Source organism: Astyanax mexicanus, chromosome 15 (assembly GCF_023375975.1).
Source record: "Astyanax mexicanus isolate ESR-SI-001 chromosome 15, AstMex3_surface, whole genome shotgun sequence".
NCBI classification, from domain to species: domain Eukaryota; kingdom Metazoa; phylum Chordata; class Actinopteri; order Characiformes; family Acestrorhamphidae; genus Astyanax; species Astyanax mexicanus.
Window position 1 is genome coordinate 10215690 of NC_064422.1, and position 62361 is coordinate 10278050.

The 62361-nt window shown below is 36.7% G+C and overlaps 4 protein-coding genes across 5 annotated transcripts; 1 reads left to right on the plus strand and 3 right to left on the minus strand.

Moving 5' to 3' along the window:
- Positions 1-5507: 5507 nt before the first annotated feature.
- On the plus strand, positions 5508-20871 carry mmp25b (matrix metallopeptidase 25b). Of its 2 annotated transcripts, XM_049464747.1 has the most exons (10): positions 5508-5597; positions 5769-5895; positions 7373-7505; positions 10267-10405; positions 11182-11654; positions 12585-12678; positions 14499-14581; positions 14673-14822; positions 16385-16666; positions 17403-20871. In XM_049464747.1, exons 2-10 carry the CDS (start codon positions 5791-5793, stop codon positions 17651-17653), a joined length of 1710 nt encoding a protein of 569 aa, XP_049320704.1. In that variant the 5' UTR covers positions 5508-5597; positions 5769-5790; the 3' UTR covers positions 17654-20871. The 2 variants fall into 2 exon arrangements, with proteins under 2 accessions (XP_049320704.1, XP_049320703.1); XM_049464746.1 differs by lacking the exon at positions 5508-5597 and having other exon boundaries at positions 5611-5895.
- A 2790-nt stretch (positions 20872-23661) lies between these two features.
- Positions 23662-37175, minus strand: LOC111192382 (carbonic anhydrase 4). Its single transcript, XM_049464749.1, has 10 exons — positions 37124-37175; positions 36840-36907; positions 34701-34727; positions 34317-34487; positions 31146-31297; positions 30896-30988; positions 30764-30818; positions 26737-26921; positions 24824-25054; positions 23662-23895 (listed from the first exon to the last, which is right to left on the minus strand). Exons 1-9 carry the CDS (start codon positions 37156-37158, stop codon positions 24833-24835), a joined length of 1008 nt encoding a protein of 335 aa, XP_049320706.1. The 5' UTR covers positions 37159-37175; the 3' UTR covers positions 23662-23895; positions 24824-24832.
- A 1961-nt stretch (positions 37176-39136) lies between these two features.
- LOC111192383 (carbonic anhydrase 4-like) lies at positions 39137-45297 on the minus strand. Its single transcript, XM_022669252.2, has 9 exons — positions 45259-45297; positions 44317-44389; positions 44178-44204; positions 43886-44059; positions 42363-42514; positions 42159-42251; positions 41350-41422; positions 40376-40539; positions 39137-39466 (listed from the first exon to the last, which is right to left on the minus strand). Exons 2-9 carry the CDS (start codon positions 44387-44389, stop codon positions 39350-39352), a joined length of 873 nt encoding a protein of 290 aa, XP_022524973.2. The 5' UTR covers positions 45259-45297; the 3' UTR covers positions 39137-39349.
- A 1630-nt stretch (positions 45298-46927) lies between these two features.
- Positions 46928-58099, minus strand: LOC103031189 (carbonic anhydrase 4). Its single transcript, XM_022669253.2, has 9 exons — positions 58025-58099; positions 56807-56879; positions 56669-56695; positions 56393-56566; positions 54180-54331; positions 53984-54076; positions 51555-51627; positions 50247-50410; positions 46928-47725 (listed from the first exon to the last, which is right to left on the minus strand). Exons 2-9 carry the CDS (start codon positions 56877-56879, stop codon positions 47525-47527), a joined length of 957 nt encoding a protein of 318 aa, XP_022524974.2. The 5' UTR covers positions 58025-58099; the 3' UTR covers positions 46928-47524.
- Between the last annotated feature and the right edge of the window lie 4262 nt (positions 58100-62361).

Consider the following 62361-nt stretch of genomic DNA (forward strand, 5'->3'; position numbering starts at 1 on the left):
CAGTGTTGTCAGTGTTTCCTGTCTTTATTTAAAGCATGCTTTTATGTGAAGCAGTGGGGGATCAGTCTGTCTGTGGGTGTGTGGGCAGGACTTACAGGCGGATAGTTCCGGCACATCATCCTGTTCATGTCTTCTTTGGTCATTACATAGAGTTATCTATAAGACACTAAATAAGAAAATAACTCAACAACAAAAAACTAAACTCAAAATTGTTCTCCTTAATGTGATTTTTAGGTCAGCTGAACAAAAAAAATGAATTGCACCATAAACTACAGTAAATTAATCACCTCAACTAACATTATTACATTTCGTGTTAAAATTTGGTCTATTAAATAATATTTGTTGGCAAAATTTACATATTGTAGTTGAACCCTCATTGAGACTCTTTAGTTGAATAGGGTCTACTGAGCAATTCCTCAAGTTTTTGAAATTGGCCAATCATCTTGCTTGTTATCCTGCCATGCTAGGCAGCATATTGTTTGCATTAGTGAACCAATCTTTATAACCCATTGGTAATTTTTTTATCAGATTTTATAAGTGATTATAAGTCATTTAAATAATGCTTCTGAAACAGTAATTTGACCATGAGCTACAGGTATTAAACACCAACAGCACTAAACGCGTGCATGAAGGAAAAAGATGCATTAAACTGTTCTGATCATTCATATTCATGTTCAATATTAATTCATGTTGAATATGTATGTGATTCAGGACCACATTTAAAAAGGATTCAAATGAGATCTGGCACTGTAAACAAAGCCTCGCATTAATGTGTGTAAATGAGTTTTGTTTTGATTGGCTTCTCTGCATTGTTCCTCATGCAGAATTGCAAGCTAAGCTGTAGCATTCTTTATTCAGTGTAAGGTCCTGGCCCTGTTTCCTGTCTGTCCTCGTGCCTGTGTTGTCCCACATGACCCGTGCCCCTGTGTTCTGCCTGTGTTTTTCCACTCACCTGTGTTCTTTTGTAACTCCGCCCCTTCGTCCCAGGTGTTTCATGTTTCCTGTGTGTGTGCACCTCTATTTAAGGTCCGTGTTCCATTTCCCCGGGGTCGATCCTTGTACGTTTTTACGTCTGTTAGTGGTCCGTGTGTTTCCCCAGTTTCCTCAGTCCAGTTTTCAGTTATTCCCAGTAAGTGTATTCCCGGTGTATTTTGTATTTGTTTTCTTGAATAAATCCCCTTTATGTTTGCATTTGCGTCCGCCTCCTCGTCCTCCCTGCACCCCGCACCCTGACAGAAGGATCGACCTGAACAATGGACGCAGCAAACCCGTGGACCGGCTCCAGGTTGGCGATTCGCCACGCTCCATGCGGGACCCCGCGGCTCATCCGCGCTCCAAGAAGCACGCGGCTGAGGCTCCACGCCCCGTGACTCCCGTGGCTCAGCCGCTCCCCGAGACTTCAGCGGCGGCCGCGCCACTCCCCGAGACTACAGCGGCGGCGGCAGCGGCGCTCTCTGAAGCTCCAGCTAAGCTAGCTAGCCTGCTAGCTCCACCACGCTGTCCAGCTCAGCCGGCTTCCAGCTCTCCAGCCCGGCCGGCTTCCAGCTCTCCAGCCCGGCCGGCTTCCAGCTCTCCAGCCCGGCCGGATACCAGGTCTGAAACGCTGCAACCCATGATACAAGCAGCGGCCGCGCCGCTCTCCGAGACTTCAGCGGCGGCCGCGCCGCTCTCCCAGACTACAGTGGCGGCCGCGCCGTGCTCACAGACTGCAGCGGCGGCAGCGCCGCTCTCCGAGACTTCAGCGGCGGCCGCGCCGCGCTCACAGACTGCAGCGGCGGCAGCGCCGCTCTCCGCGATTTCAGCGGCGGCCGCGCCGCTCTCCCAGACTACAGTGGCGGCCGCGCCGTGCTCCGACACTTCAGCGGCGGCCACGCCGCGCTCACGGACTGCAGCGGCGGCAGCGCCGCTCTCCGAGATTTCAGCGGTGGCCGCGCCGCTCTCCCAGACTACAGTGGCGGCCGCGCCATGCTCCGACACTTCAGCGGCGGCCGCGCCGCGCTCACGGACTGCAGCGGCGGCAGCGCCGCTCTCCGAGATTTCAGCGGCGGCCGCGCCGCTCTCCCAAGCATCAGCAATCCCAGCTGCTCCAGCTCCAGCTCAAGCATCAGCAGTCCCAGCTGCTCCAGCTCCAGCTCCAGCTCAAGCACCAGCAGTTCCAGCTCAAGCACCAGCAGTTCCAGCTCAAGCACCAGCAGTTCCAGCTCAAGCACCAGCATTTCCAGCTGCTCCGGCTCCAGCCCAAGCACCTGCACCTCCCCGAACATTGTTTGGGCCCAGGCCCCGGGTTTCCAGGCCTGCCCCGAGGCCCCCGGACTTTAATCCCAGTACCATGCCCAGGCTGGCTCCCTGGACTTCCACACAGACTTTAGCCAGTCCTGGGCACTTACCAATGTTTGTACCCCTGTCTCTCCCTGTCTTGGTCCCCGTATCTGTGTCAGTTCCAGTTCCTGTCCCCGGTGTTTTTTCTGTTCCCGTCCCAGTCACTGTATTTGTTTCTGTCCCCGTCACTGTTATGGTCCCTGTTCCCCTGTCCAGTCCTGTCCTGTCTACTCTCCCATACTTGTCCCCTGCCCGCTCCTCTGTCCAGTCTCAGCCCCCTGTCCAGACCCCTGTCCAGTCTACGTCTCTGTCCACTGTCCAGCCCCCTGTCCAGTCTTTTGTCCAGTCCTTGTCCCCTCTCCAGTCTTTTGTCCTGTCCAATGTCCAGACCCCTGTCTAGTCTACGTCTCTGTCCACTGTCCAGCCCTCTGTCCAGTCTTTCGCCCAGTCTCCGTTCCCTGTCTTGTCTCCGTTTACGTCCCCAGCCCAGTCCAATGTCCAATCTCCTTTCAAGTCCCCAGTTCAGCCATGTGTCCTGTCCCCAGTTCAGTCCCAGCCTCAGTCTGTGTCCAGTGTCATGCCCCAGTCTCCTGTCCTGTCCAGTGTCCAGTCCCCAGTACAGCCTTATGTCCAGTCTCTGTCACCTGTCCAGTCTCCGTCTCCCTTTGTGTCCCCTGTCCAGTCCCTGTTCCAGTGTCCGTCCCTGTCTCCTGTCCAGTCTACTGTCCAGTTTCCGTTCCCTGCCCAGCCCCACGTCCCGTGTCCGTTCCCGGTCCTGCCCCCGTTTCATGTCCGGTCTCCTGTCCAGTTCCCTGTCCGGTCTCCGTCCTAGTTCTGTCTTGTCTTGTTCTTTGTTTTCCGCCCTCTCCTGACCTGCTCCTGGGGTTCGTTTTTCGCACCCCGGGAGTTGCGCGTTAAGGGGGGGGTTATGTAAGGTCCTGGCCCTGTTTCCTGTCTGTCCTCGTGCCTGTGTTGTCCCACGTGACCCGTGCCCCTGTGTTCTGCCTGTGTTTTTCCACTCACCTGTGTTCTTTTGTAACTCCGCCCCTTCGTCCCAGGTGTTTCATGTTTCCTGTGTGTGTGCACCTCTATTTAAGGTCCGTGTTCCATTTCCCCGGGGTCGATCCTTGTACGTTTTTACGTCTGTTAGTGGTCCGTGTGTTTCCCCAGTTTCCTCAGTCCAGTTTTCAGTTATTCCCAGTAAGTGTATTCCCGGTGTGTTTTGTATTTGTTTTCTTGAATAAATCCCCTTTATGTTTGCATTTGCGTCCGCCTCCTCGTCCTCCCTGCACCCCGCACCCTGACATTCAGAAGTTCAGAAAGAATGGGTGGGTGACATCACAAAAAACCCAAATTAATTTAAATTGTGTTTTTTTTTCTCATAAATACTCTGAAATTGACTGTATAGTATGTTTAGAATATTTGGATGCTACAACAATGTGAGGGAAATAAAAAAAATGCATAGTAAATATACAGTCATACATGTGGTGTTTATTACGTTATTGTGTCTTTTTTTATGAGGTGAAAATGAGCTGTTGCATGTTTTGTGTCATGCAGGGGAGGTGACATTATGACATTATGTGCCAACGGTTAAAGTGTGTGGTTTACTCAGGAAGTTTACACACCTTTCATCATTCTGCTGCAGTTTTTCTCTCTAGCTTTCTCGAAACTTGGGAGTTCTGGAGGATGTGAGGTTTGAAAGCTTAAAATGAGAAACCTGGCACCAGTAGTGTATTAGTATAGTTATATTTACCTGTATATTACAATACATTTAATATATTATTATACACTATAAAAAAATACAAAAAAATAAGTTTTTGATTCAACCATAACATCTATGTTGATCAACGTTGATTTACACTAATACCAGTGGTTTGTTTGTGTGAAAGGGGGGGATTAGGGCACTTTTTAAGCAGTTCACTGTGTTACATATTGTTTCAGTTAAGTCCCTGTGTTAATCAAATGTTTAACCTGAGTGTTTAACCTAAATTCTGAGCATAGTCGGTTTTTAATGTCCTGTTTGACCTGGACGACTGAAGCTTGTGTTATCTGCCTGCCTGTATCACTGACCTCTCCCTGTCCAGATTATGAGTTTGCTAAAAACCCTATAAAATCTCCTAACACATGCAACCTACCTTCCTTACAGCAAGCAACCAAGAACCAAAAGAAGAACTTCTCTTTAACATTAATAACCATTTCCCAAGTACCAAGCTTCTTAGAAGCCTGAATGGAATCAGATCAAAAATCAGAGATTTTTGGTCAAAAAAGTGCTATAAGAAGATTCTCTAACTGCATATCAACAAGGTGGAGCTATGAAGAGGTGGTTTCTAAAGTAGTTGGAATGTATAGGCGGTGTGTAAACCACTGATACACTCATATCAGAACCACACATCTACACGACTCTAACCCACGCCCTACCATATACCGTATATATCCTCCAGTCACAGGTTTCAGGGGTTAAACTGATTTTAGGTGTGTGTTAAACTGTGAGTTTAATTCAGAAGACTTTAGTTGTAATTTGTACAGCAGTAGTTATCATTTGGTCATTGCTTTGCTTTTCTATTTTACGTATAGCACTAAGACATGTCCACCAACAATGAACCATTTTCAGTACTACATATAAAAACTAGAGGTAGCAAGAGATAAAAAGAGAGGGGGTAGAGTGAGAGGTTAAGAGAGAGAGAAATAGAGAGGTTGACAAAGAGGAGTTGAAAGAGAGAGGGAGGTAGAGAGATAAAGAAAAAGAGAGATATAAAAGAGAGAGGGAGAGAGAGAGAGAAAAAGAGAGAGAGAGAGAGAGAGAGAGAGAGTTGAAGGAGCCGTTTACTCATGCAGCAGGATATGTAACAGACTGTCACAACCTGAGGAAAAAAACACAGAATATAAAGGATTATAACTAATTTACTGATATAACTGATTTATTCCATATTACACATTTATAAAGTCTCCACACACATTTTTCTTGTCAATTATCATTAATAAAAATAACTGTTAATCCTGTAAATAAGTCAGATTCTGTTGTTGTAATTGTATCCATATTTTTAGTATTTCTTTTCTTTTCTTTTCTTTTTTTTTAGTTTTCTGTTTATATGCTTTGGCAATAATGTTTCTTATTACATTCATGCCAGTAAAGCACTGCTTAACAGAGTGAACAGAGCGGTTGAAAGAGAGAGAAAGGTAGAGAGGGGGGGAGGTAGAGAGAGAGAGAGAGAGAGAGAGAGAGGAAGAGAGGGAGGGATTATTGATTTGTGTGTTGGTCTCTGGAGTTAGAGTTGGAGGTAAGGAGAGGCGCGCGCTGGGTGAGGGGTTTTCTTTAGTTATACTGTAATAAGAACTAGGCTGTAATCTGGACCCGCGCTGCGCGAGGTGGTGATAAAATGATGGAGCGATAGAATTATAGAGTGATAGAGTGATGGAGCTGCGCTGTTCTAACCGCTCTCTCCCCGCAGGCGGCTCCCTCTGACCGGCTGGATGATGGACCCCCGACCCGCTGTCCTCGCGCTGACCGCCGCGGTGATCGCGCTCGCGCCCCCGGTCTGTCCTGCACCCATGCCTGACCAGTACTCGCGGGGTGTGGTGAGTGTCCTGTTTCTGATTGATCTTTCTGTGGGATGAGCTACAGAGTTACAGACTGCAGCCTAGAGCAGCTCATCTTATGTATATATATATATAAGTAATGATAACATGCATTCTGTGTTCGCAGCATATTTGTTATTTTTTTACACTGTGTAGTAATCCATGTTTCAAGATTTACTCTGAATGATCACAACATAAAAAATGTAGAGAAATAGCTCCAGTACTTCATATCCACTACATCTATACACATAAATGTGTTCATATAACAGCCATTTACTGTTATATTAATGTTTGAATGTTGTATAAGGGCCATTCCACTGAATGGGTGCCATTTGCTTGTTGTAAATCTTCCAAATTAAACTTATATATTTCACTATTCGAAACATGCACTGATCAAACTCAGGCAGCTTTACTTATTTATTTATTTTTTTTGCTAAGCTTAAGATGTTTACAAAACTCATGTTACATTTAAAAAACAGGTTTTTAAAGCAAGTCCACTAATTCCTTTAATTTTCTCTCAGAAAACTCTTTATTGTAAAGAAATTGTTGACTGCGTGTTCAAATAATTGATACTTATGACAAAAAAATCACTCCTGTTAATGGCACTCACTCCTGTTACTGGAACTTGTAGAATGTTCCAGATGTTTCAGATGGGGTAATGTCTTACCTTAACAGGACTGAGTGAAACCCAGGGACACAAATAAAATGAGTATTTTAAATATTTAAAATATATATATTTAAAGCATAGATTGTATTTGGAATCACACAACAATGCAAAAAAGTGACATCTCATTTCATTTTAATGATTATATTTCACAGTAAAGTTTATAGGTAGAAAGTGGGGACAGGTAATAAATGCTATTTTTGCCATTTAGTTTTTATTAATGTTTTTAAATGACATATTTTACTTTTGCAATTATTAATTATTATTATTATTATTATTATTATTATTATTAATTATTATTATTATTATTATTATTATTATTATTATTATTATTTTGTGTGCGCATTTATACAGATAATTCCCTGGGCACAGAAATGGCACTGATTCGGTGGAATGACCCATATATCACTGATCGTTGATAGAAATGTGTTTTTGAAATTGGATATTTTAAGAAAGAAATCTTGTTAAAAAAAAACAGTTACATTCCTTTGAAAGCAGAAACACTAAAAGCTAACTAAAACCACATCACCTAAAATGAGATAAGCGGATGAGATGGAAATAACAATGACAATGTAAAACTGTCTTACTCTAGATCATATTTGCAACATTTCCTCAGTTTGCGGAACCATGTTATTGAGAAACTCTGTTTAGAAAGTCATTATATTACTACATTCTCATGCCCAGCACGCGACCTCACCTGATCACAGAGCTGTGACCAAACACACAGCGCTCTCACGCTCTTTACTCTTCTATATAATATATTTGAAATAGTTTTTAAATAGTTTAAGAACTTCTCTCCTGTTGTTGTTTCAGGACTGGTTGAGCAGATATGGCTACCTTCCCCCTCCTGACCCACGTACAGGAAAACTGCAGACTAAGGAGGGAATAGAAAAAGCCATCAGACAGATGCAGAGGTTTGGGGGGCTGAAGGAAACAGGCAAACTTGGTAAAGTATGAAAATGTTTGGGCACCCCTGATAATTTTCATGATTATCCTTTATAAATCATTGGTTGTTCAGATCAGCAATTTCAGTTAACCCTTGTGTGGTGTTCATATTTTTGTTACTGGTTTACTTTGTTACTTGTATTTAATTCAGCAAAATTAAGCAATTTTACATTAAAATGCTTTACACATGTTTGCTTCACCTAAATTGCAAGCAATATAAACAGCTTACATGGTTAATATTTGTCCTTTACCTTTCTTATGTTACATTTCTTTTAAAAAGTGCTACTCTTTTTTTTATTAGTTTTTTAATAAAATGTAAAAGAAAATGAATTAAACTCAAGATATGAGTAGAAAATTAGTTTAGTTTCAAATTTACAAATGAAGCAATGTTTATTAGCCCTTGGCCAAACATACTGTATGTAATATAAATGTGTAGGGGGGGGGGGGGATACACAGTGGGGGGGATGTACAGTGTGTGTTTATTGATATATGATATATGTTTTTAGCAAAAAATGAGCCAATGCCAATGAGTTTGAGTTAGATAAAATATTTTTTTAGTATCATTTGATGAAAATGAAAAATGAAAACGGGTCCCACAGACCCAAACACCACACAAGGGTTAAATATATCCCATAGCAGATAAACAGTGATATCCGAGAAGTAAAATGAAGTTAATAGGATTTTTAGAAAGTGTGTGATGTTTAAAACTAAATTAAGCAGGTGCATAAATTGGGTCACCCTTGTCATTTTATTGGTTTGAATAACTTTAGCACTCATTATTGGAACACAACATTTCCATTATGAAGACCAATAAACTCACCAGACAGGTCAGAGAAAAAGTTGTGGAGAAGAAGTTTAAAGCAGGGTTAGGTTATAAAAACATATCCCAAACTTCGAGCATCCCAAGGAGCACTCTTTCCCAATCCATCATCCAACTGTTTATACAAACCACCAAGACCAAGACATGGCCATGGTCCACCCAAACTGACAGATCCAACAAGGAGAGCACTGCTTAGAGAAGCTGCCAAAGGCCCATGGTCACTCTGGAGGAGCTGCAGAGATATAAAGATTAGGTGGATTAGGAGAAATATAACTATAAGTCATGCACATCACAAATCTGGCTTTTAAGGAAGAGCTGCCACAAGTCATTTACGAACATAGCAAACATGTGGAAGAAGGTTCTCTGGTGATATAAGACCAAAGTTGAACATTTTGGCCTAAAAGCAAAGCACAATGTGTGGTGAAAAAGTAACACTGCTTACCATCCTGAACACCTAACCATTGATATAGGGTGGCTGAATACTTTTGCACATCACACTTTTTTGATTACAATTTTAAAACCTCAATAAAATGTACATTTAAGATTGTGGTTGCAAGGTGACAAAATGTTCAAAGGGTATGAATCGTAAAAAAAAAGCATAACGTGAAAGAAATTGACAAATTGTCTCCTCATAATACAATCCATGTTGTTGATAAGTTGACTAATAATATTAATACCTTATATAACATACCAGAATAACAAAAACGCTGAATTTTTCTGTTACAGTTATAATTAGAATTTATTAGAATCTGTAACATTTCTTATTTAATGTGAAAGCTGTTTTTGTAATGCTTGAGTAGAAATCCTCAGTATTTGGGTGTGTAATATCAGCCAGAACATGGACAGCAATTTGGCCTGTTAAAGCTCTAAAGCTCTGTTTATTTATATTTAATGCAATTTAATTCCAGTGGAGATGTAGGGCGGGGTTTCTGGACATTAACAGTGTATAAATATATATAATATGCAAAACTGCAGCGCTGCTGACGATTCTATATTGATAATGCTTTCTGGTCTGACTGCATACTTTCATCACACCCTGGTGGATAGTGCATTAGCAGTGTCCATTTCTGGAATCCATATATTGATCACCTGAGCTCTTCCGTTTATGTTTTCTCTCTCTCTCTCTCTCTCTCTCTCTCTCTCTCTCTCTCTCTCTCTCTCTCTCTCTCTCACACACACACTCACACTCTCACATTCTTTCTTTCGTTCTTTCTCCCTTTTGTCTCTCTGCTTCTCTATCGCTCTCTTTCTTTGTCTCTCTCTCTCTCTCTCTCACACACTCACACTCTCACATTCTTTCTTTCTTTCTCTCTCCCTTTTGTCTCTCTGCCTCTCTATCGCTCTCTCTCTCTTTGTCTTTCTCTCTCTCTCTCTCTCTCTCTCACACACACACTCTCACATTCTTTCTTTCTTTTTTCTTTCTTTTTCCTTTTTGACTCTCTGCCTCTCTATCGCTCTCTGTCTTCCTTTGTCTACTTCTGTCTCTCTCTCTCCTTCTCTCTCTCTCCCATTGTCTTTCTGTTTCTCTATACCTTTGTCTATCTGTCTCTCTCTCTTTTCCCCTCTGTCTCTTTCTCCCCTTTTCTGTCTGTCTGTCTCTCTCTCTCTCTCTCTCTCTTTCTCTTTCTCTCTCTCTATCGCTCTCTCTCTTTGTCTTTCTCTCTCTCTCTCTCTCTCTCACACACACACTCACATTCTTTCTTTCTTTCTCCCTTTTGTCTCTCTGCCTCTCTATCGCTCTCTCTCTTTGTCTTTCTCTCTCTCTCTCTCTCACACACACACACTCTCACATTCTTTCTTTCTTTCTTTCTCCCTTTTGTCTCTCTGCCTCTATCTCTCTCTCACTTTGTCTCTGTCTGTCTCTATCTCTCTCTCTCTCTCTCTCTTTCCCTCTGTCTCTTTCTCCCCTTGTCTCTCTCTCTTTCTCTCTGTCTCTCTGTAGACTCAGCCACTCTGAAACTGATGTCCACTCCGAGATGTTCACTGCCGGATATTGTAGGGACGGAGGACAGACTGAGGAGGAGGAGGAAGAGATACACTCTCTCCGGGCTCCGCTGGGACAAAACTAATCTGACGTGGAGGTTCGTTGTGATGATTTGCATTATTTAAGTTTTCATTCCATTGTTTTTTTTTTATTATTTTAAAATGTCTAGTATGAATGAATGCCATGTGAGCCATGTGCTCTGGTGTTTCTATTTAGCCCTGCTGTAGATCACTGAATTACTGGTCTCTAAAGAAAGACAGGATTTCGGCTCGTGCTCATGAATATTAACACATGCAGATATATTGCCTCTGATTGGCTAACAGCACTGCAGCAGAGAACGCCTACCTGCCTTCTCAACACAGTTAATTTTACAGCTCTAAAACTCAAAGAACAAAAGGGGGGGTTGAGCCGCCACATGGATCACCCCCCCCACCAATTCCCGCCCAACACCAACCCATCCCCCCCTTCCTGCGGCATTAATAACATTTCTAAACTAACGCTACTAAACTCTTACCTCAGATTTTACCATGTTGAAGCCCCAGAGTCCACTCTATATCATAAAATCCATCATGGACGGTGCCGCTTTGACCAGTGTTCTGTCAACCAGAGATCCGATTTAAACTTACAGTTACTTACACAAGATAGCTTTTAGAAACAGAAGCTGTAAACTCCTTCTTAGTTACCGAGACAGTGTCGGCTGGTTAACTTAGACTTCAGAACCTTTTGACATTTGTGACCTCCAGGATGTGTTGTCCATGCCCTTTTGGAGTAATTTTGGTAGGCCAGCTACTTTTGGACATGGACACAGATAGAATAGGTTTTAAAAGACATAATTAACATATTTGTGCTTTATCTCTTACCACCTCCTCACAGTGTCCTGAATAGCCCCTCCCTTCCGCCCAACCTCAAGCCCGACCTGGTGTCCACTCTGATGTTTCACGCCCTCCAGGTCTGGAGTGATAACACCAACATCCAGTTCAGCGGCCTCCAACCAAAAGACGCCAAAGTGGCCGACATCAGAATCTCATTCGCCCGATTCCTCCACGATGACGGTTACCCATTCGACGGTAAGGGTGGCACCCTCGCCCACGCCTTCTTCCCTGGAACCGTGGAAATTGCCGGGGACACTCATTTCGACGACGAGGAGACCTGGACGTACGGAGGTCAGGACGGCGCCGGCACAGACCTGTTCACCGTAGCGGTGCACGAGTTCGGACACGCCCTGGGCCTGTCCCACTCCTCAGTAAACCCCTCCATAATGATGCCCTACTACCAGGGTGCCGTGGGGGACATTAGGTCCTACAAGCTGCCCCAGGACGACGTCCAGGCCATTCAGATTTTGTACGGTGAGATAAAACCAAAGTATTTTATGCAAATATAATCAACCAATCGGGTGTATCCTACATTTTCCTTGTTTATTATTTAGTCCATATATCTATAATTAAATAATGCAAAAATCTATTTAGCACATATCCATTTAGCTAAATGCATTTCAAATTGAGATATATTAACTAAAAGAAAAAAATATATTTAGACTTTCTTACCTTCGAAAGGTTTTGCTGATTAGTACTGATTGAGCTCACATGATCAATTATCACAACTTATTACATTTATTACACATTCAAGTTCCCAGTTACATTACATTCAGTTACTCAACACACACATATAGATTATGAAGAAAATAAGAATGATTTTAATGAAAAGGAATTTTAAATGCTTTTTAGTTTTTTTTATTTAGGTTTGACAGTAAAAGAGATCAGGCTAAATATATATATACTTTTTTTTTCTTTTTACTGGATTCTCTTGCTCTCCACTGCATATAAAAAGTGAATATTTCAGAGTACCTGTATACTGTAAATACATTTGTTTCAATATTAATATTTAATGAATGTTAATTCATATTTGTTAATATTTAAAGAATGTGTGCTCAAACAAACCATTAACCGCACTTAAAACACACATGGTGAATAGTTTATATTAATGAAAATAAATTATGCTATGGCCTATCCTATAGTTATTATCCTGTAGTCTTTATATTATGTTTATATTCACAGAAACATGTATACTGCTATGTAGTACTGTATTGTATCATTGATTAAATTATATAAAATTATATAAAAAAGGCGGAAAAGGCATAATTAGGCAGTTTAGAGGGGCGGAGACATGACCACAGATCTTGATACTCAATTTAGAGTCATTTTAGAGTCATTTAAAGAAAAAAGCTGTAGAAATGTTAATGATACCTGATAAAAGTCTTTGTTACTGTTTGACTGCAGGGCGTAAAACCAACGCAGTCACTTCTTCCCCCGGTGATCGGACCACGCCACGCCTGCCTGAGCTTCCCAAAACTCCTCCTAAAGCAACGCTGCAGTGAGTAGCTCTTAAACACAAACTTTTTTTTTTAGTTTAAATAAAAAGTGGTTCTTTTAAGCGGCACTAACCCCCTGATTTTAGCCGACTCCACAAACAAGGCTAAAAAATAAGAGAGGTAGTTTGGGAGAAGCACTGGGTGATGTATGGGTTTAGAGGCAGGGCAGGAGGGAGAGCTGATTGGCTGTGCAGCAGCAGCAGTGTTGAGACTCTGATAGCGGTGAGATGCAGATGGTTGGACGTCAGCAGGGGGGAGGGGTATTATTGGTATTATTGATATACTGATTGATCTGCATATTCTGAGTGTCTGTGTACAAAAGTACACGAACACATCATCCACGCCAATAGCACAGTTAAACCTGTGAGGGCGCTGCAGAGGTGAAAATTACCACAAGTTTATTATTATTATTTTTTTATAAACACATTTCAGCTATCAATGGAAAGTTATATATAAAGGAAACAGTAGCATGTGTGTCACTTCAAATAGTGACATCTGTTCACAATAAAAGGAAAAAATTAAGTTATTATGTAAGAACTAAAAAAATCGTATTTGCCCATATATTCGAAGAATATTATGGAGATTTTTTTACAGTAGAAGGAGAAATATGCAAATCTCTTTCCATCTTTCTTTGAGAACCCATTTCTTTAAACATTTTAATAAAGTTTTATATACTTTTTTTTTTTGCCATTGTTAACATTTAAAAGGCCTTTAAAAATGGATTTTGAACCAAATCAAGAATACAGACAGATGTTGAAGTAACCTGTTTGAAAACATTATTAATTGTAAAACTAAAGTTAAAGTTTTTTATTTCTTTACTAGCTCTGATTTGCCCCTTTCCCGACCTTTTTTGCAATGTGTTGCAGGCCAAGTATAAATAAGCTGACCATACAAAATATGAAATATCTTCATGTCAAATTGTCTCCTTATGAAATACAAAAATAAATACATTTTCCTTCCTGTCCAAACTTTTTGTATTACTGATTTTTTATTAATAGTATATTTGATGCCAGTTCTCCTTACATCAATCTGATTTAAACTATTAAAAACTACAGTTTGAAACTTATAAAAAAAGCCTTAGTATTTACAGGGGTTGGACAATGAAACTGAAACACCTGTCATTTTCTTCATTAATTGCACATTGCAGCAGTAAGAGCAGAGTGTGAAGGTTCAGTTAGCAGAGCACAGTTCTGCTCAAAATATTGCAATGCACACAACATTATGGGTGACATACCAGAGTTCAAAAGAGGACAAATTGTTGGTGCACGTCTTGCTGGAGCATCTGTGATCAAGACAGCAAGTCTTTGTGATGCATCAAGAGCCATGGTATCCAGGGTAATGTCAGCATACCACCAAGAAGGACCAACCACATCCAACAGGATTAACTGTGGACGCTGTAAGAGGAAGCTGTCTGAAAGGGATGTTCGGGTTCTAACCCGGATTGTATCCAATAAAAAACATAAAACCACGGCTGATCAAATCACGCAGAATTCAATGTGCACCTCAACTCTCCTGTTTTCACCAGAACTGTCCGTCACCGCAATAAATTATTGTGCTCTAAAACCAGGTGTTTCAGTTTCATTGTCCAACCCCTGTATATTTCCTTCTACATCTTGAGCCACATGTGGGCGCTGTTATTACTCAGATATCTTTTAATACTTTACAAAAATAAGATGATAAATTTCTTTGTATTGTGAGAAAAAAAAAATCTGTGTTGAGAAACACACTCAGCACATCCTCGATAAGTGATAACACATCCTCTTACATACGGATGTTTCACCATAGAATAATAGAATGTCCTTCTCCGTTCTCTTGTTCTCAGGCCTGACCCCGGCTCTAAGGACCGCTGTGAGGGAGGATTTGATGCGATAGGGAACATCAGGGGAGATGTCTTCTTTTTTAAAGGTATTTAATCCTGAATTCTAAAGCAAAATCAACCATGTTTTTTTTTTTACATGATGTGGTTCTAATCTGTTTGTGCTCCGGCTGGAATCAGGGCCGTATTTCTGGAGGATGCAGAGAGGATCCTTGGTGTCTCTCAATCCGGCACAGATCACTAACTTCTGGATCGGACTTCCACAGGGAACGGACAAGATAGACGCGGTTTACGAGAGAAAGACAGACAGCCACATCATCTTCTTCATCGGTTAGTAAGAACTGCAGTGTTTTAGTGGAGTTGTGCTGCAATACTTAGTCTTATATAAGCTCCTATGTGAACATTAGTGGATTGATTGTTGTTGAGGGTTAACCCTGAAACTGACCACTGATGAATATCTAGAAGACGTGTAACAAATGTGGGCTACGTTCACATTACCAGACTGAATTGACTCAAATCAGATTTTTTGCTCAATAGCTACGTTCACATTACCAGATTGAAGTGACTCGGATCTGTTTTTTTGCTTAATGTTACTCAGATCAGATTTTTTCATGGCTGTGTGAAAGTGCCAAATCTGTTTTTTTTAATCAGATTTAAGTCACTTTGGCTATGTCCACATTGCTCAAATTGCTTGATTTTTTGCTCAGATGGTTCACATTTACAAATGTAAGTGATCTGTATCTGTGTGTAATGTAAGAACGAATCTGTCCCTAAAACGCTGTCTCACATGCTGCACATTTATACCTGTATAAACGTCTCCTTCTTCACCAACAAGAATAAAAAAACTCATATTAGAGAGACGAGAGACTCGTACCTTTATAAAGGGAAATGGATGAGTTTGTTAGCAGCTCATATGTGGAGCATCTTTTGCTGGAGTGGAGAAACAGTAAACAGCTGGTCTGAAGTTCATGCTCAGGTCCAGGAGGAAAAAAAGGCCAGGTGGTTTGCTTTTGCTGTTTTTTGCAGCTATAGCTGCACAGCTGCACCAAGAGATAGAGTGTGGGTACAAGAGAGCAGCACTAATCGCTAATGCTAATGCGTTAAAGAAAAATACATGAATTCAGATTTGACCGTTCACATTCACACCGCATGTCCATGGATCGGATACGTATCTGATTTAGGACCACATATGAGAGTGACTCAAATCTGATTTGGCGCGTTCACACAGCCAAAAAGGAAAACAAATCTGTGTTCATATGTGGTCCTAAATTGTAATAAAAATAGTTCTATTTAAATAAAGGCAAATGGAAGAAAAAAAAAGAATCTTAAACTAAATTGAACATATTTATGCAAATTTGAAATTATTATTGTTAACCAATAAGTGTGTGTGTGAGTATTGGCTCTGTGTTTGCTAATGTTGATCTAATGTGAGTTATTGTGTTTTATTGATTAAATGTGTCCCAGCTGATTTTGATTGGGTGATTCTGGTGGATTCTGTGATAGCTTTTCCAGTGGCATATAGTCTGTTCATATATTTTTTTAAGTGATTAATGTTATTGTTATCTTTGGGTTTCTTGGTAATGATTAGCATTATAATAAACAGTGTCCTACTGTGTGAGGGGAATGGGTATATTTGGCTGGTTATGGGAAAGTAGGGTGATCATTTCTTGCCAGAATGGAGATGCAGTGCCACAAAGCGTGAATATAACTGGCTGTAGTGTTATCTGTGTCTGATAAAATTCTGATAAAATCAGTGTAGGTATGAGATACAAGACCATACCATGCCACCGAGGTTGAGATCCACTGAATTAAGGAAGAATTTAGTAGCATATGTTGGTAAGGGTGTGGAAATGTGTGTTCTGTGATTATAGGAGATGTATTCCCTTTGTTAGGTTCACAGTTCTGGGTATTTAAGGACACAGTGGCTCTGCCTGGTTACCCGCAGCCCATCTCCAAATGGGGAATGAGAAATCAGCAGGTGGTGGAGAAAGTTGACGCAGCGTTTGTTTGGGCTCATAACGGGAAGACGTACATATTTAGCGGAGGACTGTTCTGGAGATTCACCGAAAGTCAGGGAGGTGCAGTCCCCAGGCCGGACGCGGAATACCCCAGAAACGCCTCACTGTGGAAGGGTGCACCTGCCAACCCTGACGACATCATGAGCTGGGGATCAGGTAAAAATATCTTATTATTATCGTAGTTATTCGTATAGTTACTGTGAATCTAGTGGTAGCCCACTACAACCGCATGTTTTAAACAAAATACTGGCATTATATCGATAAAGTCAATGTAAAGTAAAGCTTTTTTTTGGCAAATCAATTATGTGATATTGTTAAAGATCAAATAATTTACTTATTGACAAACATATATCAATATGACCATCAAGGTGTCTGACCAGCACAGCAAGCATGAAAAAATCTGGCCTTTCAATCTAATAAACACGGTCAAGGGTTCAACCAATATAACCATCATGGCTACTTTCATCAACCAGCATGAACAAAGTCATCAGCCAGTGTTAGCTTGTGCGAAACAAGCTAGTTCATGCTTAACTGCAATACAAATACAATTAAAAATCTGACAGTACTTATATCTCCCTTATCTCTCTTATGACTTGCCACAGACACTATAGGTACAGATTCCTCCCTCAGACGAAGTCTGCTGGCTTATCCTGCTGTGTACTGTCTGAGTTTCTCAAAGCAGCCTGGCAATTCTTGCCGATTGTTGCTGAGACATGGCCATTGGAAATGGCATAAAGCCGCACAGTTCCTTGAAAACACGTTATGTGCTGGTGAAGAGCTAAACTAATGTCCAGCTTATGACCAGCTGACCTCAAAGTACTGAACTTCTTGGTTATGTTGGTGTGAAGTGTATTCATTTAGTATTATTCCACATTTTCTCTTCCAATCACAGCTGGAGATACATACTTCTTCAAGGGCAACTCCTACTGGGTTGTGAAGAGCGGCGGACTGGACCAGGATGTCATCATTCCCAAATCGACTGCAGTTGATTGGATGTTTTGCCCTCCACCACCACCCACCACCAAATCAGCAGGAAGCTCGTGCGACTGCAGCTGCGGCGTCAGCGGAGCCTCCAGATCTTTTCCAACTTCACGGCTGATTTTTATTTCAGTGTTAATTATGTCTCTGATTAGACTGGGCTAAATGAGGCTCGGCTGAAGTTCAGTTAAGGCAAATCTGCAATATTACAAGTAACATGGTAGTTTCAAAGGATATAAATCATAAATTCATTTTTTATTGAGATTCTGCAAAGAAAAACTGGCCAGTAAATCACTCAGAATACACACACACTGCTTTTAAGCATCAGCATGCAGTACCCAATATACAGACTTTTACTTTACAAATTCCTGTATCCAAAACTGAAGGTGTACAGGGGTTGGACAATGAAACTGAAACACCTGTCATCATTTTAGTGTGTTAGGTTTCATGGCTAAATTGGAGCAGCCTGGTGGCCAATCTTCATTAATTGCACATTGCACCAGTAAGATCAGAGTGTGAAGGTTCAATTATCAGAGTAAGAGCACAGTTCTGCTCAAAATATTACAATGCACACAACATTATGGGTGACATACCAGAGTTCAAAAGAGGACAAATTGTTGGTGCACGTCTTGCTGGAGCATCTGTGACCAAGACAGCAAGTCTTTGTGATGCATCAGCATACCACCAAGAAGGACCAACCACATCCAACAGGATTAACTGTGGACGCTGTAAGAGGAAGCTGTCTGAAAGGGATGTTCGGGTGCTAACCTGGATTATATCCAAAAAACATAAAACCACAGCTGATCAAATCACAACAGAATTCAATGTGCACCTCAACTCTCCTGTTTCCACCAGAACTGTGGATTATTGTGGTCTAAATACAGGTGTTTCAGTTTCATTGTCCAACCCCTGTAGCTACCTTGATACCTAACTTTAACCTGCAAGCCCACACTATGTCATAAGCCACAAGTCAGTACCTTAGAAGCAGTCCAGGTTCTAGACTGCTTTCTTTGGGGGGGGGGCTTTCTTTGGGGGTGGCAGTATAACATGTTGATAGTTATTAGTTATTATTATATGATTCAAAGAGCCAATCAGAAAAAAGCAAGGAAATATCTTCAGGTTGCAAAGCAAAATACGTTTCCGTGAGTGTTTTTTTTTTTTTTTTTTGCTCGCATTGCATTAGGGGAGGTGGGGGAATGATGCCAGTTACTTGTTAGCGTTAGCATTTTTGCCCAACTTTTCATGAAAGCTAGGTTACTGAACTCGCTGGAACTTGCTGGAATACTTTGAGATAGCTGGCCTTTTACTCTGTGAACACAGTACATTATCACAACAATTCAAATGTTTCAAACCTGTTTATGTTCAGTGTTTGTTTAGATTTTTTAAAGGTAATCCATATCCAACATTTATTTTTGCTCTTAAGCTGATGCACAAGCAAAAAAGAGCAGTGCTTCACAGGAAGTTTCGGTTTCATCTTTTACAGCTTCTCAGAAATTATCAAGTTTCCAGTTCCACTGGCGGATATCTGGGCTTATGACAAAGAAACCGTTTACGCTGTGAAACAATTGTGAAAATGGTACATTATTTGCCAATGCGTACAGTTTGGTTTAAATATTTGGTTTCTTCAATAGTTTAAATAGTTTTTTTTGGTTTAGTTCAGACGTAGACCATTTGCAATAGGTGCTTTCCAGTTTAGTTTGAATTGAGAAGTGACCCAAATATCCCCAAAAGTGTTTCCTTTTTATCCTGCCACTGAAAACCTCCCACACTTCTGCTGTCCATTTTCACTTCTCCTCACTGTACATTTATGGTAAATACCGGGATGGATTGGCATACAAGACACATCAGTCAGCTCTGAACTTACTATATATTGCAATAAGTTTTAGAATTAACCACTCAAATGGGAAAAATAATAACTACTAAACATGTTGTGCTTATTGTTTGGTTTTATTCAATACATTGTGTAGAACTATGCAACTACCTGCAATACGCTTCAATAAAAGCTTAATTCAAGCAGTGATCTCAGTTACAGGGAAAGGGCAGGGAACATCATGCACTTTTATTTATATTTTTTATGTTTTAATTTCAGTTGGCATTTCTGTCTGATTGCTGTTTCTCTTTATTTACTCATTAATAGAGAGATTTGTGTTTTATTAAAGTCACATTTTCTGCAAGATGCTTCATGGATCTACATGACAGAACTCATCTGTTGAACCTGTAGAGACTGAACTCAATTCTGCAATGGCAATAATGTGCTTTCTTTCTTTCTTAACTTTTTCTTAAGAGGAACTTTTCACTCATTTCAATGCAGTTTAACAAGCAATTCAGGTAACATGTCCGGTATGGCTCCATGTTGGCCAACATAAGGATGACCAAGAGATTAAAAATAGGCCTTATCTAGATGTTACCCTGCACACACAGTGAGATTAATGCTGTAATGCCCATATACTTGTACATCTAAAAAAAAATAGAATATCATTGAAAAGTTACTGTATTAAACACAGAGTGATCTATTTTAAGTGTTTATTTCTTTTATAGTTGATGATTATGGCTACAGCCAATGAAAACCCAAAAATTAGTGTCTCAGAAAATGTGTATATTATATAAGACCAATTGATACTTTGGGCAGTGTGGGCAGTGTGCCAAGTCCTGCTGGAAAATGAAATCTACATATTCATAAAAGTTGTCAGTAGCAGAGGGAAGCATGAAGTGCTGTAAGATTTTGTGGGAAAACAAAACTGCACTGACTTTAGACTTGATAATAAAACACAGTGGATCAACACCAGCAGATGTCATGTCTCTCCGAACCATCACTGATTGGTGGAAACTTCACACTAGACCTCAAGCAGTTTGGACTGTGTGTCTCTCCACTCTTCCTCCAGACTCTGCTCCCTTCATTTACAAATGAAATGTAAAATTTACTGATGATCAGGGATGGTTTGGAGAGACATGTCATCTGCTTGTTGTTTTATGGTGATGCAGATTTCATTTTCCAGCAGGACTTGGCACACTGCCAAAAGTACCAATTGGTCTTATAGTATTCTAATTTTCTGAGACACTGATTTTTGGGATTTTCATTGGCTGTAAGCCATAATCATCAACAATAAAATAAATAAACGCTTAAAATGGATCACTCTGTGTTTAATACATCTATAACACCTCAGGCCTTGCTCCACAGCCTAGTTGCTCCTCTCTGCAAGTGACAATCATTATTAAGGAGTACTATACATAACTGGTAGCACAACTTGTGGATGTATATTTAATGCCAGTAAGGTTCGTCTTTTCTTATATTTATCTCTTTGCTAATTCAGCTGTTTTTTACTCTTCTTTCTATTTAAAATGTTTTGGCTCAAATTCAAATTAAAGTTTCTTTTCCAATTTTCCATTGTTCTTGATTTTGTACAATACCCAGCATCCATTTTACACAAATTCCCTGAACATTGTTTCCAAGTGCATGTCGCACAGACTTATTTTGTGCATGTCTCAGAGGTAAAACTCTTGTTGTTGTTTTGTTTCTTTAATGCTAAATAACACAGGTTGATTGTAGATATTTGAAAGTTTTAATATTATAAATCAACATATCACATGTAAATACATTGCTTGATAGTACCGTTGATTAACGGCCATGATGGAAAAAAAGACTCAACTGATCCTTACTGGTAGCATCTATTGCAATTTATTGTAGTAATTTTTAAAAACTGAGGCCACTAATCTGTATATAATCAGCTCTTTCTTTGAGTTTTGTGGTGTACACAAGTCTTTAATCTGTAACCTTTCATTTTTCATTGTTTTTTACTTTTACCAGACATGGATATACTTTAGAGTCTTAAGCCAGGCGGACACTGTGCGATTTTTTTAATCGGATGCGTTCTGGAGAGCTCAAACTGCACGTTTGAATCGTTTGTCGTGTATGAACAACGCCTGCGATTCATCTGCACACACTGTACGGTCCGACTGACCTGCTGCGACGGGGGAGCTTACACTGCACGTCTAAACGCAGCCCGTAGGCGGAGCTTTCTTTGCGTACAAACTCTCGCTTCAACACAACGCCTTGCAAAAGAAAGCGCTTAGCTTTACTTATTTGTGCCCTGTTGTGCGCTGAAAGTCCACGGAAGAGACGTACATGGACTCGCAGGTGGCTGAGGCGACGTGGACTCTACGGGTTGTCCGTTTTACAGAAGGAGAGCGCATAGAAAAATTACTGCGCGTCAGGCTGCGAAAGAAACACCAGCAGCTTAAATAAAATAAAATAAATTTATATTTTATTCTGTTTATTGTTTATGTAAAAACTGGTTTTGAAACACTGAATATTAAACAAGCAATCGGTTATTCACACTGGATAGGGACCCTCATTTACAGTGCCGCTGAGCATTAACAGTTTAAAAGGGATGTAAAAAATATATAAAAAATAGAAATAAAAACTGACATTTATTATAGACGAATAAAATATATACGTAAAAAAGGAAAAATAGGACCTTAAAAAAAGATCATAAAAATTTACATAAAAGGTAAAAAAATGTATGTCTTATGAAGATATATATTTAATAATTATTTGATTAATAAAAGAAGAAAAATAATTAAAATGAATAAATAAAAAATATAAAATATAAACTCATTAAAAATTCGTTTAAAATAACCCAGGCTTTCTGCAGAATAATCAAAGTTTCAGTTAGTTTCAGTTTCAAATCATGACAACAGCTCACCAAAACCTCAAACTATTCTTTATATTTGACAATATTTACTTACAGGTCCTTTGCTTGTACTTACAGGCCCTTACTTATTTTTATTCAACTGAACTGAGTTTCTGTAGCCTCGCGCTGAATTCAGCTCCGCGCTGCGAAAGAGAGCGAGAGAGAGGCGCAGCGCATTTTGTCTGATTTATCTTGATTAATTATCAGTACATTTTTTAGCTTTAGTAAGTTTAATAGCACTAATTTTACTACACTTCTCCGACCTTATTTATTAAAACGTTTATTTTAGAAGACAGAGGTTATTCTGCGTGCAATGCCACGCGCTGCGCTAAGCTGGCTTTGCGTGGCTAATATTCTGGAGCACTGGACGAGATTCTAATTAATAAATTAACATATTTATAATTTTAATAAATTTGCCCTGGCGAAAAGAAACGAATAATAAAATATAGCTTTATATTTCTGTGCATGTTTTAAGTTTTATATAATTGACGGGCAGCATCAGAGGCTGACAATGTGCTTTATTTTTCAGATATAATAGCAAAGTGAAATAAAATAAATTTATGTTTGTCAAAGATATTTTCTCTTTTAATTTTTCTTTTCAAAAACTCCAGCTATTGACTGAGAATAAGCATCTGTTGAAATTCTTAAACAGCATAATGCCTGTGTCTGCTATATTAAGCTATAAGTCTGTGTACCGAACATAAATATAAATCCTTATAACTGACAGAAATAAATATGACTAATAATTATTTATAGTTACTGTGCAGATTTTTGGGAAAACAGGTCGTGACGTTAAGAAATCGGCCCGCAAAACAGCTCACACTGTGAGACAAGCGACCAAAATTTCTGGCATGTCAGAAATCCCTGGTCGCCTCCGACTGCTCATTCGCAGCTTGTATGGGCAATTAATCAGACATCTCACACTGCACAACAAACGACGCACGATCAAGCTAAAATTCGGCCCGATCATGAAATTCAGTCGCATCCGACCAGATCGGGCTTAAAATCGGGCTAAAATCGCACAGTGTCCGCCTGGCTTTAAGGTGAAATGAGTTTGATGGGAACCATGATGCTCCTGAATGCATCCCATCAAGGAGAGAAAAGGCCAATCAGAACCCACTCTGTTTTGCATGCACTTCATGAATATGCACACAAGGAGAGCACCTTTCTCTATGTCTCCTTCTCTTTCCTACACACAATTGGATAAAAAAAAAAAAAGTCTGTTACCTGCATGCATGTTTGTGGCTTGTTTTAGATTCCGGGAGATTTTATCTGACTTCTGGATCTATGGTGTTACTCATCCCTAGCAAACAGTTTACTCCACTGCAGCAGCTTAAGAGACAAGTAATATCCCTCCATTAACCGTAAAATGGAACAGAATAACTCATACATATTTAATACGGCTGATCAGTTTTCAGCCTGTAGAAGTAACATCAGCGATAACACCCATTCATTTCTTCCAGTAAACCAAACCTAAGCGTCTTAAAAGGTAAGCATTGAGTGTTTAGTTTGAAGAAGTAGTTTTCATGAAAGTAAAACTCATTTAATATTTTTATACATAAGCATTGTTAATCCGAACATCCCCACAAGTGCAGAAACCTTGTTACATTAATCAAAACTTCAATTTATTTTATTTATATACATTTATATACATTTATATATATATATATATTCCAGTCAGGAAGCACTGAAAATCTTCACCACAGCATCCATAACCTGCAAAATACAATAAGACTCAATAAAAGACGCAATAAAACTCCATCACAGATAATTCAGCTCTTCAGCTACTTTATAGACTGAAAAACTTGTGCAGTGTATCAGTACACACAATTAATTATACTGTATTAGTATGTGTTTCTGTACATTTAATGCTCTTTTCAAGACCTCCATTCATCCACCTCACCACTTAGTTATTGGAACATAACCCCACAAAACTATTATTATTTTCTATTCTTTTTATGCCTTAGAAGTAAACAGCCCAATTTTGCTTTAGTGCCTTTAAAAGATATGCATAAACAAGCTCAAATTTGATTGTCAGACTGATGTGCATTTAATACTAATGTCTAAAGGACAGAAGGTGAAATTTAAATATGGTAGTTTTGGTTATACCACAAAGATGAAAATAAAATTAATACATTTTACATTTTAATAGTGAGAAACACTATAAAATAAACAAATCCATCTAAAAAAAATAACAACAATTAATTTTACCATATTAAATGAAGATTACCAATACTGCTAGGGTTTTAACAATTAGCAGATACAAATCAACAATGTTTATTTAAAAAAAATGGTCAACTGGAAATTACAGTTCTGACTTATCGTTAGTTTGTAACAGCACTGCACGGCACAAAGTGCTGGAGACAAGAAAACCAATAGGAGAGGAGTAATGGGCTCAAACACAGCTTACACTCAACTTTTCCATTTAAAAAGATAAGTAAATAGGCATAAAAAACACAATCTTTATTGACTAATCAACTTCTCAAAAAAAAACAAAAAATGAAATAAAAATCTGATTATTCGATTATTCAACCAAAATATTTATTAGTTGTAGTCCTAAACACAGATACATACACAGATACTAAAACCAAATGAAAATCGCTCGTTTAAATTAATTCAGGGAACGAGGGTGGAGCTTACTCACCAAGTCAGGCTACAGCCATGAGAGGGCGACACTCAGCATCACTGTGATAAAGGAGCTGAATGTGCTGAGAGGTCTGGTGGAAGCAGAAGACGATGGTGAACGTTTCCTGATGCCTCCTGTCTGTGAGCTCACGACTCTGCCGTTAACGGGCTGAGTGTGTCTGAACGTGTTGGTGATCAGGGGAGAGTTGATGCTCTTGTTGAGGTACAAGCTTGTGCTGAAGAGATCAATCTGCTCCAAGAGAAAGGGTTCAAAGTCAAATCGAAAGGAGAGAATTTACAATTCCATCTTTCTCTCAACATTAACCATCGCAACAATCAATTCCAGGATCCTCATCATAAAAACGTCTTTAACTAGGGATGCAATTAATGGTCTTCGATTCCAATCCTGAGATACGATATATATGTGCATCAGCTGATCTCAGGTAGCGATTGTTGAATTACTGAACCATGCACCTCTCCATGTGGGAGACTTAGAACATGAAGATACACTTAAACATTCTGTTACTAGCTTTGTCAAACAAAGTTTGAAGAACACAGTGACTGTGTACTCATATTCTATGACATCAGTTTGGTTATAGATGGTTAGAGTTATAGATCTGCATATCATACCATAAATTAACATGACGTCCTTAAGTCCCCCACCCCTTCAATATTGCCCACTGCATTCATTCATGTGTATATTTTATGTGTATACACACACACATGCTGAGATACAAGTGTGCAAACTCAATACAGTTTTACTGCTGCTGTAGTCTTTAACACTGTTTAATCAAGCAAATCACAAACATCTGTAACCTCTATTCTAAACCGGGAAACGGCATGTTCCGAATACAAAAATATGTGGTCAGTTAAACCAATCCACAGTGAGAAACAGCCCTATCCTGAATCACAATCAGCTAACAGCTCCATCAGCACAACAGAACACTGCTCTTATCTTTATGTGGTAAACTTTACCTGCATATGTAAAACATATATCATGTTTGTAGGTTATCTGGACCTGCGTTAGGCCAGCATGATATTGGAAAAATTTTACATTGCAAATGTTCGTTTTTCGACAAGATATATATTGCAATATTAAACAATTCAAAGCTCTGCCCCCACCCGTGTGCTGTTTCGTGTCCAGACCGATTAAGAGTTGAGTCAGCACCGAGCTCTCAAAACCCGAGGAAAACAGCAAAACTACAGTAATCAGCCTTTTAAGCAGGCATTTAAATGGATTTTGAAAAGGTAAAAAAAGAACGTTTGAATTCAGATGTAACTGGAAATATCTGCACTGCAAAACTGTGCTGGACTAAGGAGCACAGCTTTTGACACGTGCCCACATTTACAAGCACGTGCCCAACCATGTGGATGGAGACCATAGGGTTACCTCGTGTTTACTCCTGCCAGCCTCCCCCCCCCCGCACTTCCCCTCCCCCTTGTACTTCCCCTCCCCCTCATGCTTCTCAGGCAGCAGCAGCCTGTTACTTACACAGACACAGAGACAGCGCTGTGTATCTACTTATTGTGTCAAGAATCAAAACATTGCAACATGATGTGTTCGATTTAATATTTGCCTCTTTTTGAGCTGCTGCTGATGCTGTAGCATCACAGCGCTAACGCTCGGAGGAAAGTGCAGGGACTCGGTTCTGATACATCAGCTCACAGACGCCTCCTTGTTCTGATCCACATCACCTTAGGAGTGATGAGGGGAAAGAGTGCCATCTACTCAAGAGTACCCACCCAGAGAGAGCAAGGCCAATTGTGCTCTCTCAGGGCTCTGGCAGCTGATGGCAAGCTGACCCATCGATCTCCTGATCATAGTGGCATGGCTTTAGACCGCAGAACCACTCGGCGCCCCAGACTGATTCTTTTTAACCATTAATCCAAAACCTGCCTTTAACAGACAGTCTGTTCTGAACTGAAGCTTACCAGATCCTGGCTGACTCTGATCGGGTCTTTAAACAAAGTCCACACCACAACTTCATTACAGCTGGGGACAGTCAGAGAGCCGAGGTAGCGGTAGTAGTTGGACCTGTTCACACCTTCCAGCAGGCTGTCCATAGAGAGAGACCCATTGAGCGGCACAGAATCACCTGCAGAAGAAAACAGACAGGGTTAGAATAGCTGAAATTTTACTCAAATACAGTAAAAAAAAAAAAACACTGTAAAAAAAATCAGCCATTTCGAACTGTGGTGGAAACATGAAGGCCCAGACTTCCAGCACAGGCCCATGACAATTGTATTTTTCGCACTTATAATCCTTAAATGTTCCCAAAAATAGTCAGTGCACCTTATAAATAGCATTAGCCACTAACCGCAGCGCTAGCTCTTTCGATGTTCAGAGGTGAGCATTATCAGTTTGTAGTCTGTGGATTTACCGTAGTAAAACAAGCTACAGGGGATTAACCACTAGCTAAAATCCAGTGATGTCAGTAACGCGTTACACACACACACACACACACACACACACACACACACACACACACACACACACACACACACCGCTCCCTTACCCATTCCCCCTCCGCTCTTCCCCAATCACACGCGTCTCGCTTTCTCCCCTGTCTCTCTCTCTCGCGCTCGGCGTGTCTTTAGTTTCCGCCCGTTTTCGTTTTTCGCCAGTTCTCGGGCTCCTTTATAAAGGCGTTTTTTTGCGGCCGCGTCCCAATTCACTAGCCAGGGCAGCGGTCTGCCACAAATTTGATTGGCAGAGGAGAGCATTTAAAGATTTTACACCACACGTGATTGTAAGTTCACTGTGGCGCAGAGCGCACAATACCGTAAAGACAAGAAAAGTTCCGGTGCTTTAAATGAACACTGTCAGAATTAAATCCTTCTCAGTAGATGGGTCCGGTATGGGTCCGTATTGGACAACGTCTGGGTCCGGACCCGGACCGCAGTCTGCAAATATGTGATCCCTGGTCTAGACCATATACACGGTTCTGTTTTATAAAACCACTCCTTGCTGCCCTGCAGAGAACAACAAGTTCAATGTTCAGTTTTACAGTGTTAAATATGTCAGGTCAAGAAAGACTTTCTTTATTTTATATATTTTTTATAAAAACAAGTATTTGTGTTTAGTAAAATCAAGAAAGACCATATTTTATTTTTTATAAAAAAAATATTTATGTGAAGTTAATTTTTTTATTTTTATAAAAAAACTTATTTTTTTAGGAAATAGTTCAACTTAATAGAGATAAATTGTTGCTGTTAAAAATGCATTTTACAATAAAGGGAGTATTGGCAAAACTGTTATAATGTTTATGTTAAGGTGGCGGGAGGTGGTGTCTGCAGCTGCTGAAAGTAACTAATAAAGTAACTTGTAAAGTAACTTAGTTACTTTTAAAATCAAGTAATCCATAAAGTAACTAAGTTACTTTTTAAAGGAGTAATCAGTAATCGGATTACTTTTTCAAAGTAACTATACCACTGCTAATATCGCCCTGCACTGGCGTAGGAACGGGGGATGGCTTCAGAAATAGGTGGATTTGTCCCTCCCAGAAAAGATTTTCCACAGAAAAGGCAGAAATTGTTTTAAAATAAACTTTTATTTTGAAAGAGCCCGAGATCTGCACCCCAATCATGAAAAGCAGCCCCTAATTCAAGTTAGCTAAAGCAATTATCTCTGCTTTTTACAAGAAGGTGTGATGCGTGCTTCAGAGAGGGGGTGCTTTTCCTGGCGGGGGTGCTGAATTCGGCTTTACACAGAGGTCAGCAGTGTTGGGAGTAACGGCGTTAAAACTAACGGCGTTACTAACGCCGTTACTTTTTTTCAGTAACGAGTAATCTAACTAATTACTATGACTGTAACTATAACGCCGTTACCATTTCCGACACCCCGTTACTGCACGTTACTTTAGCAGCTCTATGAACTTATTTTTTTTTATTTCGCTTTGCCCTGGTTAACCCCTCCTCTGTCCGGTGAACTTGAGCTTCTGGCCGCTGTGCCTGTGGTTTGGCGTGGTGAAGTGAGGCACAATTGTGACGATTTGCTGCTCTAATCAATTCAGTGATTGCCGTGGACAACCCAAGTTCCGATTTAAGGACGTTAAGCTCTTTTTAGCTGCTCCGGTTTTTGTGGTGCTGCTGCTTTCTATTTTAGAGCTTAGATTCTCTGCCCGAATCCCACCTGACCTGAGGACCGACCCGAAATCAGGCTCCTATTTTTATTTTATATAAAGCTCTGGTGTGATAATCACAATGTTGCTAAGTAACCAATTATTATTGTTCACTAAAGCGAACGAAATAGCGAAAATTGAAACTCAAAAACATTTGTGTTAACTGAATCTAATAAAAACGGTAATTAAAAGGAAAAACATAACTATCTCGAACTGTATTTTGTGTTTATAAAACTAACTAAAACGAACTGAAATTACTGATAGAATACCCTCATTTTTGTGTTTAATTTATTTATAAGCGCTGTTGTACAGCGGAGTTGTACAGCGGGAGTTGTTGTGCCGAGCGCGCGGCACTCGTGGTCCGTTAGTTCTTGTGTAAAGCGCTCGCGCTAGCAAGCCCACCCTAAAATGAACAGAAAAAATAAAAACAAAATAAAATTAAACTATAATAAAAATGAAAACTGTAATCACGTAGCTCTGGGCGCACGTGAACGCCTCCGCGTTTGACTTGCAGCATTGTGTGTAGCTGTTCTTAAAAATCATTTAAATTAAATAATAGTTCTATGCTTCTATGTTACAGTGTTAATTAACATAATTCTGATTATATTTCGCTCATTCAATCAGCCCGAAAACAGACAGTTTATGGGGCGGATCGGGTCAGGCTCATAATGACAGTTTATGGTTCGGGCTTGGGCAGAATGTGCACGGGCTCCGGCTGGGTCGGATTTTTTGGGCACGATCTAAGCTCTATTCTCTTTTGGTGAAGCTGTTATATTAATACCATTTTAACGGGCATTAAATTGTTGTTTTTGTCCATTATTTTGTTTTATATATACATATTTCTTTTGAGTGTGGCTTGGTTTGTTAAATTTCATCCCCAGACGCGTTTTTCCGCTTTTTTCAGTATTACAAGTTTTAGTAATTTTCTTTGGTTGTGTGGAGAATTTCGTTTTATTTTTTTGAAATTCGTTAGATTATATTTTTGTCAACATTTTGGGTTTATTTTCGTTTGTTATTTTTTGTTATTTTTCTAATAATAATAGTAAATGCATAATTGATTTCCTTTTTTTGACGGGCGAATAATAAAAAGTAACACGATAGTTACTTTTACTGGTAACTAATTACTTTTATAGTGGAGTAACTCCGTTAGTAACTCAGTTACTTTTTTGGAGAAGTAACGAGTAACTATAACTAATTACTTTTTCAAAGTAACGTGCCCAACACTGGAGGTCAGTGATGAGAGCAATGAATCACATCAATGACAGTATTGTACTGTAAGCAAAAATATTGCACAACATACTGAAATAAAAAAAACACTACTGAGTTTTTTTTTTTAAAGAGTGGAGAAAATGTAAATATACAACAGCATTGACATGCGAATACATAACAACAACAACAACCAAATCTGTTATATTATTTTAAATATTAGGTGATAACTGATCAGTTTTTTGTCATGTGTCTTATGTATATAATATATGTGGCATATGTATATAATTCAGACATTGTACGCAGCCTTAATGGAATTCTAAGCTTACTGTAAATAAACGGACGCGCTTTACTCAACCAAATTAACAGTTTTCAGGAGAAAAATCTGTGTAGATAAACGTCCAGCGCTTAATTTGACTTAGAAACCTTTTTACAGATTTTAAGACCTGCTGAATTAGAAGGGAAACATGGAAACACCCCTGTTCCTTACTAGTGTCGCATAATGCGCTTTATAATCCGGTTCACTTTATAGTCCATAATTCAGTAGTAGCTCCACCTACAAATCCAAAGCTTAAAACACTGCAGCTTCCTCTGTGGAGCACCAGTGTCATGTGATTACCTGCACTTGAGATTCAGATAGGAGGTAAGAGTCTTCCAGCTTCTGGGTTCACCAGTATCATTGGTTGCCTGCATACAAAAGACCAAACACATTTCAGCCAATGCTCTTAAACTGAAGCAATATCACACTAAAATCAGCTCAATACCTCAATAAAGAACCCAAGAGCAGCCAGACCTGTGGGATCTGCGAACGCAGCTGCAGTAGAATTGTGTCCTGCTTTACTGTTCACGATGTGCAACTGAGGAACAAAAAAAAAAAGGCAGAAGAAGCAAAAAAATCCATCTTCAGTAAAGCTGAATGCAGAAATGAGTGCATGCTTTGTATGCTAAAATGTGACTGAACTTTTTAAAATACAGACCAACACCACAACATTTATAATTCTACAGTTCCTGAACCTCCATTGCGTATCGTTTGTTATCCACAGTGTGCTCAGATCCAGCGCTGGAGCTGCCGTCGCCCCAGTGGATGTGGAACTGCACGCTGTTATAGACGCCTGGAAGATCACCTCCCTCAACTGACATCTTACCATAATCAAACATCACCTTCACTGAGGAAAGAGAGCAGAGTCTCATATTATAAACCAACCCTGAGGTGAGCTGGATGTGTTACAGCAGGAAAATGCTAAAACTAGCAGGGCAGATGTAATGCAGTACCCCACGACGAGGTGATGAAATAGTACAGGTGCTGGTCAACAAATTAGAATAATTTGAAATAGTGCAATCATGAAATTCTTTGAATGCATTTTTTGTGCAGAAAGCAAATCAGGTGTTCACCGCACCTGTCCTACTCGTTAGACTAATCACAGAACTCGTTACCTGGAAAAAAATTTGCTCAGCTGAGCTTTCCAAAAGGCCCATTTAGGCCATTTAACTGTGACACTGTTGTTTTATTGAATTAGAATAATGGAGAAACCGTTTCATTGAATTAGAATAAATGCTCAATTTTTTGTTTTCTGTGAAGAGTGTTCACTGTGCAGTATAAAGTCAGGGTTGAGTAGAATTTCTAAGTTGTAAAATCAATCATGGGTAAGCAGCGCGACCTCTCAACCGGAATAGTGGCTCAAATTCAAGCCCTTCGCCAACAAGGCTTGACCCAAACTAAAATTGCTGAGCAGCTCGGCATCAGCCAGTCTTCCATCTGCAAAGCTCTCAAGAAAAACTGCAGCAAGCGCACCAACTGTTCCGGCGTCCGAAAAACTTCTGCTCGCGACAACAAGCAGATGAGAAAGATCGCAGTCAGCAACCGGTTCAAGTCTACTTCCGAGCTCACCGACTTGTGGAACAAGCAGACCGGCGCTGACTTCTCCAGATCAACCACTTACCGTCGTCTGCGCGAACTCTGCTTCAAATCTCGCGTTCCAGCAGTAAAACCGATGCTGAACAAGAAACAAATGGAGAAACGGCTGAAGTGGGCCAAAGAACACAGCGAGTGGACTGGTGAAGACTGGCAGAAAGTGGTCTTCAGTGACGAATCACGCTTCTGCATCTCCTTCGGTGACCAAGGTCCTCGTGTCTGGCATCGTGGTGGCGAAACCTACAACCTCGAGTGCGTGAAAAGATCCGTCAAGTTTCCCCAGAGCGTTATGGTCTGGGGATGCATGTCCGCTCGAGGTGTAGGGAAACTCTGCTTCCTCAAGAAGACTGTCAATGCTGCCATATATCAAGATGTTCTGGAAACGTTCCTGATTCCGACTGTTGAGGAACAGTTCGGTGAAGAAGACAGGATCAACAGGATCTTGCACCGGCTCATGCGGCAAAGTCGACCAAAGATTGGTTCACTAAAAAACAGTTTGAAGTTTTGGCATGGCCGGCCAACTCGCCTGACCTCAATGTCATTGAAAACCTTTGGGCCATCGTCAAACGGAAAATTTGCGACAGAAAGCCTACTACGCTGGACCAACTGAAGCAGAACATCGCCACTGCCTGGGAAGCTGTGAGTGTGGAAACTTGCGACAAGCTGGTCAAATCGATGCCGCGGAGACTTCAGGCAGTCATACAAGCCAAGGGGGCAGCCACAAAATACTGAGAAAGTGATGATTGTAATTATAATAAAAATTATTCTAATTCAATGAAACGGTTTCTCCATTATTCTAATTCAATAAAACAACAGTGTCACAGTTAAATGGCCTAAATGGGCCTTTTGGAAAGCTCAGCTGAGCAAATTTTTTTCCAGGTAACGAGTTCTGTGATTAGTCTAATGAGTAGGACAGGTGCGGTGAACACCTGATTTGCTTTCTGCACAAAAAATGCATTCAAAGAATTTCATGATTGCACTATTTCAAATTATTCTAATTCGTTGACCAGCACGTAGAACGAGTATTTTTGTAATAAGTACTCCTGGCAATATGACAAAACACTTAAAAAAAAAAAAAACATTAATAATATATTACTGCATCTTTTTAGTATATTATTTAGTATAATATATTTCATAAACTCTGTTGTAAAAAAAAAACATAATTTGCCAATTTTAAACCATATATTACCAAAGCCTTGATTTTATATAAAATAGTGTAAGAAAATTATAAAAATGTAAAATTAATGGTACATTTTCAGTTTAATATTTCATACATTCAGTAGAAACAACCAAAAAAACTAAAACTAAAAAAAAAATGAATAAATAAATAAAAAAATGCAGATTTCATAAACAGTGCTTTCTCAAGGCCCTGATTTTGTTTAAAACAGTGTAAGATTATAAAAATGTAACAAAATGTGTTTTTTTTTGTATAAAATGTTTAATACATCAGTATAAAAACAAAAAAAAAGATTTTATAAAAACAGTACCTTACCAAGGCCCTGTTTTTATTTTTATTTTTTTCAAAATAGTGTAATAAAATTATAATATAATATATATAATATAATATAATAATTATTTATGTAAAAAAAAAAAAAAAAAAAAAACGTTTGCAGATTTCATAAACAGTACTTTCTCAAGGCCCTCTTTTTTTTAATAGTGTAATGTAATGTAATGTTTTTTTATTTATTTAGTATAATATGTTTTATACATTAGTAGAAAAACAATAAAAGGTAACAAAATTAATATTTTATTTATGTAAAAAAAAAAAACACATGTTTGCAGATTTCATAAATAATACCTTACCAAGGCCTTGATTTTGTATAAAATCGTGTAATAAAACTATAAATAACAAAAATACAGTAATGCAAAGTAACTACGCCAAAAATGTACCACAAAATTAAAGTGCCGAACATTTAGTGCATGCATTAAAACTACAAAAAAAAAAAGACATTAATATAGTAAATAGCAAAACAAAAACAACTGCTTTCAGGAATATCACTTTTACGACATGGAGTTGGTGTTTTGTGTCAATATGTTTTGTGATATTATTGCACACAACTATTTAAAAACCACTGCTTTAAATTCTCTCAATGATACCCAGTATAGAATAACTATGCAGAGTGGATATTTGGCACCCCTGATATTCTAAAGCACTATCTGATATCTGATTAAATGTAATCACACATGCACAAACTAATCACAAAAATGGTGGTAAAACACCAGAGTCTCATTTAACCAGACTAAATATAGTAAAGTTTTTTAGAGTAACTCACCTTCTCTACCTGTGTTTTTTATTTCAGTTAGAGCAGTGCGCTCACCAAACCCCTTAAACCTGAGCTCAGTTAAATTTCCATCAGGCTGAACACTGCTGCTCTCGATGTTAACGGGAGACTGACTGATTCCACTGCAGTACGAGTTTGGAATGGAGGGCCAGGTAGATTCATCTGAAGAAGAAGAAGTTTGGTTAAAGAGGCCACCACTTACTGTTCACCAATCATATTTCATCTGATTTCCCTTGTAAAAAAAACACACAACTTAAATTATGCTAAAGTAAGACTGTACTTAAGTTACGTTATTTTAGATCCACTACGTTGTACTTAATTATTACTTGCTTGTAATTAAAATGATATAAATTTGCTCCATGCAAATATACTTACTACATGAGGGCGAGTTGTAGCACCAACCTGAAAAATAGAGGTAATTATCTTTTAATTTGACTTGAGAGAAAAAAAAACAAAAACAAAACATGGGGTCACCAAGACAAGTATTTTTAAACTGCATGTCCAAAATGCACACTGTTACCAGTCAAAAATGTTATGGAAATACTTTCTCTGTATTTTTTATACATTATTATTTTTTATTTTTTAATACCGATAAGGTAACACTTTACTTGGATTGTCCATTTTATGGCCTTGTTGATGCTCAACTGACTCATTAAATTTAACTTAACCCTATGTTGAATGTAAATAATTCAAAATAGACCCAACTGTACACCTAACCCCAACCTTAACCAACCATAAAATCGAACCCTACACCTAACCCTAACCTTAACTTAAGCTTAAAATCTATCCCTAAACCCAATCCTAAAATATTAAGATAAGCGTTTGAGTTGAATGTTGGGTTATATTCAATAGAGAATCATTTACTTTCACCTTTTAGTTCATTTGCATTTAATAGAAATGTAATTGAATGTTAGTTGAGCATCAAAGAGGCCACCGAATGGACCATCCAAGTAAAGTGTCACCCATTTATCTTTTACAGCAATATGTTTTTGATTTGACGTTGTGACAATAGAAAATATATATGTAGTGACATTATATACTGCTAAAGTGCACATTTACAATATACTTCAAGCGTATTAAAAATTATGTTTAAAAACCACTCAACTCAACCACTCAACCACTTAAATCTACTTAAGTTGCAGAAGTTGTATGAAGAAAGCACTCAAAAGCACAACCTAATGCTTTTATATTGCATTTTCAATATAGCTTAAGTTGCCGTAAGTTGTTTCAAAATAGTAAATTTAGTGTGTATTTAAGTATGTATTCATTTTAATGTTAAAAAGTATGTTCTTTTACCCCCATGTTAAGTACACTTTTAAAAATATACTTAAATTCACTTTTCTTTTACAATGGTGAATATATTTATATTTATATTTTACCAACATAAACTGAGTTACAACTTGTATCACTGGTGTATTTTTAGGTTAAATCTTTTTAGCTTGCCATAGACACAATACTTCCCACACTATTATTATTATTATTATTATTATTATTATTATTATTATTATTATTATTATTATTATTATTAATAACCTAGGTCTCCTGGAGCTGCTCTTGTAAAAGAAATTTGCATTTAAATATATATATATATTTTTAAATATACTTAACATGGAAATGTTCAGACTTTCAGCATTAAAATTATTTGTACTCTGTGTATTGATGCACATATTGATGTACACCTTAATGCTACAAAAAATACTTTAAGCAATGCCACCATATATATATATATATATGGTGGCATTAAATACTGCTTAAAGTATTTTTTCTATCTATATATTTAATGTGTATTTTATGTGTATGTCTACATGTGTATTTTCAAGTATATTAAATTGAAAATGTGCTTTTAGTATTCTTTACCTAATTTGAACATGCTTTTAAAGTATACTTCCTTTTTAGAAAGCTGCTTCTCACTCACCTTTAGAAGGATCTGCACCACAAACAACACAAAGCAACCCAACAGCAACACATCCCAGAATGTCACATCCTGGTCTCGTCTCGTGTCTGTGTGTCTTCCCCACGTGACCTGTGCTCCCCTGTGTCTCCTGTCTCAGTACTTTTCCACCTGTGTCTCATTTGTAGCTCCGCCCCTTCCCCAGGTATTTCTAATTATAGTGTTTCCTGTTTCTTTAAATAGCCCTCGTCTGCCACTTTGTCTCCGTCGGTCTTTGCACTAACCCCTGTTGTTTTGTCTCTCCGTGTTTCGTAGTTTCTCCGTTTTTCATAGCCTCTGTTCCTTGTTATTTTCCCTGTTTATTGCCCTGCTCAGTTTAGTCTTCCTAGTCCTGTTTATTTCTAGTTTCCCTTGTTATTCTCTTGTATATACCCTGCTTTGTGTTTATTTTCTAGTTTTGCTCCTTATATATATTCCCTGTTTGTTTATCATTATTATTATCTCTAGTTTGTTTATGTTCTCTAGTCTCCCTCGTTTATTTTGGTTTATTATCTTTGTTGTGTTTACTTGTTTCTTTGTTTATCTTTGTTATTTATTTATTAAATATTTCCTTTTGTTCTTACCTGCACTTGTGTCCGCTTTCCTCGTCTCCCTGCCTGGGTCATCCGTGACACAGAAACAGCTGTAGAAGCTGGAAATAAAGATATAATGTCCAAAAAATAAAATAAAACTAATATTTTCAACATATAAAAATTTATAATTTATGTTATATTTTTACTAATGTGGCCTTCCCACCAAATTAAACTAAAAAGCAAATTCAAACCTCGTTATCTCTCTCTGAATTTAGACAGTGGTGTTTTTTTTTATCATTATCTGTATAAAACTGAAGGTTCAGTTCTGATCTTACCATGGTGCTGACTGAACTCTTCTCTCACAGATCATATAAATTACACTCAGGACACGCACGCGCCCGCTCTCATTTAACTCTTTAAGGAGGACCAGCCCACCTTTAATTTAATTCAGCTGTGTGATTCACTCTCTCTGAGACACATGGTTCTCTCCTTAGAATATAGAGCAGCTTTTGTATTTAGATAGTGCCATATAATCCCGTTTATATCTTTATATTTATCCGCATTCTGCTTGTTTAACCCGCAGTACATTTATTAAAGTACTGTAGGGAGCATGGAGCTATTTGAGACGAGGCCCTGTTAGTAAACTAAGGGCTAAGAGTGGATTACACAAGGAGCGCAGGTACGTGGTGAATTATTTTTCTGTATTTATTGATTGAATTGTATTATTTTTCACCAACAATAAAGTAAGTTTGCAGGCTAAAATATTAAAAAAAATAGTTTAGTACAGAAATTGTTTACCTAAAAAATATGGTTTGTATTAATGGTCCTTTTGTGAAAAGGAAGTATACTGAAGAGCATTAAAACTATGTTCAAATTAGGTAAATAATAGGGTAATAATAGGTTTAAAAAAAAATAATATTTTCTATTGCACTTTAGTGTCGTTTAATTCCAGTAGCAGTAAGTTTTACACAATATCTGCACCAATACGCAAAATAGTACATTTACAAAACACTTGAGGTGCATAAAAAATGATGTTTAAAAAACCCATACTTAAATCTACTTTGCAGAAGTTATATAAAGATCACTCAAAAGCACGATCTAATGCTTTTTTATATTTATATAAAGTAAGTTTGCAGTCTAAAATATTTAAAAAAAAAAGGTTTAGTACAGAAATTGTTTACCTAAAAATATGGTTTGTTCTAGTCGTCTTTTGTGAAAAAGAAGTATACTTAAGAGCATTAAAACTATGTTCAAATTAGGTAAATAATAGGGTAATTTAGGTAAAAACAAGAACATTTTCTATTGCACTTTAGTGTCGTTTTATTCCAGTAGCAGTAAGTTTTACACAATATCTGCACCAATACGCAAAATAGTATATTTACAATACACTTCGTGCATTAAAAATTATGTTTAAAAAAACCCATACTTGAATATTCTTATGTTTGCGGAAGTCATCACTCAAAAAAAATAAATTACTCAAAAGCACAACCTAATGCTTTTTTATATTTAAATATAGTATAATTACAATTAAAATATACTTAAATATACGTAAGCTGTTCCAAAATAGTACATATATACTATATATATTTATAAGTATAAATTACTTTTCTTTTACAAGAAGTGTATGAAACAGCATATTAGTGGCGTATAAAACATATTTAACATGAAACCGCTAAAACTTTGTATTTATTTTGCTAGTTAAAGAAATATTGAATCAGTTTTGAATAATAATACTAATATTTTATTGTTCACAATAACAAAAAAACAATAATATGTATAATAGGCACAATTTCTACGCTACACATATAAAATAAAACAATTGAAATATACGCAAACTGTTCCAAAATAGTACATATATACTATATATATTTATATGTATAAAATATACTTCAATGCCATTTTCTTTTACAAGAGGTGTATGAAACAGCATATTAGTGGCATATGAAACAGCTAAATCTATGTATTTATTTTGCTAGTTAAAGAAATGTAGAATCAGTTTTCAATAATAATACTAATAATTTTATTGTTCAAAATAACTAAAAACAATAATGTGTATAATAGGCACAATTTCTACGCTACAAATCTAAAATAAAACAAAGCTGAACGCACTAAGAAACGCCATGATGTTTTATCAAAAAAAAAAAAACCTCATTCAGCTGCATTCAGTATTATCTGGGTTTATATAAAAATAATTAAAAGCAGGAAGCCACTGTAAACTCTTAACCACTCTATAGGTAAAGGACAAATGAGAAATACATGACATTTGTGCCATTAAATTAGTTTAATCTGTATTGCATGGATATTTATTGTTATCATATTTGCTGTAATTTTCACAGTTAAATCACTGATGAATTTTAAGTTATCTGTCTTTATATATTCAGTACATTTTTCTAAACCAATGTAGAAAGAAAAAAAGCAAATTTTGTTTTTGAATATTCTTTTAATTGTAGCAGAGAAGCAGGATTCAGTCCAACCAATGCATACAGCGACCAGCAGGGTACAGACTGCAGCAGTGTGGTATTCGTGGTGATGGACAGGTATTGATAAATTATAGCTGCTGATTAATAAATCTGCGATGTTATCACTCTGCCGTTGAGAGGCTGAACTCCTCTGAAGTTGTTGGTGTTCAGAGGATCGTCTTTCGTATTGACGTATGTGGTCGTGCTGAAGAGGCTGATCTGGTGGAAGAAGGAATAAAGATCAAAATCGGTTGTATAAGAAAAGTGCATTTACATATATTTTTTAAAAGTATACTTAACATGTAAACGTAAAAAAATTAAATACGTACCTAAATACAGACTAAATGTACTATTTTGAAACAACTTACGAGAACTTAAGTATATTTCAGTTGTAATTAAGCTATATTTAAATACAACATAGAAGCATTAGGTTGTAATGTAGATTTAAGTATGTTTTTTTTTCTAAATATAATTTTTAATACACTTGAAATATGTATGAAACCCCATATTTTAAATATGCTTACAGTAAAAATATAATACATTTAATGAGTATTACAACTGTATCACTATTATATTTTATATTGGGAATTTACTAAGAATTGATGTTAAATATATTTACATTATGTACAAATATACTCCTTGCTCCTGTCTTTTGTAAGTAGCACACTTCTAGTGTACATCGTTGGGTATAAAAATATATTTTAATATATTATAATAGATTTTTTTATTTGACATTTAAATGTTTTTTTTAACACAATCTTATAATATACTTATGTCATTTACCAAAGTATATTTGGAAGTAAGTATTTTAGAACTATATTAAATTACATTAAACTAAGTGTAGTCTATTTATTTAACATATACACTATATTTTTCTTTTTTAAATGTATCATATTTGATTAAAGCATAATATTAATGCACTTTTTAAATATATTTTAAGTATACAAATCTTATATCTTATAATCTTATATATATATATATATATATATATATATATATATATATATATATATATATATATATATTTAATATAAAAAAAAAAAAAAAATATATATATATATATATATATATATATATATATATATATTATTTTATTTATTTTTATTTTAGGCGTCTAATTAGACTTACCAAGTCTTGGCTGATTTTGATGGGCTCTTTGAAGACGGTCCACACCACAGTCTCATTACAGGGGGGCGTGGTCAGGGAGCCGAGGTAACGGTAATATTTAGTCCTGTCCACCCCTTGAAGAAGACTGTCCATAGTGAGTTCGTGCATGATGTCCAACACATCACCTAAACCAATCAGAGGGTTGTTATTAAAGTGAAGTGTAGGTTCACAAGAAGCAGCAGGAAATCAGAGATCAGACTGACGGATAGATTAGACAGTTCTGACCACACTGTAGGTGTTTCAGGAGTGAATGTTACTGTTAAGCTATTGCTTGTATTTAGGTCCAGTTTCCCACACATGGGTTGAGCCTGGTCTTATTCTAAATTGCAGAGCCAGTGAGGAGATTGCAATATTTTGCAGTCTTTTACAAGCTTTGTGTAGTAAATCTCTGTAAACCTTAACAGATTATCAAATTAAACATTCTAGGTAAACTTTCTTCTGTAACATTCTGCCTTTTCTCTCAAAATTAAATGTATTTTACTATTTGGAATCAATCAGATTAAAAACAGAATGAAATCTGAGCACCATCACTGAACTTCAATTTGAAACTCAGTGATGTTTGCTAGCTCTGCTGATACTCATTGTATTGAGCTCATTGGATAATGAACTCTTGAGAGGTGTATCCAGTTTGTTGTGTTAATTGTATTTATTCTGCTTCCTCCACAAGACATTTTAATTTTATTTTTACTATTGTACAAATACATATGCATGAGCAACTGAACAGAACATTTCTTAACAGTTTCTAAACATTTCTAAACAGCTTTCATGACCATCTGATCAAAAGGTCCCTCTCCACTTAAAACATGTTAAAGTGAATATGTATAAAAGATCATATTCTTCATATATGTTTCTGAAATTGCTGTCACAACCACTGAGGGGGCTTTATAAATGAATAAGTAAAATGTGTGTTCTCAGAAAAAAAAATAAAGCTTTACCTTTGTCAGGAATACGTGACAAGTAGGAGGTCAGATTATTCCAGCTTGCCGGCTTGCCACGATCATTGGTTGCCTGAAAATAAAAAAAATCTAAATTAAAGTGATAGGATAAAGAAAGATAAAATCAGTGTATGGGTCAATCTTCACATGGCCGTGGAAGGAGGATGGTGGCAGGGTGACAGACAAGACTACAGCTACCATAGCTATATTCCTACACCACTACAGTTCCCACAATGCCCACAATGCAAAATCCAACAGCTTATCTGTAACAGATTTGTAAAAAGAATGTATTTAACATAATAATTATGAGCAGTATCATACCATATCATGTGATTGCGTGCACTGAACCGTGATCCATGTACTGTGAAGGTTCAGTACAAATGCATGTACATGCAGAACATCACCCTTGAAAAAGGTGAGTAGGCTTGTTTAAAGAAAACCAACAAAAGCCCTATCCGAATGGGATTAGTTTCTCAGGGGGTCATTTTCTCTTTTATGGGGGGGGGGGGTCCTTTGTGATTTATTTTTTCGTGCGTATTTTTCTCATAAAACGTCCTCTGAGAAAATTACAGGCTGAATTATCTACTGTTTTTCTCTGAACTCCGTGCTTCTCCGGTAATTTTAGTCCCATCCGGTAATTTTAGTCCCGTTCCAGCTAGTGGAAATGGAGGAGCTACTGAATGCCGCAATGTCATGTGACCGAGAAAAAGCCTAAAAACTCTCTGGTCCTCCTGTTTTTTTTAATTGTAGTCCAGATGCAGGAGTTTTATCACTGATTAGAAGTGTGAAATATTTAAAAAAAGACTTACTTCGATGAAGAAAGCAAGAACTGCCAGACCCATTGAGTGCTTGAGAGCAGTCCTAGCATTCGGGTAAATGGATCTGACATTTACAATGTGCAGCTGAGAAAGGAAACAGTAGAAAAAAGACATAGTAGTGACGTTAATTAATGATTTAAATTGATGTTGACATTAATTTAAGTGTTTTAAGTATTTTTACCCCTTTTTTTTTACCTCCATGGGATATTGTTTTCCATTCACAGTGTGCTCTGATCCAGGTTTAGAGCTGCCGTTGCCCCAGTGGAGGTGGAACTGTTGGGTCCTGTAGAGGCCTGGAAGACCCCCTCCAGAAACACTCATCTTCCTGTCATCCAGGAGAACTTTCACTGCAGTGGAAAAGCATTTTACTCACCTCTAACTGAGTAGAGCAGGTAAGAATATGGTAAAATGTTGCTGTGGTTCTTTAGGACCAGATTACATTACTTCATACTTCATTCAATATAAAGTATTGTGTTTTTATTATAATTACAAATATAAAACCAACATAAAAATATTATTAATGTGACTACAATTTAATAAAAATAAAGGGGCATTAAACCTCAGATTTTTGCTGACCCCACCCTCAGCTCAAATTTGAAAAAGGGTAAAAAATGGTAGGATTAGTTTAAGGGGGGTACTGGGTGATGTATGGGTTTAGAGGCGGGGCAGGTGGGAGAGCTGATTGGCTGAAACATAGAACCATCATCCTCGCCTATAGTTAAACGTGACCGTGCACGGCAGAGATGGAAATTACCACAATAAAAGTGTTTTTTTAAAGGTTAGAGAATGTTTATAAAAATTTTAGACAGGACTGATATGTTTTATTACTTCAGAGGAACGTCATAAAGATTTTGAGTTTGTAAAACAGAAGTCACAAATGTACTGAAACTTGTAACTGCGTTTGGTCCAGGCGTTTTTTGGGCCTTTTGGCGTTCCATAGTCAAAATTCGCAACTGCAGCTGGAGCTTCGCACAGCAGCAGAGAAGATGAATGAGAGGATTTTTATCTCCACAGTGAAAAACACCCACTGTCACATTTACAACCTCACAAATTCCATGTGATTTTTGGTCTGACCCAGCTTAAGCCATTTGAGCAGTACTGATTCACACATTCAAGAGATTGGATTTACAAATTAAAAAATATATATTTATATATAATTAAAATATTTTTTTCACATTTGTACATTTGAATTATTATTAATATTACTTTCTGTTTCAAGTTTGCACATTCCAGTTAATTTGTGGATTTGGATTTTCGTGCATGCAGTTGTTTAAACGCAGTTACAAGTTTCAGTACATTTGTGACTTCTGTTTTACAAACTCAAAATCTTTATGACCCTTTTTTGACTCCATATTAAACTGCTAAGTCAAGATTCATTCAAGTAGCTTGAATAATTCCCATTAGCTAGGGTTATTAGTATTGTAGCATCACTGGGGGTGGAATACTGATTCCAAGACATAATCCTGTTTGGTAACTTTATTTTTTACAAGGAGAGAGACAAAATACGAGTGGTTGGCTGGACCTGAAGAGCTTAAATGGGAAAAATAAAGGGAAATAATGAGGATGTTCTAAAATTTTTGACAAATATTGTATGAGCTCTTCTTTAAATGAGATAAGAGACAGCTTGAATCTTGTAGATCTTCCTCCTGATGTCACCAGTGTGTGGATTTACAGGTGGACAGCTGGGATTAGGGTACCTTGTGGAATTAGCAGGTTACCTGTCTTGCCGCGAGCGTTCACTATCTGCAGGACTGAGGAACTGTCACCAAACCCAGTGAAGGTGAAGGCAGTCAGGCTGGGATCTGCCTGAACATCAGCGGTGATGATATTAACAGGAGACTGACGGGCGCCGCTGCAGTGTTCAGGCACTAAAGCAGCCCATGTGGTGTAATCTGAAAAAAAATATATATATATATATTTTACATGTATAGACTGGATGATCCTTATGGAGTGAGTTCAAACACACAGTCTTATATTACAGCTGAAAAAAGCTATAAAAAGAGCACTTACTGCAGGTTGGCAGGTGATAGCACCAACCTGAAAAAATTTAAATAACTTAAAAAAACACCATATTCCTATATTTACGGTCAGTATTAATTGTGTAAAAAACGACACTGAGAACAGCAGAATTGGAAAACCATAATCTTACCAGCTGCAGAGCCGTTACTCACAACAGTGGGAAGCAGACAGACTGCAAGAAGTGTGATTAGCTGAGCTTTCATCTGGAAAAAATATATATATCTAAACTGACTTTTATTTAGAATAAGAAGATATAAAAATTATTGATGACATTTTATCTTAAAAATCATTCAACAACCAAAAAACTGAGTAGATTTAATTTTCTTTAATGTAATTGCACAACTAAAATATAATAGAAATGTAAAAAATGACGAAATTATTTTTTATTTAATATAATTACACAACCAAAAACATAAATTGTATTTGGAATATTTAGACTAAAACTAAAAATATGACTAGATTGAATATCAGAAACACATTTAACATATGACTAAAGGTAACTTAATCTAAAAAAATGAGAAATCTAAACTTATTTCAAGATGGGATTTGAGCTAGAATTTAAAATATTTAAAATAATAAAATATGACCAGATTAAAATTTGATCTGATATAATTATACACCTAAAATATGAGTTGGATTTTATCTGGTATACTTTAACAACTAAATATATGTCTATGAATATATGTGATTGAACTAAACATATATTAATTAAAAAAAATATATGAAACTAAAAATAATACTAGATGGGATTTAAGATGGAAAACTCTAGCAACTAAACTCTGGAAAAAATAGACAACCAAACATATGAAGATTTAATTTTATTTGATTTTCATTCAACAATTTAATACATGACTAGATTAAATTTAATATGGAATAAAATAGAAAATTAAAACATTAAAAAAAAATTAAATAAAGACAATTAACAACATGCCTGGTTAGATTTTTTTTCGTAGAAATATAATAAATGGGACTAGAAAAGAGCTGGACAGTTAATTAATTAGGTCTAAAGCTGCTGATAATAAAAGTGTATAAAAAAAGATAAATGTGTATTAATAGTAGAAAGTGTCTTTACCTTTCAGCAGGATGTTCTCTGGTCTGTAGGTGAGGGAAATGATGTTAATGGTACTTTTCCCTACTTTAAATCTCTTTTCCTCGTGGGCTGTGGGTGTGTCTCAGACTCTGAGGTCCAGTGTAATTTTATGTCATCAAACCACCACAGGACTCATCAGCCTACACCAATCCATATGATCTCTGTGTGAGAAAAAACACTCTGTCTTATATAATCCCAAATGTGAAAGCACTGGGACAGTATAAAGATGCTCTTTGAGTATTATTTAATTGTGGACAGTATAAACCTGAGATATATTCCACATTTTATCTGATCGACTTAATTTAATTTGGTAAAATACATCCAGTCCTGCCTAAAGCACAAGGCATAAACACATTCGAAACAAAGTTGTAAAAGTAAAATATTTAGAAAAAACTCTACCCAATAGAAAAATACTATGAGTGAAATTAAAACCTAGGCTAAAACTTCTAACAGTTAGCACTAATCTAACTTAAGAAGGGAGAAGCTGATGGAAGCATAATGGGAAAGCTCATGAGGTGAGTGGGTGCTAAAGGCTAAAAGCTAACCTAGCTGACAGGTTACAATTACCTAAAGACCGCTGTTCAACAGAACCACAACAGAACCAAAACAGAACTGTGAGACGGGCCAATTTCCAAAACCCCAAACTCTTTGGGCTTTTTCACTCAAAAAAAAAATTCGAAGCTAATTTTAAACGGGTGCATCTCAAAAAGTTAGAATACCATTTAAAAATTACTTTATTTCAGTAATTCAGTTCAAAATGTGAAACTCATATATTATATAGATGTACTACACACAAGAATGATCTATTTTAAACCTTTCAGACACTGCGTCCATTACAATGGACATTTATTCCATCTGAATAGATGAATATGAACCAGCCAATGAAACAGTAGCTTAACCCCACACACTGCACAGGAAAACAACAGCAACTCAAGCATTAGGGCATGGTAGCACTAGAACCAACAAGGCAAATTAAGACAAGCTCATTTTTACTCATTTTATGTGATTCAGGACCAAAAAAATAACATTTTTAGGAATTGTTTGTGAAATCAAATCTCAAATGCAAATCTTAAACACTGCTTACAATGCAATAGGCATTAAAAAAGCAATTAAATTTCTTAGTTAATTGTATTTTACATAGGTTTTATATTCAAATATTAGAGTCTTGTTTTGAGTGGATTACAGACAAAAAATAAAGTTAATATATTTTTCCATAGCTAGAGCATAATTGCGTTGATTATGATTTGGCTTATTGGATTATGATTGGTTGATGATTGTGGTTTACAGCCAATTAAACCCCAAAAGTCAGTGTCTCAGAAAATTAGAATATTATATAAGACCAGCTGGTATTTTTTGCAATATGGGCAGTGTGCCAAGTCCTGCTGGAAAATGAAATCCTCATCTCCATAAAAGTTGTCAGTAGCAGAGGGAAGCATGAAGTGCTGTAAGATTTTGTGGGAAAACAAAACTGCACTGACTTTAGACTTGATAATAAAACACAGTGGATCAACACCAGCAGATGACATGTCTCTCCAAATCATCACTGATTGTGGAAACTTCACACTAGACCTCGAGCAGTTTGGACTGTGTGTCTCTCCACTCTTCCTCCAGACTCTGCTCCCTTGATTTCCTTGGATTTTGTGTTTAGACTGGTTCAGTGGCTGAACTGCACTTAGCAGGGCATTATTACACATGTTGTAAAGTAACATATGACCTTGTAAAGACTGTTATTAGTGTAAAAATATCTTTATTTTAAAATGTTTCTAACTGTTGTCTGTCTGGATTGCATAGTGTAGTTTTTTTTTCTTCTTCACAAATAACAGCTCAAACGGCATTTATTCATACTAGTGATTATTACAACACACACAATTTCAGTTTGTCCTGTTAATGCAGCACAATGTCCTGCTATTCTCTTTTTTTATAGAAACAACTGTTTACAATAGTAAGAAAACATGGCATATATAATAAATACATATCACCAAACATTTTACTCTTTTTGTACATCAGTAAATTATTTAATACAGATACATTGCACATAAAAAGCACATTCTCCCTGAGTTTGAATTCATCATCTGAACCTTCATTACAAAAATAACCTTCAGTGGCTTCATTATCTCTTCATACAACATGATGATCATTTTGTATTAAGTATTGGTCCAGTTAGTGGATCCTCTATTTGGTGAAGACGTAGGTCTAGACTAGACACTCATTCCTCAATAGAAGCAAAATTCTGTCCAATCACTGCACACTACAACCAGCTCAGTAGAGAGTAGAGCAGCAGTGCAGCGGTGGTGGTGGTGCTGATGGACAGGGTGTGGTAGGGTGTGGTTGCTGATGAACGCTGGGTTGTTATCACTCTGGTGTTCAGGGGCTGGACTCCCCTGTAGGTGTTGGTCATCAGTGGGTGGTTTGTTGTATTGATGTACACGGTGGTGCTGAAGAGGTTGATCTGGTGGTGGAGAGAATAAATAATCAGTAATCTGTAGACCATCATTTAAAATGTAATTAATCAGATAAGACATATTTGGTGTATTAATTTGCTTCTTTAGTTTTTAAAACAAGGGCAGTGTTTCTCAATTCAGGTCCCGGGGGCACCCTGTCCTGCACATTTTTGTAGTATCCCTTAGTGCTGGGCGATATGGAAAAACTTATATATCACAATATGGAATTTTTTTATTTCATGATAACGATATATATATATATATATATATATATATATATATATATATATATATATATATATATATATATATATATATATATATATATATATATATATCATGATATACCACATTTAAGTATTTTTTCAGTTATTCTATTCGAAAAATATGACAAAATAATATCATTGCTTACTTTTTTCAAACTTTATTTCAAAGTGACATTAAACCCAACTTTCACAAATGAGAATTACTACCTTTTAGTGCAGCAATATATATGTATCAAATGAAAACAGATGAATGAGTTAGATGCAGTAGCTATTTTTTCAAAAGAACAATGCGTCTCCATTGTTCAGCTCTCATGAGTTTAATAACGTAAAGCATGTCGCAAACCGACAAAATAACGTAAAGCATTATGAAGCTTTTTTTGTGAAGATTACTTTATTATCACTTATATAAACCGAGTTTATGCAAAGTGACCACGCCAATACATTTCATCGTAGCCTACTTTATATATTGGCATGAATAATTGATGAAATTACTGTAGAAACGATAGGGACACTTTTCTATCGTCCCCACAATATTTATCGTCATATCGCACAGCACTAGTATCCTGCTATTACCACACTGAACAAAAGAACTGATTTAACTGACTGATAAGTTGAATCAGGTGTGTTGGAAGAAGGAAAAGCAATAAATGTGAAGGGCAGCAAGCTTTCAGAAACAGGATAAATCAGCGATTCTCAACCGGGGGGTCGGGACCCAAAAGTGGGTCACAGACACATATAATTAATGCTCATCTGATTTTGTACTCGTATTTTATATTGGGGAAAAAAGAGTCAGAGAGAGTTTCTTACTAATGTACTCTAATGTACAGAGAAGTTTTGATATTTAATTTATAATATTGTAGTAATTTTTATACATGCAGTTGTCATGTTCCTCCTCAGTGTCTTTAAAATGCTCATAAATTCTCTTTGCATGCATATGTATGTTTAAATGGGTTTTTGAAGGCTATTTTTCAAAAAATACATTTTGTTTGGTTTGTACTATATAAAAAGGAGTCGTGACTTAATGACTATGAGAAAATCTGCGACACCAGTTGCAACACCTGGGGGATTAGGGATTGTGAACTACAGCTACAAGTCACTAAAATGGCTTATAAAAAGCCAGGCCAAGTCCCATTCCTCCTTCTCAAACGTCTGGTCCAAGGCTGCTTGATACACCTGCTTAGCCCCTCAGGTGTTAAAAAAAAAAGAGCCTACATCAGCAGCCAGAGTCAGAGAGAGCACAATTGGCCTTGCACACTCTAGGGGGGCTGATAGAAATCACTCCCAGTGTAATGATAGTCTGCACGGGTGTCTTTTAGCTGATGCATCGTGTAATTGGGATTCCAAGCGCGTTTTAACTAAATCTAAAGCACCATTACACATGGAAGTATGAAGCTATCTCACAGTGCTCATTGTGAGGTGGAGACGAGTCCATCAGCTGTGCTCTGTTTAGTCCCTGCAGTAGGTTCAACTTTGACCACACATGCGCTACCACAGTAAGCAATATGCTTAAAAATAGGAAAAATATATAGTGGCATTAAGTACTGCATAAAGTGCACTTTAGTGTTTTTTTTTTTTCCAGTATGTGCATCAATATGCAAAGTAAGACATTTACAATATACTTCAAGTGTATTAAAAAAGGTTTTAAAAATCACATACTTAAATCTACTTAAGTTTGCAGAAGTCGTACGAAAAAGGCCCTTTTATGTTGCTTTTATGTTGTGTTAAAATATAGCTTAATTACAACTGAAATATACTTAACTTGCCAAAAGTTATAGTTAATTTAGTATGTATTTTATTAAGTATACATTTTAATTTTAAAAAGTATGTACTTTTCCATGTTAAGTATACGTTTAAAAATATATACTTAACACACTTTTCTTATACAAGTGTCAGCTGTGCATTAAAGTATGAGAATTAATTTTCACTGACACTTGTGAGTGTCTAAACTCGCTATATTTTTCAAGAGTAAATGACTGATTTAGGGGGACTACAAATACTACCATTATAATGCAGTCATAGTGAGTCATGTGAGGTCATTGCATAGTTAAACTACTTAAACATATTGCCAAGTCATTTGAGTTTCAGGCCCATGCTTTATAGAAAACATGACTGTTAGCAACAGTAGCCACTTAGCTCGGCTGCAAAATTACATTTTTGAGATTGAGATAATCTGGTCAATCCAAATGTAGTCAATCACACAAAATATCAACATTAATCTATAAAACAAATCTCTGTCTCTGTCTGTAGGTCTCACTAGACTTACCAAGTCTTGGCTGACTTTGATGGGCTCTTTGAAGACGGTCCACACCACAGCTTCATTGCAGGAGGGCGTGGTCAGGGAGCCGAGGTAGCGATAATATTTAGTCCTGTCCACCCCTTGAAGAAGACTGTCCATAGTGAACTGGTACATGATGTCCACCGTGTCACCTAAAAACAAACCACAGGGTTGTTTTAACTCTCATTCATTTTAATCCATGGTATAATTGCTGAAGTTTGGGCAGATTTAGAATTCAGTAATCATCACAAAACTCCACGAGATCAAAAACATATTCAGACTATAGCATATTGTCGCTGTCCAATGAAAAACACTTATCTCAAACAACAACTTTACAGGAGAGATAAAAAACTTCTTAACCTGTAAAAAGAGTTTATTTCAGGTCATTTTGAAGAGTTTCTATTGGTCCATTCATCAGGAAATTTGGGCACAGTGTAAGGGATAATTTGTCAGTTCAAATTATGTAGTAAACTAAAAATCGACAAAAATGAAGATAAGTGTTTTTCACTGGACAGCGACGATATTAACTACGCGTGTGAAAATGGCATAAAAGTAGGTTGTTACCAGTTTATAGTTGTTTTATCATTTAACTTTGGGGTACAGTATCCCACATAAATTGACCTTTATCTTGTATTAAATTGCAGTGCTTATATACAGTTCTAGAAAAGAATAAGAGCGCACTTAAAAATAATGAGTTTCTTTGATTTTACCAAATTGAAAACCTCTGGAATATAATCAAGAGGAAGATGGATGATCACAAGCCATCAAACCAAACTGAACTGCTTAAATTTGTGCACCAGAAGTGAAGCAGCATAAAGTTATCCAAAAGCAGTGTGTAAGACTGGTGGAGGAGAACATGATGCCAAAATGCATGAAAAGTGTGATTAAAATCCAGGATTATTCCACCCAATATTAATTTCTCTTAAAACTTTATAAATATGAACTTATTTTCTTTGCACCTTTTTTTTATTTCAGCAATTTTTAATTTTCTGTAAATAAATGCTCTAAATGACAATATTTTTATTTGGTATTTGGGAGAAATGTTGCCTGTAGTTTATAGAATAAAACAACAATGTTCATTTTACTTAAACATAAACCTATAAATAGCAAAATCAGAGAAACTGATTCAGAAACTGAAGTGGACTTTTAATTTTTTCCAGAGCTGTATATATTATTTTTTTTATATTGGTGGGTCTGAGATATCTTCATGAGCAATCATTAATCAATCAATAAATTAATTAATGTGTGTGTGTTTTTATACTAACTCAGTGTGCTGCACAGTAACTGGAGCTGTACCTTTGTTAGGAATGCTCGACAGGTAGGACGTCAGGTTCTTCCAGCTCTCTGGATAACCAGTGTCATTGGTTGCCTGAAAATAGACAGAAATAATGAACATTAATTAATAACTCGGCTCACTTCTGAATAGTTTCAAAATTACACGACACCACCGCACAGTTATTTCAGCATTTACTGTTCTGATCCTTCTGAACAGGTGTATCTTCATTACACTCACGCAGTAATTAGGAAGGTGGAGGAAGTATAGTGAGAATAGTGAGGGGAGTGTTTTCTTGTCACACTTTTAATGTGTTAATACCAGTCATCAGTCATCACTTAAATGCCACAGATATGATCACGCCACAGCGTGAGACTGGGTTGCTTCCAGAGGTCACCACATCTTAATTCAGTAGAACAGCTTTAGGATGTGGTAGAACTGGAGATGTAACGTTATAAAAAGTGCCATCCCTGCCAGTTTCATGTCAGCTCAACAGTAACAGCTACACCCACGCATAAATATTAGCACTGTCAGTGAAGCACACAGGCTTTAAAGCCTTTAAAGCTTATCAGATTAAATTCCATTAACGTACACAACGTAAATCACCCTGAAGCCAAAAGCAGCTCAGCTTCATTCACTTTCATTTTCTCTTTCTGGATCAAGAATTAGGGGCCGGCTTGATTACTCACTTAATATAATGCAGATCTGCTGCTTTTCTCCTGGCTGAAATCTATTATTCTGTTATTTTTGGTGTGCTGTACACTGTTTAAACATATGTATAAATTTTACAAGCTAACAAGTCATTTCCTAGTGAAATGTTTCTGTGGAAAGAATATATATATATATATTTTTATATATTTTTAATAACGCATAAAGTTGAGGATAATCGGGACACCAAAAGTATGCACTACATGATAGGGGTGGGCAATATGGCCCTAAAATAATATCACGATATTTCATGGTATTATCGCGATAACGATACTCTTAGCGATATGAATTTTTTTTTTAAATACACTACTGTAACAAAACAAAACTTACATTTTATTATTGTTTACTATATGATATTGCACACCTCTAACTGAGATATTAAAAAAATCAAGAATTTTTGCAGATTTGTAACAGAACTCCAAATATCTTCAAATTTCCAGGATTAAAGTAAAATAAATGATATTGGACAGATATAATCTCTGGTTTCTAGAAGATATATAATAGGAAATGAGACATTTTGATTTTTTCTTTTGCTTAAAACATCAAAAAGTAGAACCCTGATGTGATAATGGCACGATATATATTTCAGGGTATAATATCTTTCACGATATTCAAAAATTTGTTGATGTTGATGATATTATCGCATACGATACGATATGGCACACCCCTGCTACATGATTGTGTCTCCAGATTCAGCTTTTAAAGAACATTTTATTTATTTGCCTTAAAGAGGCACTAAAGACTAAACCATATTTTTTTCCATTAATAGCTGAAATGTGTTCATTTTAAGTTGTAAAACATACCAGTCCTGCTTAAATCTTTTATAAACCTTTCCTAACCTTTAAAAAAAACACTTTTTTATTTTGGTAATTTCCTCCTCTGCAGCGCCCTCTCAGGTTCAGCTGTGTACTGCTATATAGGCAGACGCATCACAATATGCAAATCAGTCAATTAATCAATAACACCGCCCCCCTGCTGACATCCAACCATCTGCATCTCACTACCGCTATCAGAGGCACACTGCTGCTACTGCAGCTCAGCCAATCAGCTTTCCCCTCTGCTATACTACAAAACTGTGGGCAATCTAAGGCTACGTTCACATTACCAAGCTAAAGTGACCCAAATCTGATTTTTTGCTTAATGTGGCTCAGATCTGTTTTTTTTTTTTAATGGCTTATTTCAAATCAGATTTGAGTCACTTTCATATGTGGTCCTAAATCAGATATGTATCCAATCCATAGACATGCATAGACAGCATCAAAGTGAACAATCAAATCTGAATTTATGCGTCTTTATGATTTTACGCTGCTTGATGAATTTTCTCTCTTGTACCCACACTGCATCTCTTAGTGTAGCTGTGCAGCTATAGCTGCAAAAAAACAGCAAAAGCAAACCACCTGTCTTTTTTTTAACCCTCCTCGACCTGAGCATGAACTTCAGACCAGCTGTTTACTCTCCAGCAAAAGATGCTCTTAAATATGAGTTTTTGGTGAAGAAGGATACGTTTGGGTTGTTGGTGAAGAAGGATATGTTTATACACATATAATTTTTACATTTATTGTCCTTTTTATCTTCCTAGCTAATCAATTTATCTAGCTTCTTTCTTTGTTCACCATACGTTATTAATTAAAACACTGATTCAGCTTTATATTTAGTTTTCCCCCATCAAGACACATTGCCAGAGGGAGGTTTTCTAGTCTTCACAATGAAAAATGTTACAATTGAGACAACAAAAACTACTTACTTCAATGAAGAAACCAAGAACAGCCAATCCTGTTGAGTCCCCGAGAGCGACACTTATGTTTGGGTGGGTGGACTTCATGTTAACTATGTGCAGCTGAGAAAGAGAGAGAAGCAAAGATATTAGAAAAGAACATGAGTTAAATCGATTTTTTTTGCATTTTTTCCAGTGTTTTTTATTGTTCGCATTTTTTATTTACCTCCATGGGATATTGTTTGCCATTCACAGTGTGCTCTGATCCAGGTGCAGAGCTGCCGTTGCCCCAGTGAAGGTGCATCTGCTGGGTCTTGTATACGCCTGGAAGACCCCCTCCAGACACACTCATCTTACTGTCGTCCAGACCTACCTTCACTGTGGAGGCAAAGCATTCAACAATCAGTGTCTAATTTTCCTTAAAGAGCCACTAAAGCCTAAACATATTTTTCCATTAATTGCTAAAATGTGGTCCTCTGAAGTGATGAAACACAACAATCTTTTTATATTTTATAAACACTTCCAAACCTTTAAAAAACACTTTTATTGTGGTGAAAAATACCTTCCTTTGTTGAATAGCCCACCTCCGCTCTCCCACAGCTTTCTGAGAGACAGGATTTTGTGCATTTTGCCTAAACAGGCTTTAGAATAACTTTTTTCACTGTTATTCAGGCTCAAAGTAGCTCCAAAACGAGCCATTTAGAGCTTTAAAACTGCACAAAAAGTTTATTAAAAGCCACTGTTTACTATATATATTTACATTATAGTGTGGGTAAATCTACGGGCTGCACCATCTTAAATTTAAGTCACAATAAGTCAACCGCTGAGCATAAAATACGAATAGTAAATCATTTGGAGCAATGTTTATTTAATTTGTTGTTGGTTCTTTGCATTCTAATATCGACAGTTATCGCTAGATATTTTCAGCAACAGCTGAAATTCATTTCAGCATGCCTCTCCAAGGAATTCATTTTGCAGTCTGCTCAACTACCCTACCTATTCGTTCATGCTCAATGGTTGACTTATTGGGACTTAAATTTAAAAAGGTGGCATCCAGAGATTTACCCACGCTATGGGATGTAAACAGTGGCTTTTAATAAATTTCTTGTGCAGTTTTAAATTTCTAAATGCCTTGTTTTAAAGGTCAGGGCTCTCCAGATTCTAGAGATTCTGAAGTGTAGAGCTACTTAAAGCCTGAATAACAGTGGAAAAAGTGATTTATCTGAAGGGGCAAAATATGCCCCATATCACTTATTCTAAAGTGCACAGAATACTGGATGTCAGAAAGCAGCAGGAGAAGAGAGGATAGCTATTCAACAAATATAAGTACTTTTTATCATGTTTTAATAAATACTGTAGACCCAAAGTCAATTTTACACTGGAGTTCTCCTTTAAACCTCCATATAGCCATAAACAGTGTAACAAGGCCAGAGCCTCTGAATGTGAACAGAAAGTAGAGCTCTGTATACTCTGTAATTTACACTAGAGGTGGGCGGATGGATCCAAAAATCGATAATATCGATACCAACAGTGGTATTGGTATTGAGCAATACTCGTGTAAAAAGATCAAAACTCAAGCTTTTTTCTCTCTCTCTTTTTTTTTTTTTTTAGGACTAGTGTCTCAGTGGTGCCAAACAGCCAACAGGAATGGAGAGAGACACCACCTGAGTATTTCTTTTTTTAGTATATTTTTTTTACACATATTTAAGAAAAAATAGAATTGCACTGAAAGGAAGAAAATTCCTTCTTTTTTCATTGTTTTTTCCTAAGAACAATTCTATTTGAAAAAAGAAACAAAGAAAGAAAAAAATAGAAAATAATCTAGTGAGGGGATGTTTTTTTTTGTATAGTGGCTGCTCCTTTTGTACCTCAAAAAATATTTTTTTTTTCTAATGTTAAGGCAAACTTTGTTTAGTTGCTGTTCCATTGTTTCTAAACAAAAATGTTAATTGTGATAAAGTATTTTGTTATTTCGTTGTCTCGTACAATGTTTAGCAAAATTTTATCCTAGGTCTTTAGGATCCTTTGGATCAATGAAGCTTAATATATTAAAAAAGTATCGGTATCGGTATTAATATCGACAATACTGACCCTGCATTTACTTGGTATCGGATCGATACCAAAATTCCCTGTATCACCCACCTCTAATTTACACTACTACCCCGATCTGCACTCAAATAATCATTGACACAGTAGTTCAGTTAATACTCCCTACACCATGTTTGACAGTGTAGTACAGACTACTGTTGATACTGAAGATTCTAGCCAACCCTATTGGTTTCCCTATGGTTGAAAAAGCATCACTAAAATGCACTTTAGAGGCAAATTTTAGATTGTGTGCCTGTCCTTCTTGCAATAAAATATGATTATAAGCTCTCTATAAATTTAATTAACCATAAATAGCCTCCTGTAAATAACAGTAACTGCAGAAATCCTCACCTGATTTTCCGTCTGCGTTTTGAATCTGCAGGACTGTGGAATTATCATCAAACCCAGTGAAGTTGAAGGCAGTCAGGCTGGCGTCCTCCTGGACATCAGTGGTCACAATATTAACAGGAGACTGCTGGGTGCCGTTACAGTGTTCCACCACTGTGTGTGACCATGTGGTGTAATCTGAAAAAATGAGATAAAAATCAGAGCGATGCACAAAAAACCCACAGGTCTCATATTAAATCAGCTGAAAAAAACCTTAAGAAGCAAAAAATCAACACTTACTGCAGGTGTGCAGATGGTAGCACCAATCTGAAAAACATCACATGCATACATTCATTAAAATCATTTTACATGTAAAATCATGCAAAAATAAATAAAATAACCAACCAGTAAGAATATTAGATAGTAAAAATAACTCACCTGCTGAAGAGCCTTCACTCATAACAGTGGGAAGCAGACACACTGCAAGAAGTGTGAAGAACTGGGCTTTCATCTAAAAAAAAAAAACAAATTTGATTGGGTGAAAATCCATCAGGAACAATAAAAAAGTAAAAATAAAAAAACATGCAAAGTAATTTAATCTGGATTCATAAGTCAATTAAAAGTCTTAGTAAAAACTATGCTAATTATGATCATGATCTATTATTAACAATTTAACAGTAAACTTAGTAACATAATTATAATTAACTTACAATACATTTAAAATATGTCAAGATATAGTTTGATAAATCATTTTAAATCAAATTTTAATTTACAAAATAAGACAGTTAAAACAATAGAAGTAAAAAGTAATTATGTCGTTTTATGTTGTATGACTAGAAATAGAATAGAATAATTAATCATTTTATTTGGAACAAAAAAGTCAAAATAAAACATGCAAAGTAATTTTATTAAGTCAATTAAAATATTAGCCTGAGTAATTTTATTTTAAAACAAACAAACAAACAAATAAAAAAACTATTACAGTTATGACAAACTATATTTTTATAACTTAATACACATTAAAAATGTAATTATAATTATAATTAATTTTACAATAAATTAAAAATGTGACAAGATAAGCTTTAATCTGGATAGTTTAGGCAATAATTAAAAGCACAAATAGAAATACTTTTAATATACTGAAATATTAAAACACACAAGTCAACAATTTAACTGTAAACTTATTAACATTTAATTATAATTAACTTATAATACATTTAAAATATGTCAAGATATAGTATGATAAGTAATTTTTAAAACTAAGCTAAAAATATTAATTTACAAAATAAGACAGTTTAAAACATTAGAAGTAAAAAGTAATTTTGTTGTTTTATGTGGTATAATAAAACAATTTAAAAAACATGACTAGAAATAATTTTATCTGCAAACACATGAAAGTTACAAATAGAATTAATAATAATTTTATTTGGAATAAAAGTGCATGATGAGAGAAAAATAATACATGCAAAAAATAAGAAGAAGAATGTCTAACTAAAAGTTTATGTGTACAAAATACAACAAAAAAAGGGTTTAGACAAATATATGACGAGTTGAGCTTTAACTAAAAAAGTAGTAAAGTTTTGAAGCTGTAAAATAGGTTTGTAATGCAGTGAAGAGAGATTAGAACTGAGGAGTGGATGATGAAGATGATCTTACCTTTAAGCTGTGATGTTCTCAGGTCTGCAGGTGAGAAGAACACTGTTAAAGGCTCTTCAGCTGCTTTAATACACCTCAGAGACGGGGGGTGTGTCACTGACTCTGCAGGACTGTGGAATTTTAATCAGATAGCCCTGATCTGCCCCTGCCCACATCAGTCCATATGATCACTGAGGAACAGGAACGCTACAAGCGGTCAGGAGAATTCCTGTAATATTTTACATAACATTACATAACACATATAGCAGACTTACAAATACTTACATAAAGCCACTTACAAATATTGATGTACATTAGCAATAGAGGACCATAGAAGTTCAGGACAAAACATTTTATTAACAAGGCTTAAAGGAGACCAAGGAGGAATAGTGAAATAGTGAAGGAAATAAAGTTAGAAATAGTTAGTTAGTTAGTTAGTTAGATGAATTGTGTGTATAACTGTAGATGCTGCATAGATAGGGGCCTGGAAACAAGGAGTACCCACCCTGACGGAAGGTGGAAAGACTTCCTGTCTGATAGTTGTATCTTTATTTATCTTATCTTTATTTTTTTTTATTTATTTTTTTTTTTCTAATGTTTTACCATTTTCTCCCCAATTTACAAGGCCAATTACCCAACCCACTCTTTAGGACTCCCCCTATCACTAATAATGCCCCAACACACCAGGACGGTGAAGACTAACACACACGTCCTCCGATACATGTGAAGTCAGCCACCGCTTCTTTTCGAGCTGCTGCTTATGCAGCTTTAACAACGCTCGGAGGAAAGCGCAGCGACTCGGTTCTGATACATCAGCTCACAGACGCCCTGTGCTACGGACATCACCCTAGGAGTGATGTGTGGAAAGAGTGCCATCTACCCACCAGGAGGGAGCAGGGCCAATTTTGCTCCCTCACCCGCTTCTTTATTTTTAGAAAGAAAAAATGTAGTGTACTTAAAAAACACATGTAATACCCCTTGTAAAAGAAAGTGCATTTAAATCTATTTTAAAAGTATACTTAACATGAACAAGTACATGCATTTAAATTAATACATACTTAAATACATACTTAATGTACAATTTTGGAACAACTTATGGCAACCTAAGTATATTTCATGTTCATATTACATTGTAATTAATCTATATTCAAATACAACATAAAATTAAGTTGTGATTTTGAGTGGGGTTTTTTTCATATAACTTATACGTAAACATAAGTAGATTTAAGTGTGTTTTTAAAACATATTTTTTAATACACTTTAATTATATTGTAAAAAAAAAAAACTAAAATGCACTTTAAGCAGTATTTAATGCCACTATATAGATATTTTCTATTCTACAACACAACATTTCCTTAAAAGCATATTGCTTAAAAATGCATTTTATGGAAATGCAGAGAAAGTATATTTAATGTGTATTTTCATAAATACATGAAATAGAAAAAAAATACTTTTATTATTCTTTACCTAATTTAAAACATACTTTTAATGCTCTTAAGTATACGTCCTTTTCACAAGGGTCATGAAATTGGCTGCCATATTTTTGTCTGTTTATTTGTTTTAAGTGATTCAGGTTGAGATTAGAGAGCGAAAAAGAAACAAGTGTGTTCACCTGACCCCGCCACCGAAACTCACACACACACTCTCACACACCCAGTTTGTATTAAGTAAGCTTTCTTTTTTGAATTTGACCAGTGAAAACAAGCGCAGAATATCTCCTGCCAAAACTGTAACCTGTAATCTAACCTGCCTAACCAACCTAGTGATGAAACTGCTTTAAAACTTGTAATTTATCACATTAAATTGTGCTGCGTATCACATTTGATCGCATTCTGTGCTGTTAGATATGATTAATTACGATTCGTAATTTTGCGCGGCCCACTGTGGTAAATCTCATGTTGTGCCGCCCATAATTATATAACTGTGATGAATCACATCTTCCAATATGTCAGCCAATATGATTCAACACGCCCATGCCATTTATGATAACTAATAACAGTTCATCTTGTTTTATGCAATCACAATGAATCATTCCTTAGTAACTAATCCTTTTCCTTCTTTAGTAACGTTTGTGTACTGTGTATATCCGCTGCTGGATGTCCTAAATTTCTATCTATCTATCTATCTATCTATCTATCTATCTATCTATCTATCTATCTATCTATCTATCTATCTATCTATCTATCTATCTATCTATCTATCTATCTATCTATCTATCTATCTATCTATCTATCTATCTATCTATCTATCTATCTATCTATCTATCTATCTATCTATCTATCTATCTATCTATCTATCTATCTATCTATCTAATCATGTTGAATAACATTTTGTGCAGTTAATCATGCATGATTAGATTTGTGTGGTTTGTTTCAATAAATCACATTCAGTGAAGATGATCATGAATAATCACATTCTCCGCCTTTTGACACAATAGCAAAAATCTAATTTTGTGAAGGTAATCACAATCGCCGTGCACTTGATCACAGTTATTGACAATGATCTTTGCAAATGATTAGATGTGTGACCTTTTGTGCGGTTGATTAGGATTAATCACATTTTGTGTGGTTGCTCATTATTACTGATATTTTGTGCAGTTGGCTGTGATTAATCACACTTTCTGTGCAGTTGACTGTGATCTATCACATTTGATGCAGTCAATCACAATCACATTCATGCTTGTGTGAAATTAATCGTGTTTAATCAGTAGTGTGTACAGCCTGTTGTGATCAGTCATGTTTTGTGCAGATCACTGTAATCAATTACATACTGTGCAGTTGATCACAATTAGTCACATTGTTTTATGTGTACAGCTCTGGAAAAAACATAAGAGAGCACTTAAAAATGATGAGTTTCTTTGATTTTACCAAATTGAAAACCTCTAGAATATAATCAAGAGGAAGATGGATGATCACAAACCATCAAACCAAACCAAGCTGAACTGCTTGAATCTTTGCACCAGGAGTGTAAAGCAGCATAAAGTTATCCTTAAGCAGTGTGTAAGACTGGTGGAGGAGAACATGATTCCTAGATGAATGGTTAAAACTGTGATTAAAAACCACCAGGGTTATTCCACCAAATATTGATTATTTCTGAACTCTTAAAACTTTATGAATATGAACTTGTTGTTTTCAGCCATTTCTCATTTTCTGCATATAAATGCTCTAAATTCTATAATCACGATTAATCATGTTATATATCAATATATTCTTATTTAATGTGCATAGTTTATAACAATTTATACACACTTCATTATTATTTTGTGTAATTGAGATTAGTCACATTATTTTTTGTTTTGTATAGTTAATTGTGATGGTTTGCAGAATGAACTTCGTATGATTATTCAGTTTAGAGTCTTAATCACAGTGATGTTATGTTATGTAAGTGATGATAACAGAGGATCAGCTGGTTTTGCCTGATTATTAGCTGGTCCTGCTGTACAGGAAGATTCTCAGCGTTATTAAATATCATCCGGCTGTAATTTGATTCAGTGGTTTGTCTGTGTGTAAGTGATACGCTCCCTGCACTCGATCGCTCATCAGCAGTGTGTACTGTCTCTAATTACCTGCTGGAATCTTCTGATTGGTTACACCTCAGATTAACTCATCTCTCATCACTCCTTCAGCTGCTCTCATTATCTCACCTGCTGCTGAGCTCATGCCACCTATCGAGTGCTATAAACCGCAGTAGAGAAACTTCAAATTCAGCCCAGGCGGAATAAACACCAGTCTTTACACGCTGCTGCACTTTAATCTAATTCAGCATTATTTTAAAAGCTGTGCTGTGCTTACTTATAATGTACTATTAAAACTCAACACTTATAAACACCTCAAACAATAAAAACACGGTTAATTACACCACCAGAGCTTATATTATAAGCAAGATTCAAGATTGATATGTTCATGTTTTCATGGACTCTACACACTAAGAAAAATAAGTACAGATTTGTACTTACAGTTTTTCTCAATTGGTTTGGCTCATTTCTTGAAACTGAGATGACATTCCTATAACTAAAAGGTAAATTGGCCAAACAGACTTACAGTTCCTCACAACACTTCAGATAACCAGCAAAATGTCATATGTCTCCCAAAATGTTCATTCTTGCTTCAAAATGAAGTCTTTCTCCCATATAAATAGTCAGTACCATAAAAATGGCATAGATCCTTCTCAATTGCTTTGGCACATTTTCATTAATTTTGTCCATCTGTCAAAATAAACTGGACGGTGCAGCAAAACTACATGGATCCTCATCACTGCTCATATCGCTCCAAAAACAGTTTACCCATGTGTCAAAACTGATTTCTTTTCTCAAACAAATCATCAGTGCCCCCAAAATGCATTGTCCCTTTGGCATTGTG

Bases quoted from the DNA above. Each gene is read 5' to 3' on its own strand.
- mmp25b (XM_049464747.1), top strand. From the start codon at position 5,791: ATGATGGACCCCCGACCCGCTGTCCTCGCGCTGACCGCCGCGGTGATC. The intron at 10,406-11,181 runs GTTCGTTGTGAT...ACCTCCTCACAG, and splicing joins AAAACTAATCTGACGTGGAG to TGTCCTGAATAGCCCCTCCC. The intron at 14,823-16,384 runs GTTAGTAAGAAC...TCCCTTTGTTAG, and splicing joins CCACATCATCTTCTTCATCG to GTTCACAGTTCTGGGTATTT.
- LOC111192382 (XM_049464749.1), bottom strand. From the start codon at position 37,158: ATGATCTGTGAGAGAAGAGTTCAGTCAGCACCATG. The intron at 34,728-36,839 runs GTAAGAACAAAA...TCTATTTTTCAG, and splicing joins GAAAGCGGACACAAGTGCAG to GTTGGTGCTACAACTCGCCC. The intron at 26,922-30,763 runs ATCTCAAGTGCA...AGCTATTCTAAC, and splicing joins GACTCTTACCTCCTATCTGA to CCTGTCTGTTTTCTTCTGCA.
- LOC111192383 (XM_022669252.2), bottom strand. From the start codon at position 44,389: ATGAAAGCTCAGCTAATCACACTTCTTGCAGTCTGTCTGCTTCCCACT. The intron at 42,252-42,362 runs GTAAAAAAAAAG...TTCCTTTCTCAG, and splicing joins GAAAACAATATCCCATGGAG to CTGCACATTGTAAATGTCAG. The intron at 41,423-42,158 runs GTAAGTCTTTTT...TTTTATTTTCAG, and splicing joins TTCTTGCTTTCTTCATCGAA to GCAACCAATGATCGTGGCAA.
- LOC103031189 (XM_022669253.2), bottom strand. From the start codon at position 56,879: ATGAAAGCCCAGTTCTTCACACTTCTTGCAGTGTGTCTGCTTCCCACT. The intron at 56,567-56,668 runs GTAAGTGTTGAT...TCATTTTTTCAG, and splicing joins CTACCATCTGCACACCTGCA to ATTACACCACATGGTCACAC. The intron at 47,726-50,246 runs GTAAGTCTAGTG...CTCCACCACCAG, and splicing joins TCAAAGTCAGCCAAGACTTG to ATCAACCTCTTCAGCACCAC.